The sequence below is a fragment of the Xenopus laevis genome, chromosome 3L (assembly GCF_017654675.1).
Source record: "Xenopus laevis strain J_2021 chromosome 3L, Xenopus_laevis_v10.1, whole genome shotgun sequence".
In the NCBI taxonomy this organism is placed as follows: Eukaryota; Metazoa; Chordata; class Amphibia; order Anura; family Pipidae; genus Xenopus; species Xenopus laevis.
In genome coordinates this window covers 16,686,800-16,758,888 of record NC_054375.1, presented here as the reverse complement: position 1 = coordinate 16,758,888, position 72,089 = coordinate 16,686,800, and positions in this window count along the sequence as shown.

Sequence of the window (72,089 nt, the reverse complement as noted above, 5' to 3'; positions counted from 1 at the left end):
CCTTCCCTGGTTTCTCTCAGCACGTCCCGTGGTGGTCTATACCTCAGATTTCAACGCAACCTTGACTGTAGGATCACCGCCTACTAGTCTGGGTATAGGACCCAACCCTCTGGTGCTTACTCTGTCCTGCTGCATTCTTTCTAAGCATCTACCAAGGAGAAGCCCAGAGCCTTTTGCCTTGCTCTCCCTGGTTGCTCTTTTCTTCATGTGCACCTTGGTGGTCCATACTATAGGCGTCCATGCAAGCCAGACTGTACAATCACAGCCTGCTAGACTGAGTATAGGACCCAACCCTCTGGCACTTACTCGGCTCTTGCTTCTACCTTAAACAGCCGCCTTTCACCTTGGAAGGAGCCCTCGGCTATTTGGATGCCGCTAAAGGTTCTGGATGAGCAAAGGGGCACGAATGTCTCACCAAGGATACTGGATGGAAGAACACAACTTGGAAGTCAGGCCAGACAATACAGCATGGAACAGGCAGGCCAGGCCAGCACAAGCAGAGTAGAATTAGTCAGACAGGCCGGACGGAATCAGGATTGGAGAGAGTACAATGAACAGGCAGGAAATGGTCAGATAGGAGAGTTCAGAATAAACAGCCAGATAAGGGTCAGGATTCAGAGTTTAGAATAGTCAGGCAAAGCAAGGGTCAATAACCAAAGGATCAATAGGAATCACAAAGGAATAGCACCAGGAACAATCTTATTGAACCTAACAACGGGCAATGCGCTGTAAACTGAAATCCCTTTAAATACTGATTGAATTTAGCGCCATTGAGCAATGACGTCATCACGCCATCTTTGAAACCCGGAAGTGCGTGCCGCATGTGCCATAGAGGAAACCGGCGCAGGAGGTAGACAGGCACACGCGGCGAGAGATGCGGTGGACTACTCTGCCGGACACTTGCCCGCCAGGGAGAGCCACTGGACCACCAGGGTAAGCTCTATTCGTTACAGTCCTGCTGCTTTGAGTTCTGATGAACATTCTGCCACTCCTGCTTGTGTACTCTTGAAGAACTGAACCTGTACAGTTTAAGGAGTTGGGAGAAAACACAAAAACAAAAGGTTATCTGCCCCCTTCCCCCAACTACCTCACCTTTTAAGTTTTAATCTACTCCTCTCAGCCAAGGGGGGGGGTTCAAAACAACCAACTAGAGAGATCCCACCTTGCCAAGTAAAGGGTGGGGGGTTACTATCATTTTAGCTATATGCCTCTAATTCGAGCCCAAAACTTTCCAACCTCTTAAATTGGTAACCTGCATATCCAGCTTCTGTGTCACCTTCTATTCCAAGAAAAAACACTTTGTTGATGATTCTACTGCTTCACAGCTGCAATAAGGATGCTAAAATGCCTTAACAAAACTTCCAGGTAACAAAATAAAATAGCTCCTAACGTACCATTGGCCCTTTTTGACCCACTACTAGACAGTCAAGTAGATGACTATGCTACTGTAGCCTGATTTAACATCCAAAAATCAGGTAATAAAAGTGCTACCGCATTCCCACAATGCATAAGATATAGCAACACCCCTGAGTAAATATCTATTCACAAACTGACTACCCTGAAAGAAACAGCCTGTAAATTTGATGCTAAGGCAGCATTTGTGCAGCAGAATCAACTTTTTTTGGACCCCTGTTTGTCTTTACTAACACTACACAAAACACTAACACAAAAGCTTGATCAAGTGAATGATATATACTGCAATATATACTATACCTTAGTATATGATAAATGCTGTATTACCCAAAGTTTACAAGTTTTTTTTTTAGGTATTACCCCAAATGATATATCACCAGACCTCCTATTGGGGGCTCTATCTATGCTTCCCCCCATTCTAGCCAGAAACATTTTGTTTCCAAATTCATCATTTGATTACCATGGGATTCGTATAGCTGACTTTAATAGTTGACTTAATAATATCATTAATAAATGAAACAGCTTCTCTATCAGGACACCTGCTTAACTGAGGAGTTGATCTACTTTAATTAAGTTAATTTAACTTTTCCATTATTACTTCAAAATAATTTACCTAGGTCTATTTTTTTTATTTCTTTTTGAACAATGTACTGCAGGATAATTATCCAGTCAAACCGAACAAACCTGTCTAACTTTACAATTCACTTTCCTTTCACATTGCTTCTCATTAAAACCCAAACACTTTGCTGGTTGCTATTATTGAGTCTGATATTGCTTGTTCTGCCTTTTCTATTCCCACCAATTGCACCCAAATCTCCATATCAACCTGGCCAGAGATCATAACCTGATTACCTTTCATTTATTTATTTATTTTGATCTCCCTGTCAAACTGGGACCATGCGTAGCATCCCACCATACCTAGTAAATGTCATACACAGTAGAAACATACTTCACCATATTAACATTTTATTCCGATTGTTCATACAAATCACAACTAATGCTTATGTCCATCAGAAATATGACAAACATATGTATCCCCTGCTGATGCAACCTTGATTTTTTCCTTCCTCTGTAATAGCTTTTTTCTCTCACTTCCATATTCCCCTTTTTCATTTCTTTGCTCTTAAAGGAGAAACAAAGTTACTGTGCAGTTTTGTCCCAATATATTAGCATTTTAACATGCACCATTGTGGCTATATTTATTCTGTAGAATGCTTTACAATACCTGAGTGATCAGCCATAGAAGTTCTCTGAGTTTGTTTACGCTAGCAGCTACCATTTTACTGCTGTATGATGTAACTTCCCTGCTGTGTCACTGGTTGCTGACTCCCCTCTAGGATCAGATTACAGCAAGGGAAGGAAGGAGGAGAGGATGGTACATGTGCAGGCACACTGCCTGGGCTGGGAGGCTTGAGCAGAGAGAAGGAAATCTGACCCCAAAGCCAACGTGTAAAGAATGGAAGTAAATGCAGTAGCTCTTTTCACAGGGGACTCAGAGAGCATTACTGTGAGTGTTAAGGTGGCCATAGACGTAGAGATCCGCTAGTTTGGCATTGTCGCCAAAAGAGCGCATCTCGCACGATATGCCCACATTGAAGTGGACGATATTGGGCTGATCCGATCGCGGGCCCTAGGGCCCAACGATTGGATCATAATGCATCTGATACGGGCGGTCGGATATTGGGACAGCATAAACGCACAGATGCAGCCGTGATCCGACTGGATTTTTTTAACCTGCCCAATCGAGATCTTGCTGACTTTCGGGCAGATATCGATTGGGGAAGCCCATCGGATGACCCCACACATCAATAAGCTACCGACTTGGTCTGTCAGCAGCTTTTATCGGCCCATGTATGGGGGTCTTAACTGGCTGTATTTACACAGACTTTTCTAATAAAGCTTAGTTTAAACATTCCCTTCTCCTTTAAAGGGGTTGTTCACCTTCAAACACTTTTTTCTGTTCAGTTGGTTTCAGATAGATCACCAAAAATAAATACTTTTTCCAATTACTTTCTATTTTCTATGTGTTTTTCTAATATTAAAGTGTATTCACCTTCTAAAGCAGCTCTGGGGTTCACCGACCTTGTAAACTGTTCTAAAATGATACATTTAGTTGATACATTTGTTATCTTTCTCCCTGCTAAACAGAATCCCTGAGATTACTGAGCTGCCAGACTGAAACACCAGAGACAGGAACATTCTACTTTAAACTTAGATTTTGAAAAAACTGGAGAATAAAAATGGAAAGTAGTTAAAAAAAAAGCATTTATTTCTGGGGAACAATCTGAAAACAATTGAACCTAAAAAGATGTTTGGAAGGTGAACAACCCTTTCAAGCACCTTTAAATATTTCTTTACTGTTTTATAAATAAAATCCCCTGCAGACTCGCTCTCTGTTTGAATCCGAAGAATTTGTTTCAAAATATTTATCTTACAGTACTCACCCTTCTCCATTGTGAATTCTGATGTCCCTTTCTGCATTTGCCTACCCCATCTCTTGCTGTATCAGAAGCTGATATCCTTTGTTTCGCTGAGTTGATCCCTTCCTTCTGATGATCCCTTTGTGTTCTTCTGTTGCTTCAACTTGAATTCTTTCATATCGACTTTTCTTCCCGCACCAGCCTCAAAGTTGTATACTGTTGAATTTGCTGCCGAGATGGTTCCACATGGTTCCTGCTGCTAGTCTGGTTCTCACTCTTAGAAATAAGATTCTGGGGCCCTATCACCCCTGTGTTTTCTTACCTGATATAATCTGCTATCAGGCCTAGCAGACTTTTTCCTGCTGCAGCAATGCCTCATGTGTGCCCCACTATGAGTCTGTCCACTCTAGGGTTGCCACCTGGCCAGTAAAAATTATGGTTGATCCCAATGTTATTAATAGGGAAAAGAGATAAATATATAGGAATGCCGGTATTTTTTTCCAGAAAAGGTGGGCAACCCTAGGGGTGCCCACTATGTAAATCCGGCCCTGCTTGGATTAGGCAAGTAGGGGAGAGGGGCAGATCTGAGGCAGGCCAGGGGCGGAACAACAGGGATTACAAATTTACCTGCCAATACATTGATGGTAAATTTGTAGTACTGGCCGGCCTGGGTTGGTATTTTACCAGTGCCACCTTTTAGACCATAGAGGGTGGGGGACGGGGGTTGTGCCATTTTGGGGGCAGGGTTATGATGTTTTGGGGGTGGAGTCATGGAGTTTAGCCAGGAAGAGACTGCAGCCCTTGGATTAGACGATTTGGGGAGCAGGGGAGAGGGTTGGATCTAAGGCAGGCCAGGGGCGGAACAATATGGATTACACATTTACTGACTAATACATTGATGGTAAATTTGTAATACCGGCCCTGTCCTTGACTGGTATTTTACCAGCAAGGCCGGCCAAGGGGCAACCCTAGCTACCGCCCATCCCTCTGACTTGTATGTAGCACTTCCTGTTATTGTTCTGCATGTTCCTGTCAGGTGATCTACAAGCAAGCATTCAGAATATTACAAAATCGTGGCTCAGAGTAGAATATGGGAAATAAATATGCTTAATGAAATTTACAAGTTTCTTTTTGCCACTGCCAGAGATTCTCAACTTGCCTCATTTGTTGCATTTGTTGGTTTCCTTTAAAATTCTGAAGCCACAGAGTGACGGGCATTCTGGGGGATGGAGGGGGGATTTTTACAAACTCAAAAGTGTTTTTTTGATAACTTTCTCTACATGAGAGGGCAGTCCCCTGAAATGTTTTGTTGTATTCCATGTCCAAACATGCACCGATCTAAACTAAAACTACACCTGTTTCCTCCCACTGGCTATAATGTGAAGCCCCTGAAAGAGCCAGTCATGGCAGTTTCAATATTTGAATTGTCAAATGGGGGTCAAGTTAGAGTAGGCCCCTGTTCAGTTCAGTTCAGTTATGCCCAAACACTCCACCAGTCCATCCAACTGTCACCCACTTCACCTCCACAAAACCATGTCCCTTTTTGGGTTCACAATGATTCACTGTCCTGCAAAAATGATACCACTGGGAGGTATGTGGTTCTCTGCCTTGAAACACCCTAACCCTAGTGCTTAATCCTCATTACAGTCAATGGTAGGCCACAAGGGAAATTTTGGGGCAATTTTCTTACCCCAAGAAAAATTTCCAGCCTGATGGTATTAAGTTGTCATTGTCTGATGAAAACCAATGGACTGCGAGGATTCCATATTATTGTGTTTCTTTTTTTTTAATGCTTATATCTCTTTTCAGTTCCATTCCTATTTATCTTCCTACTAGCTTTTGCAGCCTGTTGGTGTTAAGCTCTGACAACCAGACAGCAATTGATACTCTGGGGCTAAGAGCTGCTGGTTATAAAAATTGTAAATATTTACAAAATAACAAAGAGTAAAAGAGTGTCAGTGCTAATTGTGTTACAATGTCAACTTATGTTAAAATTGTATTTTAAGATCAACTTCCCCTTTAAAACTACTTATAGACTGACAGAATATCACCCTTGGTACCCAAGAAAACTAATATTTTCCAAGTTTTTAACTCATTTCCCCGATTTGTGCCATTCCTTTGCTTTGGTAATCAGTAGGTATATTTTTCCAGGTAATCATGTTAATTACCCATCTAACCAGCCATTATTTAGCAGTATTAAGGCCCTATTATGGTCTGGAATTGTCGTAGTGGTATTTTCTTTGTCATTAATCACAATAAAAGAATTCCGCTTTCGCTGCAGTGTTTTGGCTCCGGCAACTTAAAAATAAAAGCCTAAATGTGTATTGTTGCTATTAAATTAGCATGCAAAACTAGGAAATATTACAAACAGGATGTCCTGTGAAGTCACTGGAAAAAGTCCCTGCGCAAGATGCAACTAGTTCTACTCATGCAACCAGCTTATTGTAACATGAGCATTATACGTTGGCCTAGTTTTTCTATGTGATTGTTTTAAAGTCATACAGACATGTTCAGTGGTACAGACTTTCCAACTGAAATAAAGGCAATGACAGTTTTTATTTGTTACAAATGCCTCCTTCCACTAAGTCATCAATTTGCATTCTACTATGCTGGCTAATAACATGGTTGAGTTGTCTGCAGTAGGAAAAAAATATGCTAGGATAAGGAAATTTACTAATAAACCATAGTGCACATTTATCAATAAATGTGTAGTTATTTTCATTATGCCACTACCATTTTTTTCTGAGGTTCTTACATATGAAATTGGCCCTGTATTTATCCTATAACAAACAAGGGAAAGTTGTGCTCACCACTATTTTTTAAAACCATTAGGCGGGGGTGCAATGAGGCTGTGACCACAAAATACATATAGTCAAATACAAGAGTCCTCTGCACTCAACCCATTATCAATATATTTAAGACAGCGACATTTTGTGCATACTGCTACTAAAAAATGCCTTACCCTTTAAACAAAACAGGGATTGTTTGTCCATATATTGCAATATATTTAAGCTGGCCAACTACGTCAAAGTCATCCCATATCTGGCCAGTCCTATGCTCAATTTTATCTGATTCATTAAGAATTCTATTGCTTCATTATACATTTTACAAAGGGACTAGGTATTACCTGCAACTTAACTTGCTGCTTTCAAAGTAAACCTCCATACTTGGCTGCCCTTTTATTAGACACCAGTGGGATCACCTGACTATAGCTGGGAAGGGTGGGAGCTACAACATAGAGCTGGTCACTGCTCCTGTATAAACTATAACAAACAAGGGAAAGTTGTGCTCACCACTATTTTTAAAACCATTAGGCGGGGGTGCAATGAGGCTGTGACCACAAAATACATATAGTCAAATACAAGAGTCCTCTGCACTCAACCCATTATCAATATATTTAAGACAGCGACATTTTGTGCATACTGCTACTAAAAAATGCCTTACCCTTTAAACAAAACAGGGATTGTTTGTCCATATATTGCAATATATTAAGCTGGCCAACTACGTCAAAGTCATCCCATATCTGGCCAGTCCTATGCTCAATTTTATCTGATTCATTAAGAATTCTATTGCTTCATTATACATTTTACAAAGGGACTAGGTATTACCTGCAACTTAACTTGCTGCTTTCAAAGTAAACCTCCATACTTGGCTGCCCTTTTATTAGACACCAGTGGGATCACCTGACTATAGCTGGGAAGGGTGGGAGCTACAACATAGAGCTGGTCACTGCTCCTGTATAAACTATAACAAACAAGGGAAAGTTGTGCTCACCACTATTTTTTAAAACCATTAGGCGGGGGTGCAATGAGGCTGTGACCACAAAATACATATAGTCAAATACAAGAGTCCTCTGCACTCAACCCATTATCAATATATTTAAGACAGCGACATTTTGTGCATACTGCTACTAAAAAATGCCTTACCCTTTAAACAAAACAGGGATTGTTTGTCCATATATTGCAATATATTTAAGCTGGCCAACTACGTCAAAGTCATCCCATATCTGGCCAGTCCTATGCTCAATTTTATCTGATGGTGTCTAATAAAAGGGCAGCCAAGTATGGAGGTTTACTTTGAAAGCAGCAAGTTAAGTTGCAGGTAATACCTAGTCCCTTTGTAAAATGTATAATGAAGCAATAGAATTCTTAATGAATCAGATAAAATTGAGCATAGGACTGGCCAGATATGGGATGACTTTGACGTAGTTGGCCAGCTTAAATATATTGCAATATATGGACAAACAATCCCTGTTTTGTTTAAAGGGTAAGGCATTTTTTAGTAGCAGTATGCACAAAATGTCGCTGTCTTAAATATATTGATAATGGGTTGAGTGCAGAGGACTCTTGTATTTGACTATATGTATTTTGTGGTCACAGCCTCATTGCACCCCCGCCTAATGGTTTTAAAAAATAGTGGTGAGCACAACTTTCCCTTGTTTGTTATAGTTTATACAGGAGCAGTGACCAGCTCTATGTTGTAGCTCCCACCCTTCCCAGCTATAGTCAGGTGATCCCACTGGTGTCTAATAAAAGGGCAGCCAAGTATGGAGGTTTACTTTGAAAGCAGCAAGTTAAGTTGCAGGTAATACCTAGTCCCTTTGTAAAATGTATAATGAAGCAATAGAATTCTTAATGAATCAGATAAAATTGAGCATAGGACTGGCCAGATATGGGATGACTTTGACGTAGTTGGCCAGCTTAAATATATTGCAATATATGGACAAACAATCCCTGTTTTGTTTAAAGGGTAAGGCATTTTTTAGTAGCAGTATGCACAAAATGTCGCTGTCTTAAATATATTGATAATGGGTTGAGTGCAGAGGACTCTTGTATTTGACTATATGTATTTTGTGGTCACAGCCTCATTGCACCCCCGCCTAATGGTTTTAAAAAATAGTGGTGAGCACAACTTTCCCTTGTTTGTTATAGTTTATACAGGAGCAGTGACCAGCTCTATGTTGTAGCTCCCACCCTTCCCAGCTATAGTCAGGTGATCCCACTGGTGTCTAATAAAAGGGCAGCCAAGTATGGAGGTTTACTTTGAAAGCAGCAAGTTAAGTTGCAGGTAATACCTAGTCCCTTTGTATAATGAAGCAATAGAATTCTTAATGAATCAGATAAAATTGAGCATAGGACTGGCCAGATATGGGATGACTTTGACGTAGTTGGCCAGCTTAAATATATTGCAATATATGGACAAACAATCCCTGTTTTGTTTAAAGGGTAAGGCATTTTTTAGTAGCAGTATGCACAAAATGTCGCTGTCTTAAATATATTGATAATGGGTTGAGTGCAGAGGACTCTTGTATTTGACTATATGTATTTTGTGGTCACAGCCTCATTGCACCCCCGCCTAATGGTTTTAAAAAATAGTGGTGAGCACAACTTTCCCTTGTTTGTTATAGTTTATACAGGAGCAGTGACCAGCTCTATGTTGTAGCTCCCACCCTTCCCAGCTATAGTCAGGTGATCCCACTGGTGTCTAATAAAAGGGCAGCCAAGTATGGAGGTTTACTTTGAAAGCAGCAAGTTAAGTTGCAGGTAATACCTAGTCCCTTTGTAAAATGTATAATGAAGCAATAGAATTCTTAATGAATCAGATAAAATTGAGCATAGGACTGGCCAGATATGGGATGACTTTGACGTAGTTGGCCAGCTTAAATATATTGCAATATATGGACAAACAATCCCTGTTTTGTTTAAAGGGTAAGGCATTTTTTAGTAGCAGTATGCACAAAATGTCGCTGTCTTAAATATATTGATAATGGGTTGAGTGCAGAGGACTCTTGTATTTGACTACCTGTATTTATCCTGCAATGTGCTCTGGAGGCATTATACATATAATTAGTACTACATTTGTCCTGCCATGTGTTCTGGGGTATTATATATGAAATTGGCACTGTATTTATCCTGCTCTGTGTTCTGGGGTATTATACATGGAACTGGTATATTATTTATCCTGCCATGTGATCTGGGTTATTATACATGGAATTGCCAGTTGGAAACCTTTATAGAAAAAGACTTTAATTAGCCACCCCAAACAGAAAAAAATCCTCTTCCTATGAAGCTAATGATTAATTTTATCAAATTTGACTATATTTAAGAAATATCTCAAATGGTTTCATTATGATCCATCTCCATAAAAGACAGTTCTTTGATTGCTATATGAGTGAATGGGCACATTTTGTCCCCTGTTCATAGAGTTTATAATCTCTCCAGGGACAAATTCAATCCAGTGTGCCATGGCTCATAATCACAGTATGGTGGAAGGAGTGCCCTAATGTTTCTATGGTCCCTAAAGTGGAACAATTAAAGTCACCAAAATAATTCTGCAAGTGAGTAGCTATGTGCTCTGCTTAACAATCAAATTGTCACACATTGGGAGAGACATAAATTGACACGGGGACCTAAGCACACTGATGGTGACACACAGATGTCATCCGGGCTCTGGGATGCGTGGGGTGTTGGCGTCAGAGCTACTTTTAGCAGGATGCCCTGTCAGCTCATTGCCTGGAGTGTCTCTCAGCCTTCCATCTCCTAATGATATTAATGTGTGCTAATGTCTGACCTTTTCCAGTGACAGATTGGGATGGTGTGACTGTCACACTCCTTGGCTTTGCCCAGTGTCCTCCTTAATTTGCTGATGAATTGTTTATAATTATTACTGAATAACCTACTTTGCTTGGATCTTCACCGGAACCTTAGCTGGTCTTCTTGGTGTTCAAATATTGCCACATACTCTTTTTGCTGAGTTGTACATTTACATGAGTGTTAAGTTATGACAACACATCAATAAACATATAACATTAGTGTGGCATATGTACATATATGTGCATTTAGTGCACCTTAAAACCAGGTCACATCTGACATGATAGAGAAAGTGATGATTATGTGAAGTGATTGGACATTTATCAGGAGGGTTACCTGTGAGATGGCCATGGTTATGCAATAAAGGGGGCTGTATAAAGAGGGAGCACTGAATTCTTTCAAATAAATACAGATGGAGCAAAATTCAACTAGGCATTTGGTTTTGATGCTTTATCATATCCCACTATGTCACAATAATTTTGCCACTGAAATGAATGCGGGGGCAGGACAATAGGAAAACTCCAGGTGGGACCAAGGGTCAGTTTACCTTCTGCACATCTATCCATTTGGGTTGGGCCAATCCCCAGTTTTATAAGAGAACAAAGAAAGTAGTGGAAGAAAAGAGAGATGAACGTATGTAAAGAAAACAGACTTTAAAAAAAAAAGAAGGCGAGTAAGTAGGTCCATTTCAGAGGTCCAGGGGTCTGTGTATGACCCTTCAAGCCTACAGACCTCAGCCTTCTAGGGATCCCCAGCTTCATTCATTTATCCCTACACTGCAGAGGACTGAACAGGGTCCCCTACACCTTAGGGGCAACTGATGAACCCTACCTTTAAAGGTACCAAATTTTTGAAATTATCCACATTTCCTTACTTGGTCACTGACTAGTGGAATGCATTTAACTATACTGTACAACAGCCACAGATGTGGCCACGCATAGGTAAATGCTCTTAAACTGTTGTCCTTATCACATCCAGAATTAAATCAGGCCTACTTTTTGTAAAAAGGAAAGGCCATGACATTTATTTGTCATTCAACTGTTGTTGACTTTCATCTTCCATCTGTTGTTAGCGTGCAACTCTCTGCAACCAGAAGGTTACATTGTGTTCTTGACATGCTGGTGATTAAGAACTGCTGGGCTAAAGAATAATAATAAAGGCAGCAGACCCAGTGGCTCATACAGTGCCCAGAAGTATAGTTGCTCTGGTTGGGGTTATCATTGATGCTCACTTTTAATATACAGTATGTGTTCAAAACATACCCTTTTCAGGAGATTCTGGAGATATTGTGCCCCTAAAATAAATTGTTGCAGGAGCCAATAACTTCTACTTATGCCATATGCAAGACTCAATGGACAGCAATCATTATATCTAGCGTTGTACTGAACATTTCCTGGAAGCAGAGTAGGCTTTTTCTAAAATGGTCCCAAATCAAGCATGGCAGCTTGTACTTTCTTCAATGGAATCCAAAATCTAGTGAGGACATTCTTAGCCACCGCCACACCTTTTATTTTTCACTGGACCTAAAAGATTTTAAGTGTGAGCTCCTGGGGCCATTCCTCCTCACCACAAAGGTTTTGGAATTGAACAGGTCCTACATATCATATATACAAGTTCTGCAGATTCAGGATTTATTACCTTAAAAAACCTTTACAAAGATGAAATGGTTTATAACCTTGTATCCAATCCAGGAGCCATAAAACATTAACAGTTTCAGAATTGTTCAAATAAAACAAAAAAAGAAAAGTAACTGTAGCTGTAGCATGCATAAATAAACCCCCACCGAGGGGAGATTAGTCATAGTAAGTAAATTTATTCTTCAAAAAACACATGGTTTTCTTCTTGGGTTCACATCCAAAACATAATTCTTGTGTCCTTCAACCATCTACTTGTTCTAATCTAATCTAATCAAAATCAATGCAATATGTTTACTGTGCCAGGATTCAGCATAACTGGACAACAAATACTCAGGATGTTGCCATTATTGTTATTTTAGATCAGGGGTCAGCAACCTTTACTATCAAAAGAGCCATCTTGCCCCCTCTTCCACTAAAGAAAAATAGTCTGGAGCCGCAAAACATAACACAGCTTATAAACTTTTAAAAGTTTTAACCTTTTTTTATTTTTAACGGTTACAACAACAGCATACAACAAACAGAAGTGCAGTGTGCAAGTGTAGGCCTAATTTGAAATAAATTGAACACTGAATAGCCCTATTAAATGCTAGTTTTGTCATCTGTTTATAGGCGAGGGCTATAGACATCATTAAAATATGCGTCACATCCACGTGTATAGCCCTCGCACCTGCTGCAGCTGGACTCTGGAGGCTTCTCTCGTCTTAAGTGTGTGACTGTGGTAAGGACCATGATGAATCATCTTGCTGCGGCTAGGTCTTGCCTGTCACTCCTGGGATGTCTATACAGCCCTCGCACCTGCTGGCGGCTTCCTGAATGTGCAACCGCGCTAAGCTAGCCGTTATCTTACCGCAGTCGCACACTCAAGAAGCCGCCAGCAGGTGCGAGGGTGGTATAGACATCATGATAGGCAAGACCGAGTTGCAACAAGCAGGATGAAGAGCCGCATGAGGCTCCAGAGCCGTGGGTTGCCTACCCCTGTTTTAGATGGATGTGTAACACCCAAGAGCTTGTCAGTCAGTAAAACTCATGGGAAAATGGATTGTGGAATACTGCGACTTTGCAAATATGGCAGCAAAAGACTAAAACATAGGAAATATCAACATATTAGACAAGTCCAAACCCATGGCAAATTCCAAAACTAGCACAAATTTGGACTGTTAAAACCCGCCATCAAGTTTTAAAACTAGCCCAATTTGGCTATAAACACGCCAACCTTGCAACCCTTCAAGAGGATTATCCAATGCAATTCATCTCTAGCAGCTCTACGTAAGCCATTTTGCTATTACATAACATAGTGAGGTTCATTTTGGACCCAACACTTTAAAAGGGCAGATCTAGCACTTTTTGGGTATCCTGGAGCTCCAAAGGTTCAGAGAAACAAAGAACTGTAAGGTTGGTATATACCCATATAAAGCTCCCTAGGACGGCCAACTTCCAGCCTGAAACATAATTATATATACATGATTGTATTGGCACTGGTCAACTACATGGGTTGCAGTGCAGTAACTGCATCAAGCCCAAGAGATCTATATGGGTTCAGAAGCCACAACTAATTTGACTTTTTACCATAGAAGAAAATAAAGCTCTAGTGCAGTGTCAGTCAGACATTTTCAGTTCAAGTTCCCCTTGAAGATCCAAGCATTGGTCAAAGATTTCCTTTGGTCAGTCCCCCCCCCCTCCTTAGCAAGGTTTCTGATATAGGAAAATGCTGATCTTAAAGCTGGCCATTTAGATGAGAGCAAATGACTATTCTTACTAATTTTCTCCATACCTGTCCTTCAGGCTAAGCCCATTTACCACTGCTCCAAGTCCCATAATTTGGGAACCACTGCAAGGAGACAGCCTTGCAGAAATGTAGCACTGGGGCCCTTGGCCTGTAGCTAAACCCCCATTGTGACATTACAGTAATCAATTTATTTGAGGCTCTTCTTAAAATAACTCTAATAACTTTATTTTCAAATGAGGTCTCTTTGCATTGCACTTGTATCTATTGTAATTTGTATATATGTACCAGGTTTTGTTTTTGTACATAAGAGCACACATCACTGCAGAGGCGGTTTAAGCTCTGCAAATGTAATTTGGGAGCTGCAAAACAGATGCCCTCTTAAAATATGCATATAATTTTATTTTACTGGTATTGTGGTGCCAGTAGGTCTTTTATGGCAATATTTATACCGTACTTAATAGGCCTACTGGCACTGGAGGGGTAAATGCAATTTAGCTTTCACCCCTCACTGCCTCACCACAAAACATTAACCCCCTTGAGGCTCAAAAAGTGCCGGAAGGGATCTCATGAAATGAAAACATATGTAAAAATATGCAGAATATTTTGCAGATAGAAATAATTGAAGCTCCAGCAGTAGAGGGGGGGGGGTGGTGGGAGGCACAGGGATGCTCTGACAGCAACACAGGGTTTGGGGGCTTGGAACAGTAGCTGTGGGCCCTCAAACTGAAAGACAGATAGGGTGAGAATTGGAGAGAATGGTCATTTTTTGTGATATATATGTATTACTGCCCATGAACCTATGGCTGAATAAAACATAAAACAGAAGTTGTATATATTGTATCTGTACCCATTTCATGAGCTAAGGTGGACCTTCTTCAAGACCACAGGTTGGACATTTACAGGGGGCCCTGGAAATTTATGACTTATATTTATTTGGAAGCTACAGAGCAGCAAAATATATACTGTAAGCGTTTAATGCAATGTGGGTGGGCATTATTCTACATCCATTAGACTAGTAAAAGCTTAGATGCTATGGGTCACAATAGCATGTAACCATTGTGCTTTGTAGTATTGTAGATGCACAGGTACTATTGCATTCCTGAATGCAATATGAATGCAATGTCTGTCCAATTGCTGAACCAAATCCAAAGCCACGTTTGAATACTGAAAGTATAGTATAAAATAGAATAGTATAAAAGAATAAACTTTACTTGACTACATTTGTCAACTTCCGTGGAAGAGTCCGTTATTCTCTATATCACATTAAAGGTTCATATTTCGGGTCACCATGGAGTCAGGATTTCAGACAACCAATTCAGATCTCCAATGCATACACACAGCAATCAATGAGCTTCATCTTCTCTCCCATTCATCATTTGAAGCACCTTGGCCGGGAATGCTTCCAAGTGGTACTATACTGCCATATGCTGTGTGCAAGTTACCACAAGGAACACCAAGGACTGCAGGAAACATTATGCTAGGAAAAAAAAGTTTTCTTGTCCTTTAATGGATGCTGCTGTCAACTTTGACACCGGCGCCCATTTTGACGCCAGCAAATTGTCGCCGGCATCTGTCACTGTTTCGCAAATTTCGTGGGAAATTTGCGAGATTCGTGGCGAAACGGGACAAATTCGCCCATCACTATTGGCAGGCTGTCACTTTGATGCTTGCAGGCAGCACATACAAAAGCTGCCAAGTCTTGTATGGTAACAAGAAAGTGGGGTTCCACAGGAAAGTTATTTTAGGGCATCCCATGACCATGGACTGTCCCTAGCATGTCTCAACCGGTGCATATACATATATAAAAAATCGTGGGGAGTACCCATTTCCTTCTTGATCAGCACAGTATCCACTGATCACCAGGGGGTCGCATGCAGTCAGAGGGTGCATGGGTGGCACCAGCCAGAAACACAGCTCTGACATACAGGGCCGAACACACCCCTAGCATCCCGCCCGCATCCTCCTCCCTGTCTACAAGGTGCACCAGGTCTAGTAACCCACCTGTATTCACTCATTCATACAGGTGACCAATAACTACTAACTCTTGATTGGCTGCTTTGGATTCCAAGAACTGGTGCAAACTTTTATTATATAAATTAATTGTGTAACTAATTTTCCCTTTAATAGAAATAATTACAGACCAAACAAGCTGTATTTGGAGCAGCGTCTCTATACATGTACTATGGGGACTGGAGTCCTTTAATTAATGCCAGTGTGTGTCCTGTTGGAATAAACTGTGTGTGTGTCATATTATATACATTAGTAAGTACTCTGTACATATTATCGGGTGCTCTGCTTCTGGTATTGGGGGTCCATCTTCTACACATCCTCCCAGCATGGCCCCTGGCTCCCTCCCCTCCACACATTCACAGAAAGGCTGCTTGTTCTACCTCTGGCTTTTTCCATTTTCTGGCTCTGCCTGGAAGAGCTTCTGAGGAATTTCTCTCTCTTGGGCTGAGAAGGAGTTTTTCTGGGAGCTGCGGAGTGTTTGTGCTTTGTCCAGATTGCAGATCTCAGGACCACCGGGCAGGGAAAGGGATGAAGTGGAGAGAGATTTGCAGAGGGACAGAAGAGAGTGAGAGGAGGGGAAAAACAGAGGTGAGGAAGGAAAGGGACAGCAAAACAGAATGAAAGGTGGTCAGGAAGGAATATGGTTGGATAAAGTGCGTATGGCTCCAACATCACAGGGGTCACAGGGGAAAAGATTGTTGCTTAAAAAAAAAAGAGTGTAATTTCAAAAAAAGGCCAAATTTTGCACAGGTCTAGAAACTTATAGCAACCAAACCGCTGCGCTGACCAGTAAAATGCTACCTGGTCTATAGGTTATTAGACCATTAGCTAGCAAATGGAGAATGTGCAGGAGAACGTTCATTTTCATAATGCCCAAACTGACTCCGATTTTGCACTTGTGGCACACAACCAGTTTGAAACACAATAATTGGGAGTATCCAGTAGAAATAAGTGTAAAGCAATTGGACTTTCTGAGTTTTCTTGAAAAGGGTTCACCACTCATCCAAGCGCCTTCTTCAGTTCCTCAGGGGTAAAACGTTTTCAAGAAAGCTCAGAAAGTCCAATTAATTATTTTATTTAGATTCAGAGTATCATGACATGGATGAACAAAAATCTTCATAGACAATATTGGGAATTCTACCCAAATGTATGTATATATATATATATATATATATATATATATATATATGCCAATGTCCAGCCATTTGTCCTTTAGCTGTTGTTGCTGTTTTGTACTTTAACCATCTTTTCAATTGCCAGGGGCCCACATACTTCTCGGCAGAATTGAGAGAGGAAGAGTGAGAGAGAGCACAAGACACAAAGGAATCTGATGATAAAAAGAGAAACACAGATACGGAAAGGAAAGATGGATCCGGTGTTGAGAGCTAGAGTTGGATCAGACACAGAAAGCAGAGACTAATGCACAGGGCTGAGGAGTGACAGAGGAGATAAAGGTACGGAGAGGCTGGCACAAGATATGGTAACCAAGATTGGGGGCACACAGATAACAGGGCACCTGCTCTTTGATCTGACTGTATGAAGGAAAAGCAGTAGTCAGCAAGCAAGTCAAAATATCCCTCTACCCAACTCATGTGTGTAGCTATAGAGGAAGCAGACCTTACAACTGCTGGGGGGGGGGGGGGCAGGGAGATATAGAGGGCCTCAAAGTGATAAACAATTTTGATATATGTTTTTGAAAAAGCTCAAGATGTTTAGGGGGCCGTAAAATGATTTTGCTGTGGGCCCAGGTAACTTCTAGTTCTATTTCCTTGTCTTATAATTAATGCATATACATGGTATTGTATCTGATTAATCAGTGTCGCACTAGGACCCCTAGGGCTTATCAAAGAACATTGAGGGCCCATCCTCACAACAAGCATAAATCACTAAATGTAGTAGGTGTAGACAGGGCCAAAACTAGGAGTAGACAGAAAAGGCACCTGCCTAGGACAGAAAGGTTAAGGGGCGCTGGGACTATAACCATCTGGTTACCCCTAGTCCGGACCCCCTTCCCCACACTGAAGAATGTAACTTCTGGCACCCCTGCATGATGTCACTCTGCATACAACCTAGCCCCCACCCGGATTTTTTCTTGGTGTTCCGGCAGCCCATTCCGACACTGGACATTTTGCCTGGCTAGTCTTAAGGTTGATGTAGGAGGAACGAGTGATGTCAGGGGTGAAACGAGAATGTTATGCGTCGGCTATCAGTGATTGACCAAATTGCACATCAGTCAGGGCAGAGTCCTATCAGGACAGGGCAAGCAGTTTTGAACTGGACAGACTGTTTCAAAACAGACTGTCCAGTTCCAGTGGCAACTCTAAGTAGGTTTCATATAGACCTATGGTTGGGAATTGTCCTTGGCTGGGGCCCACTAGGGTTGAAGTATCCCAAAAGAGATATAAAGGTGGGAATTGTCCTTGGCTGGGGCCCACTAGGGTTGAAGTATCACAAAAGAGATATAAAGGTAAATTGAAGTTGAATTGGGGCAGTTGATCTCAGTTTCCAGTCTCATTTCACTTTAGTGGCAGTGGATATCAGTTTAATGCCTGTTTAAGTGGCCTTCACATGTGGCTGAACATGTGAGTGTAATTACATTTTGAGTGTGCAGTCCCTATATTTATTTTTTGTTTGATTTTTTGGAGACTCTATATGGGCGGTCTTCATGGGACAAGCACCTCACTATGAAATTGAAATTGGGTGTGCACCTTCCAAAAATCTAATTTGTTTAAGTGGCTTGTGACCAACCTTTGCTAAATTAAGTTGGGGCTGGAAGCTCAGACAATTGGACCACTAAGAAAATGTAATTTTACAGAAAAAAATAAGTGGTAAGGGTAGCGATAGTTACAACTTGTTATTGTTAACAAATTGTTAAGATTGTTATTGCATGCATCCTTATGACTTAATTGTATTTTGATAGCTCTTTACTTACCCTTTAATTCTACCATGGACGTTGATTACTTGCCAATATGCCGCTTAAGATTATTTGACCTATGAATGTTGGCTTTTGTGTGTCAAGCCTGTTAAAATTTAGCCGAAGAGAACTGACAGAACTGAAATAGAATCGGTGAGATGCTTGGAAATTTCCTGCTGGGGACGACACCACTGTCCACGGTGCCCAGAGGTAGCGCTACTCACTAAGCAAACTGCTAATCTTGGCACTGTAACCCATAGCAACCTATCAGCTGTTTGATTTCAATATTCAGAACCACAGCAGACCAATAAAAGTACAAAAAAAGCTTATTGATTGCTATGGGTAACAGGAATAGAACAAACTTTGCCCCATTTGATTAACTTATCGTGTACCCTTATATATTTTTATCATGTCTCTCTTGAAACATTAGTTGTAGGAGGATCAGCCTGAAGGTTAGTTAGGGTGAGGATTGGTGAGAATGACCTTTTAATCTCCTAAATAACCTGCAAGTTCAGCTTGAAGGTCAATTAGGATGAGATTTGGGGAATCTTGTCCTACATATTGAAGCTATGACTGATATTTTCCTTTATCTGTACTCATTTCTTGAACATGGGGGGCCTGACTAAAGGTGTTTCAGTGGTTCAGTTCCCCACTTGAACATCCAACTTTGGCCATGGTCCTGCTTGAAGGACCAAACAGGGTTTCCATCTTTTCTGGGAAAGAAATACCGGCCCTATCAATAACACTGGAATCAAGCAATATTTTTACTGGCCAAGTAGCAACCATAGGTCCAGCCTTTGTCAGGATCCTCCTTTGCTTATGGAATGAGTATAGATATAAGAAAATACCACTGTTCCAGTCATAGCTTCAATATCGAGAGATGGTAGTCTCTACCCTTGGATTTACTCATTAAAACTGGATTATAAATTGAGGGTATCAAGGGCTCATTTTTGGGATTGCTAACCAATTATTGTCCTTATATATGGGTAATCAGTTGAATCTCTATTTGAGAGCGTGACCCTTATTACCTTGAGTTGACTCTATACACGTGCTGTTGAAAATCACTGCCCGATCTGGTTTTCTGAGAGAGCAGATGTGAACTTGTTACAGTATGATACAGTACTTCTAAGGGCTGGTAAATGAGCCACACATAGTGACCGGCGAATACATTTGCAAAACTCCCACTTATATTTGCTGGTGTCAAAATATTTTGGATGCCGATTGACTTTAATGTGGGCGTCAATTTTCGCAAATTTTTCACCGTTTCTTGCATTCACAAATTTTTCAGCGAATCTAAATGGGAGAAATTCACCCATTACTAACCACACACACAGACCACTGGCCCATACAGTTTGGTTGGAAAATCCTGAAATAATTGAGCCTGTTTGGCTGCAATGCTGGTGGATATCTAAGACAGTATAATGTAGATTGTTGTGCCCATGGCTAATTTATCTCATAAAAATGCATTTTTATGAGGATTTTGAGCATTCTGAAGGGGAGTGGGTCCAAACAGAGGTGGGAGGCAACAGAAAATAAATGTCAAATTAATGATGATAATGAGTCAATGGAGGGAAGAGTCTAGTAAATGGGTAGGAGATCTGTATGTCTCCGGCTATTTTAATAGCAATGAATAAAATTTTGAGATCCACATTGGATGGTGGAAAGATCAGAGAATTTTAACAATGTCTACCTGCCTTAAAGGGGGTATAAACTCCAATCTATAGAGTAAATGTTCACTTGGGAATACAGCACTTGCTAATGGAATCTTTTGTCTCATGGACACGTATAGACTTTTTTGTCCTATGGATTTAAGGGTGTTGCACCCATCTAAGACATGGACTTTAATGTTGGACATGGTCTGTGAATCCCCAAAAATAACCTGCTTCACCCTTGTATTCCTTATTATGGATTATTACTCCATAATAAGAAACATAGTGGACCTGTGTATTGATTTAGATGAAAAATTTGGGTTTTTAGGTAGGCTTTATACTCTAAAAGTATTTCTGCTAATGTGTATAAAGGCCTAAGTGAACAAGAACCCTGAGGTTACATAGGGACAAATATTGCCTATATCAAGTAACCCATAGCAAGTATATACTGAAAAACAACATCCCATTGGTAGGTATGGCTTCTTGAAGCAGGGTTGGAAAGAAAGGAGCTGGGCTTAGGTGTGTTGCCTGTTAACTTCTGGGTATGCCACAGCCCCATTACATACTCAAGATTAGGTCATTGGTCTGCCTTGATTTTCTTTTTTGGCTTATCGATTTAGGTACAATCAGACCGGAGGATGATTGCCAAAACAGGTCATTTTAGGGGTAACACTCTCACAAATCACTGTACAGAAATGGAGAGAAAACTACAGAAAATCTGTGTGTGTGTGGTCAGCTCAGTAGGCTGAGCAAACCTTCCCTTTAATACAGAGCTAGTAAGAAAAACGTATTCAGAAAGGATACAGAGGAACCAATTCAGCCCCAGCTCATGCATATTTATAAGCATCCGGCATTAAAGGTCGGGTGTGGTCACCTTCAGAAAGGAAGAAAAGGCGTATAAAAAAACCCCTTAATTTTATACCGTAGATGCTATTAAGTTTATATATATATATATATATATATATATATATATATATATATATATATATATATATATATATATAAATATATATATATATATATATAAATAAATATATATATATTTATATATATATATATGTATATATATATATATACAGTATAATGCAGTTGCCATCTGAATGATACAATCTAGTAAAATCAGGAGTTTGTGTCTCTAGTGAGTAAGAAATAATGGAATAAGGGAATCATTAGCATGATCTTTTGAGTTTAAAGATTGTCTTAATACATTTAGGATGTATCTGTAGATCCCAGGCATGGTGCTAACATACATACATCTGAGATGTCAACTGACCTCATGTCACTAGGGTGATAATGATCCACTCTGGGCATTTGAGACCTTCATTTTTGGTTAGAGCAGTGGTATTGGAATTTTTAAGTTTAAGTACCGATCTTGAAGGTCTAGACTTTGCTCAGGGGACCCTTAGTCCATTACAATGTCATTCAGCCATAGTTCTAAGAATAATTACATATTCACCAAAAATCTCACCATATCTGTTCTTTAAGATGGTCTTTCAGGTGTATTTAGGAGAGCAAATTGCCTAAAATCTTATGCGAACTTGATTTTAGGCTGGGCCCACTTTGTCACAGGAGGGTCTCCCTACTGTTAGGGAACCACTGACTTAAGTTTTATCAACCAAACTGATCTTTGCCCGAGTGCCTGAGGGCCACATAATCATATCATAACAAAGGCCAATGCAGACTGTTGGGAGAAGACAGTCCATACTTGGGCAGATAAGCTGCCAACTGAGTCTGAACGGGTCAAATTGGAAGTTTGGTTGGTTGACATCTCCAATATATGTATCCTGCGCCTCAGAGAAGCACTGTAAAACAATCCAAATGTCTTACTTATTTCCGCAATGGGAAATAAGTCAAACATACTAATCATTGGGTGGTGGCGATGCATAAACAGTTGAAGCTTTACATGAGCAATTAGAATGGAGGGAGGATGATGAGGTTTTTTTTATTTTGTTTTGTCAATCACCAAAGAGTGGAAATTGTGAAACGATACTGGGTGGTCCAAAGTTTGCAGACAGGTCAAGCAGTATAATAATAAAGTAATATAATTGGAATTCTAAAATGTGGAGATAGGTCATTTATGAGTCTGCATCATTGGAGTCAATGATGGGAAAAAAACCTTTAGAGATCTAACGAATCATGTGGCATTATCCACCATGTTTAGTAGATGGAACATTTGCATTTATGTGTTACCAATTCTATAGATGGTTAATTTTATCAGGTATCAAATTAATGAAGTACCTGGAGGAACTCACTTAGATACTGGTTGAACATAAAGACTCTTCCAGATACTGCCTAAGCTGGAAGTCCACCTAGAAGTAAAGGCTCTGTATCTGTGCCATTGGCTGAATGTTGAGATAACTGGCATTATTTCCATTTATCTAGAGGGGTAGATATCCATATTTCATTGATTCAACTGATTACCTGTAGGCCTATCTGTAAGTGTGGCACACTGTATTTCATAGGTTGTTTGGAACCATAACACATGAAGAATGGCTACCCTAACCATCCATTCTCAACATGGGCCCACCTGACAGAGGATGAGAATAAACTTGATGGCCGAAACACCACCAGCACCCTAGCCAACTTCAGAGATGACATCAGAGGGTGTCAGGAACATTATACCACCAACGAAAGCCCAGATGAGTTCTGTGTGCTGCAGTGGCAACCTGAAGTGGTAACCCATTATTTGGTATGAACTGCTGGTTAACCTGAAAGTGCCGCAGGTTTCAGGCTAGACCACGCATCATAGTCCAAAGCTGAGTAAGCCAGAAATTCTAAGATATGCACCCGAATCACAGTTTCTTACACTTATCTACCATCATCATCTTCAGCACTCTGAAGACTTTTGTCTGACTTTGTTTCTCATTCCCTGCTGCACGGTACATCATTAACAACTTCCCATTGTTTATTTGCTTTCCCCTCACATGGGATCATTTTTCTGTTTCGTTGTTATACTAAGAGAGATTTCCGCTAATCCCAAAAAGAAAAAGAGGGTCAAATCATATCCTGCAAGATAATTGTAGTAACCAGATCCGTGGCGAGTGCAGGTGCAACAAAGACAGAATTAAGTGCAGATGTCAGGAGCAGGGTGTGGGCACAAGTTTAGGTGCACAGTTGCAAAAAATGTAGGTCAGGTGCAAAGTGAGTGCCTGCACCGGGTTAAAAGGAGAACCAAAATATTATCGTAATGAATAATTGTGTGTTATGGAACTTTACCACCATTGTTTTACATTTAAAGCTGCTTTGTTTATGGAATAATAAACTGTTATAATCTCTCTGTTTCTCTCCCTGTGTAGGTTTTCTACTCTGGCCCACCAGTTGAGCCTCTGACTTCATGGGAACTGATTTAAATTGACTTAGATAAGTTTATTGAAATCTTGAAGGACAAAACATCAGCCTTGGTGTGTATAAGGGTGCACTTCTGTGCAAAGTTTCTAACATGGTTATAGGTTGGGACACCCATGTGTTATGGGGGCTATATACGGTTAGGTTCCAAATTGGATTTATACGGTGTGGTGAGGTCACTACTAGGATACCTGGGAAAGTCCAAGACGGAGCTTATTTATGCCCCAGGTTCCTAACAGAGTGGTTCCGGGACTGCTAGTCCAGCCTAGTATTTTGAGTTGTACTGAGGTATTTCAGTTGGTTAATTAAAGAGGCAGCTCAAGCCAGAGTGGAGAGTTCCTGGCTGGGAAATACACAGGAAAGCTGCCTGTGTGAGAGGGATTGAAATCACCAAAAGGTTTGGGATTTTATATATTCCTGTATGTTCTTTGTTTTGGGGAGACAGGCGGTAGGCGTTCTCCTGGTAGTTAGGAAAACTGACCTGTATTAGTTAGAAGCCCATTAAGTGACAAGGATTTTATTTTGAATTGTTTATGTTGTTTTGCTGCAAGTGAAAATAAACTGCCAGAAAGAAACAACCCCCTTATGAATTCTGATTGAACCTAAGTCTTTACATATGATGGAGGGTGCTCTGGCACAAAATAAAGCAACAAAAGGCAGTATAATATTGCAGAGACTGTGAATTAAAGGGGTAGTTATCCTATAAGAACTGTGTAACATGGAGGAGATTATGAAACAGTTAATGCTGTCTAATGACACCCAGAAACAGGCACAGCAGCAAGCGGAAGCCTACCATAAGGAGCTGGTCCTACAGTTGCAGCAACAGACAATGGCTAAGCAACAGGCACAGCAACAGCAGATGATGGCCATGTTTAAAAAGCTGGCAGAAGATGCAGAGGAAGACCGGCAGGTACTGACAGGGTTGGTCCAACAGTTGGCACAGAGACCCCAGGATCCACCTGCAGTAGTACATAGCAATGTATCCAAAATCAATGTAAGCCGCTTCCTCCAAAAGATGACATCAGAGGATGATCCGGAGGCATATCTCTCTACATTTGAGCGGACCGCCGAAAGAGAGGGTTGGTTTAAAGAGCAGTGGGCAGGTCTTTTGGCACCCCTGCTAACCGGTGAATTGCAAAAAGCATATTTTGATTTTGACTCTGTTACTGCTAAGGATTATGAGAAACTGAAAAAAGAGATTCTGGCCCGCCTTGGCGTTACCCTGGCGCTTCATGCCCATCGTGTATACAGCTGGGCTTATCACCCGGACAAGCCTCCATGCTCCCAGATGTTTGACCTGATCCACCTGGTGAAAAAATGGTTGCAGCCGGAGTCCTTGACTGGACCTGAGATTATTGAGAGGGTGGTGCTGGATCATTACCTGAGGTCCCTTCCTGTTGCCCTGCGTAAATGGGTGACCCATGGAGACCCTAAAACTGCAGATGACCTTGTGGAGTTAGTGGAAAGGTACTTTGCCGCTGAGAACTTTGGCACCCCTCCTTCATCGTTCCGGGCTCCACACCTGAAAGGGAGGTACACCCTGGCAATGGGTAAGACTGTTCATGGGGACACGGGTGGTGGTAAAAGTAAATCACCCTTAAAGGGAGAGAATTTTGGCAAAAACTCGGCTGGCAATCTAAAACTGGAAAGTCTGAGACTCTTAGGTTTAATTCCGAGACTGTTAAATGTTTCCGTTGCCATTATTTTGGTCATATTGCGGCAAATTGCCCTTTGCTTTATGATCCCATGCAACGCCAGTCCCTGTTTGCTATGGTTGCCTGCACTGCGGTGCCGGTTCAGGAAAAGCAAATGTGTAAAGTGCGTGTGAATGGGAAACAATTGCTTGCATTGCTAGACTCCGGTAGTCTAGTCACTTTGGTAAAGTTAGAAGCAGTAGGCCCTGTTAAGTTCCAGTTAAAAAGGGTTGGTGTGGTTTGTATTCATGGTGACACACGGGAGTATCCTGTGGCAACAGGCCTCGGTACAGTGACCCGCTCTGCAGGGGTAGTACCACACCTTCTGCATGATGCAATAATTGGGAGGGATTTTCCCCAATTTTGGGATCTCTGGAATCAATCAGTTTCTCCCTGCTCTGATGCAGTGGTTGAAGGGCCTGTGCCCATAGAAAATTCAGAGCTAACAGGTTCAGAGGATTCTCCTTAGGAAACCCCAGCTTTCCCTTAACTTCCCTTAGGTTCCAAATTGGACTTTAATGATGGTTGGCCCTGCTAACTGGCATTTAGTAGCTCCGGTCATGGACAGTGGTCATGGAGGGAGTCTGACCCCATCCCTTGGAAAAATACAGCTAAACACATACTACAGGCAACAGCATGAGGTCTGGGCTGATGTAAAAAGCATTAGTTTGTCTTTTAAGGAATGTATAATATAATGGAATATACAGCTGCTGGACAAAATGATTAATGGAGGCATGCAGTTGCAACTGTATTGTAGTATCCTATTAGCTGGGCAATGCAGTTACCGAAGTGCACAGATAAAATAAGAGTGTATATTAATTTATATATATGCAAAGCACTGTACACCTGCTGCTGCTGCTGAAAAAAGCAGCTATAAAAGCCCACCACTGCAGCTGCACTGTACATTCCCCTATGCTGGGAAAGGCAGTTAGAGGTGCACAACTACTGCTGCACTATACATATCCTCCTGCTGGGTGGGCAGCTGGGTGGGCAGCTGGTTGTGCATTGCACTGAACATTGTGATTGAATAATAACACACAAAATAACTACACAATTTCACAGCAGCAACACCACACATTCCAAATTCACTGTACAGGTGATTCATCAAATGTGCAATGCACAATTCAGCTCAGTCTGTACATTTCCTTGTGCTGGATTAAAAAACTGTATTCACCCCCAAAATTTTTATAACAGTCACCCTGCTAAAGCTCCAAATAAATCCAGAAGATATCCCATCTTATTGTGATTCAGGCAAGGTCACTTGTAATGCACATCTGACACTCGCCACTTGTTTTGTGAACTGTAAGGTGTAAAGATCTGTAAATGACTCCCAATCTATCATTCCTGCACAAGGCAGGTGCCATGGCAAGGTGTTTTGCACTGAGCCTGCAGCTTCTTCACTTCCCAAGGTCAGATTGAGTCCATCCAGGAACAGACTCAGCACCAAAGGCCTAAAAACAGAGCAATGTTTGGAGAGCAAACAGCAAGGAAAGCTGTGTTTTCTGAACACTTCTCTTTATTGCTCTTGGGGGTCACTTCACTAAACTCTTGGGTCACAGAGGAAACCAGAGATAAAGCCTTTGATGCAGTTTCAGATGAACACAGGGATCAGTCTTGTGCTTACATTAAAAATATCCACTTCAGACCTCTCGTTTTGTATGGGAATCATAGTATCAGAGTCAGCACATAGCAAACCACTCAGAATAATGCAAGGTACTGCCTGGGCTTCCTAAACTCATTGCTGGGACCTCTGTACTACTGTACATAGGGTATAGTGAGTTCATGACATAGTGGAGGCTTTCTAACTGATTCTGAGACACTGAAAATATTAATCTCGATGAGATCTTTCTTTTAAAAAGTCTAATGGTCCCACAGTCAGCTATGCCTTGGTTATAGTATCCCAAAACCCAGAGTAAACTCCAAGGTCCCAGTCTCGGCTCACACTTCTGCCTATAGCAGCCGCCTTTGCTTCATGAAGACTTAACGTGAGAGGACCAAGGGGGAAGCTCTGGGAAGGCAAGGGAACCATAACATATACAGAAAAGACGGGGAACGGGACCATGCCATGCGAAAGCCATGCCTACTTGCAATTACAATTATAGCAATGGGAGTGAACCAGGGCCTTAGCTCTCTGCTCACATAGAGCAGTGGTAACTCAGACAACCTAGAAACACCAGATCCCTGGTTCAACTCCAGGCAGGATATTACAGATGGTTCTCATATAGCATCCCAGTTACATTATCTTAGCCCCATGTATTTGGCTTGAGAAGTTTTGAATTAGAGGAGGACACCAAGAGTAGCTATTAATGGCATAACCCTGAGACCCTAAGATATGACAGAAACTCTGAGAGCACCCAGACAAGTGAATAATTACACACTCTGTACATTGACCCACTGAGGGACAAAGGGCTCATCAGGCACATACCAAAGAGAAATTGTTGGGTGTGTGTGGCATAAGGAATAACATAGTTATACTCAATACACAATTTAACGTGATCATCTTCTTCTAGGTCCTACTGAGGTGCAGATAAGTTAGTTATGTATCTACTAATGGGTGTATTTAGTAATTAGCATTTTTAAAGAAGGGTAGGTTGCATTTGTGGAAAGGCAACAAAGGCTTCAGGCTTGGGGCGGCCGGATTTTAGGGGGCAACATGCCACCCAGCAGCATCTGTTTTGGTTCCAAATTACTGGGGATGCCCAGCAGATTTGATAGTTTTTTTCCTGCATGCCAATCCCAGTGTTTCAAACACAACAAATTGAAGGGAGGGCAGGGACAATGAGTGGTGACTTACCTATGGGCACCCACTATGTAAATCTGGCCCTGTTGATGTGGAGGTTAGCATGATTCTGAGAGAGTCATCTTTGTGCAGAAGCCCCCCAGGAGAGGATATACAATTCATTATCATTGCAAAATGTTTTATTTCCCGAAAATTAAAATGTACAGGGTGAAAAGGGGCATTTTCAGGCAACAGGTCCAACATTATTATTATAAGCAAAAAGAGTTTATGAATGGACTCTCAGGGGAGCAATGCAAGTGGTAGGAAGGACATTGAATGCTGAAGAAGTATGATTTAATCTATAACTCCACGAAGCCCTTGCTGGGAACTAGAGGGCTCCATGTCTGACATCCCAATTATGTCAGCCTGCTCTTACTTATACTTACATATATATATATATATATAACATGCAGGCAGAGCGCACACCATTAGCCAAAAATAGAACCTGGGTGCCAGTCTGACTATAAATAGATACCAAGGTGAGTTGACAGCACTCCAAGGAAGTTTTGAGGCAAAGGTTTGAGCAAAGAAAATGTAGGTTTATTGGTTCCAACGTTTCTTTTCCTGATGAAAGTTCTAGCGTAGAACTGAAACGTTGGAACCAATAAACCTACAGCTGGGAAGCCCTAGAGGTGTAAGGGGATACAGTGATACTGACTGATAAGAAGTTTGGAGCTCAGTAACCATATGCAATGCACTTCCAAAAGTGCTGAGATACACTCAAGTGTAAAGAAAGCAATAGTTCTGATAGAAAATGCAAATCTATTATAAAAGACACAAAGTGGCCCTCTTTTCCAATAATTCTGTGAACTGATTGGCTCCCTCTCTATTCAAAATATCATCATAAAAAGGGCATTCCAAGCATACAGAGTCAACAATAATAGAATTAGAATACAATACAGAGCATGTTTCCAGCAGAACAGGTTCCATGCTAAGGCACAAAGGCATCTCTTTCTTAATACTATAAAACCACTGACCATAAAAAACAAACTGCAAATTACCAAATTACTCAAAGTATGTAGGACAGATTTATCATCATTTTTTGGGTGAAGGCATATCTTGCAGCAGTCTGTTGTCCTTGAACATTAGTAGGACAGCAGGCCAACTGTTTTAAATTTTTTATATATCTAATGTTGTTAGGAAGTTGCAGGGAAATGGACAAATGGTGGAGCACCAATCAGAAACATGAACTCATGGTTTGAAAAAGAAATACATAAGGAGAGTGGCCTGAAAACCACAGGGTTGACCTGAAATGAGTTAGCCAGATGGCATAGGTTTCTGTTCTTAGGGAAGGCAGGTACTCTGTTAGCTGGCTGGTAGGCTTGTTGTCCATCAGTAGAAGACCTGAGATGTTCACTTATTAATAGGGTGGGTTGTCCATCAACAATAGTTGAAGCTGCAAAGGTAGGGCACAGGTAGGACAGCCCAGCCCTGCTGCAAACAATATGTGGGGCATAATGCTTCAATAAGATACATTAGGCAGAGGTGAGTCTCAAACTTCAGGAAACTTCAGGAATAACTTCCCCAAAATGGTGAAAAAGAGCAGTGTCTAGGGGAGCCCAGGAGTCACTTAGGGAGAGATTTGAAGATAATGACTATTTACTTACTATCTTAGATACTCCTGGAAGCCAAACTTAAGGATCAGTAAGGGTGAGTTTTGTGGTAATTACTTCTTTGTTGCCATAGCTAGACTTGGAAATACAGTTGAAATGTTGAAACAGGAATAATTGTTAACCTTGTTATGAGCCCAAAACCACTATCTTAAGGCATCAAGATAATGGTAAGGAACCTACAAGAAGGAAAAAAGGAATAAATCATTGGGGAAAGGGTCATGCACATATGGGTGGGCAAGTGCTAGGAAATGTAATGATTGTTGCTCAGAAGTGGAAAAAACACATATAGAAAGACTAGACATCCCCCATGTCAATATCTGCAGCAGGTTCTTAATCTTTTGTGGTGGTTTAGAGGGGTGGCGTCATTTGTTTAAGTGAGGTGGGTAAGTGCTCCTTTGATCTGGTGACTAATGCTTTTCCAAACAGCGAATGTCGGCGGATGAGTGGATATTGCGGCAGCCAGGTAATTATGTGTTATATATTTTCTATGATGGGGTGAAGACTGAGCTTTCCGTTCTCCCTTGTATAATTCTATAGATTGAAATGTGTGTGTTTGGAAAGCTTTCCAGATTCAGTGTTTTTCCCAAACAATCCCAAAAATATTGCCTTCCCACTGCCTTTTTCACCTTTGCACTTTTGGGTCTTTGTTGGAAGTGTGTGTGTGTGTGTGTGTGTGTGTGTGTGTGTGTGTGTGTGTGTGAAATTTGCAGCTCTTAACAAACACTTTTGAAAATAACATGAAAAATAAATAAATTCTAAATTTGGTCTATATGCCCTTGATTGGAAAACAAGGATAAGAAACTTCTTAGTTATACAACATCTAGAGGAATACATGTTGTCCATACCTGGAGAATATGAACAGAATAATAACGTCATTACATACTTACATACTTATTATGATAGAGTTCTTATCAGTATGAAGGTCAGATCTTCCAAGATAAGAATAGGAAAGGATTTGATTCATTATACAAATAGCTTGTTTCCTGCTATTTTAAAGTTTTTAATACTTAAGAAAATTCAAGTTTGGGGGAAAAACATTTTCAATAAGTAAAAAATCCCTCCCCCCAAAATGTTTATATGCCACAAACATTGTGTCTGTAATAGACCTCTATAGAAAAGTAAAATTTTGGACCTAGCGATCAACAGATAATGGTCACATTCAGTTATGGACTGGGCCGGCGGGACATCGGGAAAAAGTCAGGTAAACTCCGGCCCTCGTGGGCCCCACTGGCCCAGACCCGCTCCACAGTGCCTGTCTGCCTGACCTCCTCCCCCTCTGCCCAATCACATCAAGATGAGAAGGTACGCACCGGCAAGCAGGGCAGGAGAGGGACAGAGGGGGGTTTGTGACTGGGGAGGAGGTTTGCAACGGGGAAGGTGGGCCCTCGGGCCGATTCTGGTCACATTGATCTGAATGGCCTCAAAGCAGGTGCTTATTTTTGGATTTCTGGTTTGGAGGCAATTTTTGGTTGCACCACCCAGGAACTCACTGGTAAAAGGCTGGGAACCCCCGATGTAGAGCAATATATATGCTAAAGTAGTTTTAAAAAAAAACAAATAAACCTTAAGTGCAATGTCACTTGGCCTTTCCACCCTTGACCCCAAATCATTTTGGCAAAATTTCAAAGCAAACTTTTTCCATTTACCCTCTGCCCTGAAACTTGAGGATGTCACTTCAAATGTGCGGTGATAGCACTTTCAGCTTGAAGTGACAGCAGTGAGTTGGGATATGTATAAAACCATTGCTGGTCAAAGTGGGTAAAAATGCTGGTCCAAGTAGGTCCGAACTCACATACCAAATAGGCACTGGCATTTCAGGTACACAGAGGCATAAACAAACCCAAAAATCAATAATATGTGTCATCTTATAGCAGCTCCTCTGGCATTAATACAGTCTGCATTTGCCAGAATCTATAGATTGTCAAGTCCCAGTCTGGTCCAGGTTCAGTCATAGATCAGAGTTCTGAGCCGTCCCCACGTTTCAGAATCTGAACTCTACCCAGGTTCAATCTACTAGTGACCAGATCATAAGTTCACACATCCATCTTTTTTTGACCAAGAGGCTGATAAACATCAGAGTTTTCTTACATATTATTCCAGCTTCAAGTCAAACCCCCAAAGGCCGGAAGTTCTGAGAATTATCTGCGATATCAGAGCCGGGTGCATGCCAGCATGTTTGCCGTGTATGTTACAGGAACCACAGTGAGTTTATTGTGTGTTGATGTCTCTCAACCATTAACCTGTCAAGTATTGGCTCAGAACTTCAATGTATGTCTCTCGTAATAGCAGGTAAAGGTCTCATCATGGTCAATATGCTAAAGATTAAGCATTGGTGCCCCCCCCCCACCATCTAAACATCATTCATTTTCTTATATTATTTCGTTTCAAAATTTCTGTTTATGATTCTTTTTTAGCTTCAGCTAAGCAAGCGGATTGATGGGTTGAATGATGTAACTTTGGTGTATTAGTAAATTCCAGGTTTGTATATTGGACTGAAATATGTAAGAGTAACGTTGCCAAATGAGATGAAGCAGAATATTTTCCCTGGGCAGTAAATAATTAAGAGCTGAATGTCCTTTTCCTTCAAAATGACACTTTATTTCCATACAAGGAACCATCAAGAGTGTCTGTGAGAGTGACAGCATTAGCACATTTACTGGGACAGGGTTATTCTACACTAGGAAAGATTTTCAATGAGTTGTAAATAAGTGGTACAGACAAACCATCAACAGGTCGGTGCCCTAGTATAAACTGAACAAAACCGATGGCCAAATCCTACTTAGAGGAAGCTACATCTGTCATAGGCACCTTTGGACTTAATGTTTGAAGTAGGAACCAAGTTGGAATCTGATTGGGAAACAGGCAGGACAGAGCTTGACAAATAGAAAGCGCAGGCAAGCTTAACAAGAAAACAGTAGGCTATGGTACAATCTGGGTTAGGCATGAAAAAGTCCAAGGATCAGCACACAGGGGGCTAAAACAGGGCAAAATCCAAGCAAATGTTTATGGCTGGCAGCATTGAGGTAGGCAAGAGAGACGAGGGTCACAGGAAGGTGGCCCAAAGAACAGGCAGGAGTACAATGCAACAATAATTATTTATTGAAACTCAACATTTTGATTCCCTCAGAGGGATCTTTGTTAGGAGAAAACAAAACCTTTTTGTTTTCGCCTGACGAAGACCCCTGTGAGGGAACGAAATGATGAGTTTCAATAAATAATTATTTTCTTAAATCAGAAAAGCCCTGTGAGTGTCGCTATTCCCTGCATATATACTTGTTACACTTTTGCTGGCACCCGGGCATTTTTTTTTAGAAAACGGAGTGCACCTTTGGGACTTGTGTATGTATATATTTATGTAGGCAGCCTGTGCTAGGAGGTCTCTGGAAACAGGGCTGGAACTAGAGGTGGACATGGTAGGCACATGCATGGGGTTCAGTTTGGAAGAGGTGCATGTTCTAAGTGAATATTAGGCCCAATATATTAGGGGGAGAAGTTAAGAAGCAAACCAGTGAGTGACATGAAGGAGTGGAGAGACTTAGCGATGGTGGAAGCAACAGGTGGTGGTTGTGGGCGGGTTGGGCTTTGGGGGTCGCCCGGTTAACAGCATTGCCTTGGGTGTGAGTATTACTTGCCCTGAATGAGTTGCACCTGTTATTGGCAGGACCTGGGATGCAGACAAGAATAGGTAAACTTCAATACAAGTAAAGTCGCTGCCTGTAACACACTTATGTAGGATAGAAGTAAGGGGCAGAAGGCTGTAAAGTACCAGGCTACAGGTTCAAAGCCAGCAGAGAACAAAACCTGGGGCAGATTGTGCAAGTTACATATTTTGATATATTTGTATATGAGGTCACAAAGTTCCTCCAACAGCAAGTGAAAAATGAGACAGAAGTAGAGTAGAAACAAAGCCATGTTTTACTGAAAGAAGGGAAAAAGCTAAACTAATGGAATGTATGAGTGCAAAGAGAGCAATAATATTAAAAGGGGGGGTGTTGTATTCATTCTAAAGAAAAGCAAAGGAAGGCTTCTGTCGTACTTGAAAAAAGGATCCTTCACAGGTCATGTTTTGAGATTGAGGTAGCTATATAAATGGATGGAGCACCTGAGTAAATGAAGAAGAAAAAGTATATTGAAATTGGGGGCTTCCACCCTGGTGTGGTCCGGGAGTTAATCGAGAACTAAATAAAGCCACACCATGCTTACAGTCATGTATAAATATACTGGTCAGATCCAGATGGCTAATATTTTGGCTTCCATAACTAGAAGAATAAAGCTCAGAGAGCCTGTGTATGTTTTGTATGCAATCTGAATGTTCAGGGTTTACACCCATTTATTGTACAGCTCTGCGGAACGGGTCAGCGCTTTATAAATACGTGATGATAGCAATGGGAGCTTGGGTTCATAACACTTTCTGTGCCCCCAGTCTGACATCTGTACTTTAAACACATAGGTTTGACTATTACAAAATATTCCCAAAATAGAACAAAGCGCTTAGCTATACCTTGGCTTTAAAGAGATCTTTTTAAAGCAACAGAAAGGTTACAACATGCCCTTTTATATGAGATTGTTTAGAGAAAAGCAGATAAACAGAGAGGGGCGAGAGGGAACGGATGAAAGACGGAGATGAACGGTGCCTGTGATGCCAGTACAGGTTGCTGCTAGCTGGGAATCAAATAACACTCTGCAAATTATTTGTATCCCACCAACACACTGATTGACTGATCCACTCCAGAATAAACAGACCCATTCAGCATGAAACAAAAAGCCTCGGTAGGAACATTCACCGAAAGCAAACAGGGATTAAAATGGATCAGAAGGTTACAATCCATGGGATATAACTGCAGCCTACAAAAACAATATGTATAGCTATGGCGCTGCCAATGTATAGACACAGCATCTTCCATGATACCCTACAGAGAACAAAGACCTGGAGACCTGTTTTCTTCCATAGACTAAAGGGGTTGATCCTGCAATGTGCAAAGTGCAAAAAACAGATGTAATGCCTCCTTTTTTGCACTTTGCACACTGCCTTTCTTCCGTGCAGAGTTGCCTTATGTTTGAGGTATGGCAGAGGTCATGGAAGGGGGTATGGCAGGGCTAGCCTGTGCCCCCTGCATGTTGCACTGTTCCAGTGCAACATGCACTCTTGTGCCCCTTAGTGCTCTTGCACTTCTGATTGGGGGAAACGTAAATGGCCCCTTAGAGGTAACATAGTAACATAGTAAGTTAAGTTGAAAAAAGACACATGTCCATCAAGTTCAACATTTTAACAATTTTAACTTGCCTAACTGCTAGTTGATCCAAAGGAAGTCAAACCACCCCAGCCTCTCCAATTTGCCTCAGAGGGGAAAAAAATTCCTTCCTGACTCCAAAATGACAATCGGACCAGTCCCTGGATCAACTTAATCTATAACCCTGTATTTCCTCATTTGCTAAAAAGCCATCCAACCCCTTCTTAAAGCTTTCTAATGTATTAGCCTGTACAACTGATTCAGGGAGAGAATTCCACATCTTCACAGCTCTCATGGTAAAAAAAACCCTTCTGAATTTTTAGGTGGAACCTCCTTTCTTCTAATCAGAATGGGTGACCTCTCATCAGCTGGAAAAATCTACTGGTAAATAAAGCATTAGAGAGATTATTATATGATCCCCTTATATATTTATACATAGTTATCATATCCCTCCTTAAGAGCCTCTTCTCCAGTGTGAACATCTCCAATTTGGTCAGTCCCCAATTTTGCCCTTCTCTGGACCCTCTCTAATTCAATAATGTTCTGTTTGAGCACCAAAACTGTACAGCATATTCTAGATGGGGCCTCACCAGTCCTCTATACAGTGAAAGAATGACCCCTTCCTCCTGTGAATCTATGCCCCTTTTAATACAGCTCAAGACCTTACTTGCCCTTGATGCTGCTGACTGGCATTGCTTGCAACAGCCAAGTTTATTATGAACAAGGACTCCAAGGTCCTTATCCATAATGGATTTGCCTGGTGCAGTCCCGTTAAGGGTATAAGTGGATATTTTTACATCCTAGGTGCATGACTTTACATTTATTAACACTGAATCTCATTTGCCACTTAGATGCTCAGATCGTGCTACAAGGATGCCGCATCCTGGATGGAATTAATTGGGCTGGATAGTTTTGTGTCATCTGCAAACACTGATGCATTACTTACAATACCTTCCCCTAGGTCATTAATGAACAAGTTAAATAAAAGTGGACACAATACCGAGCTTTGAGGTAAGTGGGGTCCCACTAAAAACCTTACTCCAAGCAGAGAATATACCATTAACAACCACCCTCTGTACCCGATCCTATAGCCAGTTTCCTATCCATGTGCAAACGACTTCATTAAGCCCAACAGACCTTAGATTACAAAGCAGTCGTTTGGGGGGTACGGTATCAAACGCTTTGGCAAAATCCAAATAGATAACATCTACTGCCCCCCCCAGTGTCTAGCATCGTACTTACCTCATCATAAAAAGCAAAATTTGTCTGACATGATCTATCCTATCATAAAGCCTTGCTGATTGCTGCTCATAATGCGATTCACTAGGACGTTTATGCCTTCAAATAATTTGCCTACCACAAATGTCACACTTACAGGCTGAGATTGTAATACCTTTTTTAAATTTTGGAATTACATCAGCTTTTCATACTAGATGAAAGTGAAAGTGAATCTGAGAAAATCAGAAATAGGTCTTACAGATATAGGAATACATGGTTGTAGAAGTTCCTCTTCTATAATAGTTCTAGGGATATCAAAGACAGTCAAGCAAAATTAAATCTTTAAGGGATTAGTTAATAGTTCTGCTCTAGCAGAATTCTGCACTGAAATTCATTTTTCAAGCAAAAAGATTTTTTTATATTTAATTTTGAAATCTGACATGGGGCTAGACATATTGTCAGTTTGCCAGGAGCCCCCATTCTGATAAACGTCAGTCATTCTTTACTGCTGTACTGCAAATTTGAGTTATATCACCCCCTCTCACCTCCCCAGTAGCCTAACAACAGAACAATAGATAGGTAACCAGTTAGCAGCTCCCTAACACAAGATAACAGCTCACTGGTAGATATCAGAGCAGCACTCAATAGTAAAGATACATGTCCCACTCCAACACCTTTAGTTACATTGGAGTAGGAGAAACAATAGCCTGCGAGAAAGCAGTTCCATAGTGTAGCACTGGCTCTTTCTGAAAGCACACAACCAGGCAAAATGACCTGAGATGTTGCCTACAGAGCAATATTACAACTAAAAAAAATACAGTTATAAGTTCAGGAATAACATTTTATATGGTAGAGTGAATGTAAACAGTACATTTATATGGTAGAGTGAATGTAAACAGTATACTGTAGAAATAAAAACGACACCATGACAGAATCCCTTTAAATTAAACCTCTAAATTGTCTTCTACCATCTCTATTCTCACTACCCCATATAATAATAATTTCCCTATATAGCATAAGCAAGTACTAACTATACTCCAGGCTAGAGAGAGAGCAAGCCAACAAGATCGAAGAACTTACCAGATATAATCAGTGATTAGTCGTGTCTTAGTCTGAGGCTCTTGCCTGAAAGTTTAGTGTTAGAGAAGGAAGGAAGCAGGTTGTCCCATCACACAAAGTCAACACTTTTTATGACTTATAAATGGGATAACAAATCAGAGATTATGGAGTGGGAAAGGATAATATATCTTAACTGCCACTGACTCCCAGAGACAGTAACAATAAAGTACTGTAGATGCCCTCTGAAGTTTTTATTTCAATTTTCTTCTTCTGTACACAGAAGACATTAAGTAACCCAATGGTAGAGGGAGACTGAGGATCGACTAATAGAATTATAGAGAAATTAATAAAGCTGGTCATACACAGCCTGATTAAAGCTTCCAACTTGGACCCTCCTGGCCCCCTGGAAGCTTATTGGCCTGTTGATGGTTCGCGCTGATCAGCCTGCACAATCCATATCAGCGAGGTTTGAAGATCAGTCTTCTGACAGAGCACCCTATATGATACATGGATTGTGAGCAAAGATAAGATCAACTCAATTTGGCCCAGTTTATGGGTGGTCAAATCAGGTAAACATCTGCTTATCTTTTGACCTCCCCAATCTATATACTGTATAGCTTAATAAAGGGAAGATTTGATTTTGGGAAAAAGATGGCCAAGTTGGGATTTTTCATGGTGGAGAAAAGAATAAACATGATCAGAATATAGGTATATTAAAGGAACAGTTCAGTGTGAAAATAAAAACTGTGTAATAGATAGGCTGTGCAAAATAAAAAAATGTTTCTAACATAGTTAGCCAAAAATGTAATGTATAAAGGCGGGAGTGACTGGATGTCTAACATAATAGCCAGAACACTACTTCCTGCTTTTCAGCACTATAACTCTGAGCTAGTCAGCAACTTGAAGGGGGGCCACATGGTACATATCCAGTGAGTTTGCAATTGATCCTCAGCATTCAGCTCAGAGTCAAAAGCAACAGATATGAACCATGTGGCCCCCCTCCAAGTCTCTGATTGGCTGAACTGCAGCAGCACTCCGATCTTTGATCAAACTTTTTATTCATGCAACAACGGCATTGTTCCTGGCTATACCAGCCCTTTATCAAGCCAAACAAAATGTGTAACAAACGTGCATATATAGGTGATTACAAGGTGACTGAAGGGAGGGTTTATCAATTAGTCACCACCTCCCAATTAAGAGTCTCAATTCCCAGCAGTCTCAGTAAACTGTCAGTGAAAATGTGTGCAAAATTTGTCTCTCAAACAGCTCAATATATAACAGGGTAACCAGTCAGTGTAAACCAAGAGAATTGAAAAGCAGGAAGTAGTGTTCTGACTAATATGTTAGACATCCAGTCACTCCAGCCTTTATACATTACATTTTTGCCTAACTAACTATATTAGAAACATCTTTTATTTTGCATAGCCTATCCATTTACCCAGTTTTTATTTTTACACTGAACAATTCCTTTAATACTCAGTCTGGAGCCATTGTCACAAGTGATGGGCGAATAAATTGGCCAGGTGCGAATTTGCAGCAAATTTCCATTTTTCGCCACCGGCGAGTAAATTTGCTTGCTTCAAAACCATCTGGCACCAACATTATTCAGACGTCAATTGACTTTAATGCTGGTATCAAAATTAACGTGAGCGCCAGAATTGCCGCAGATGTCAAAACTGGTGCGGGCGTCAAAATTCAATTTTTGCAAATTTTTTAGCTGGTTTGTGAATTTTGCAGGAAATTCTCGAATTTGTAGGCGAACCGAAGCTGGACAAATTCCCCCATCACTAATAGTCACCTGGAAGTCTTTGTAAAGCAGTGGTTCTGTGGGGCCTTTTGTCTTGAGGGGCTCAGAACACTGAAAGAAACACTTAGCCTGCAGGTCAGTTAAGATGAGTTTTGGAGAGAATACATATTTGTTCAACTAGGATATTCAAACAGGTTGAGATTTGGGCTGAAAAAATAATTGGCTCCCCTAGATCTTCTTGGCACTATGGTTGAACTCTTGTGTATTGCTATAAGGGGGTCCTGACCAAAGGGTTTACCTTCAACAGAACAGGTCTTGCAGTCACACTTATCCATGTGAAAAACTATGTTGTAAGATGACATACACAGTTTCTAGAAAGGACTGGATGCCTTTTTAGCAAGTGAAGTGAAATTACAGTTTATAAAATACAGCTCTAATACAGGGGCCGGCATATTTACAGTCAGGAGGAATTCACCCCCCCCCCTTCCCTTGGACAGATGAGTTTTTGCCTTCATCTGAACAGTCTAGAATTAAAGCAGGACTTATTTGAGCAAAGGGATGAATTTGGCAAATGTGCCTCTTGTTTCAGCTAGTGAGTTCCATGTGTACCCAGCAGCACAAGCACGCGATACTAATTCACAGCTAACGCGGCACCCATGGTGGCTAAGTTTTATATGATAAAGATGAAGTTTTACTGATCGTAATTTATTTTTCCTTGAAGTCAGGGGTGCTCCACCAATGAGGCGAGTTAAGCAACTCGCCTCAGGTGGCAGTGCTCCACTAGGTACCATGCCGCTCCTGATACTTTAAGAGCCCAAATTTCTGGTCTCGGCTTATGTTCTCTGTGCTAGCATCCTGGCCACCTCCGCCGCCCTTGTAGACCCCCCAGACCAAAAAGGTGAGCGCACCGGGGGGGGTAGGCAGCAACACCAAGCTGCCTCAGGTGGGGGAGGGGCCAGGATCACCCCTGCTTGAAGTCCATACAGCAGCACATATGTTAATATCCTTCCTTATTCTGATAGGACAGACAAGAGCCAATTTAACAAGAGTCCCATACGTTCACTACCCCTACCCCCTCCAGGTTGTGTTGTAACAAGAATACACAGAAAAAAGCTGCTTCAATATATTTTTATTGTGGTGGGAATGTGCTGCTGTATGGCATTCAAGGAAAAAGAAATTATGGTAAGTAAAATTTCATCTTTCCTTGGTGCCCTAAACAGCAACACATATTGGATATAGCAAGTAACAGGGCGGGATCACTGCTTTTGGAACACTGACTGGAGAATCATTCTACCAAAAGCTTCCTCCTGGGAAGCCTCAATGTCCAATCTGTAGTGTTTAGCAAATGTATGGAGACTAGTTCAAGTAGCCGCTCTGCAGATCTGATTGGGTGAGACCAACAACTGTTCTTCCCAGAATGTTGCTATTGCATGGGTTGAATGTGCTTTTAGAAGAGGTGAAGGTATCCGGTTGATGGATATATAGCATGTCTGAACTGCTTCTTTCTGAATTGTTTAACTAGGGTAATTCTAGCTGCCGCTTTCCCTTTATTTTTCCCCAGAAAAAGTAAAAAAAAGATTTTCAAATCTTCTTAATGCTTCAGTTCTTGATAGATATCCTTTTAGAACACAGCACAAATTCAGGGAATGGTATCTCTTCTGCTCTTCGGACTGTGAATCTGGACAGAATGTAGGTAGAATAATCTCCTGATTAATATTAACTTTAGACGCTACTTTAGGTCTGAAATCTGTCAGGGTTCTTAAGATACGTTACAAACAAGTTTCCTATTCCCCCAGCCTTTCCAAGTCAGTGATGCCTAGTGTTGGTTGGAGGGGTCGGCACCTCTGCTGAAGCAATACAATAAGAATTTAGCAAACACTTTAGGCGGTGTAGCTGGGAGATCCCCTGCAGTTTTATTAAAGTCACCTGAAGTCCTTGTAGAAATTGTAGCCACTGTAATGGGATTATACACATACATATCACAACATCACCCGGCAGTGCATTCCACAACCTCACTGTCCTCACGGTGAAGAACCACCTACGTTGCTTCAAATTAAATTTCTATTCTTATAGACTAAAGGGGTTGCCTCTGGTACGGTGATCTACTTCATGGGTAAAGGTTCCCTGCTATTTGTCTATAATGTCCTCTAATGTTCTTGTAAAGTGTAATCATGTCCCCTCGCAAGCGCCTTTTTTCCAGAGAAAACAACCTCAACCTTGACAGTCTACCCTCATAATTTAAGTCTTCCATCCCTCTAACCAATTTAGTTGCACGTTTCTCCAGCTCATTTATATCCCTCTTAAGACTGGAGTCCAAAACTACACTGCATACTCAAGATGAGGCCTCACCAGGGACCTCTAAAGAGGCATAATTATGTTTTCATCCCTTGATTTAGTGCCCTTTTTTATGCAAGACAGAACTTTATTTGCTTTAGTAGCCACCTAATGACACTGCCAAGAATTAGACAACTTGTTATCTACAAAAAAACCTAGATCCTTCTCATTTAAGGAAACTCCCAACACACTGCCATTTAGTGTATAACCTGCATTTATATTATAGCATAACCTTGCATTTATCAACATTGAACCCCATTTTTCAGTTTGCTGCCCAGTTTCTCAATTTAGACAAATCACTCTGCAAAGTGGCAGCATCCTGCATGGAACCTATAGTTCTGCACAATTTAGTATCATCTGCAAAAATAGAAACAGTATTTTCAATGCCCACCTCAAGGTCATTAATAAACAAGTTGAAAAGCAAGGGACCTAGTACAGAGCCCTGTGGTACTCCACTAACAACACTGGCCCAATTAGAAAATGTTCCATTTACCACCACTCTTTGTAGTCTATCTTTTAGCCAGTTCTCTATCCAGGTACAAATACTATGTTCCAGGCCAAGATTCCTTAATCTAACCAGTAACCTTTTGTGTGGCACTGTATCAAATGCTTTAGCAAAGTCTAAGTAAATTACATTCACTGCCATCCCAGAATCGAGGTCCCTGCTTACCTTCTCATTAGAAGAAATTAAGTTAGTCTGGCAAGATCTATTACGCATAAAACCATGCTGGCACACATTCGTAGTATTATGATTTGCTATAAAGTCCAGTATCTTATCCTTTATTAACCCTTCGAAAAGCTTTCCTACCACTGATGTCAGACTAACTGGCCTACAGTTTTGAGGCTGAGAACGGGATCCTTTTTTGAATAGAGGCACTACATTATCAATTCGCCAGTCTCTCGGCACTATGCCAGACATCAATGAATCCTGAAAAATTAAGTAAAGAGGTTTGGCAATCACAGAGCTAAGCTCGCTAAGTACCTTGAAATGAATACCATCTGGCCCGGGCCTTTGTTAATCTTAACATGTTCTAGTTTCTTTTGAATTTCCTCATGTGTGAACCATGCATCATTAGTTGTATTACTAGAATTGGGACTATTAAGAAGGGAACCTTCATTAACTGGTTCCTCATTTGTGTAGACAGACGAAAAATATAAGTTCAGAATCTGCGCTTTTATTTTGTTTTCATCAGCCAGCTGACTCCTCTCTGATGCTAAAGGTCCCACCCCTTCCTGCTTCATTAACATATTTAAAAAATAATTTTGGATTCTTTTTACTGCTTGCTGCAATATCCTTTTACATATAAATTTTAGCTTGCCTTATAGTTTCTTTGCATGATTTAGTGGCCTCCTTGTACCTTATAAATGATTTGGCTGTCCCAGCTAACTTGAAAGCCTTAAAATCACGTTTTTTCTTACCCACCTCAACACCAACACTTTGAACTAAAAAGGTTTTGCTTTGCAACGACGTTCCTTGCTTACACGGGGAATATACTGACATGTATATTTATTAAGCAGCATTTTAAAGACTTACCATTTTTGTTCTGTGTTTAACCCTGTGAAAAGCATTTCCCACTTAATATATTGCAGAGATGCCCTTATACTGTCAAAGTTTGCACGTCTGAAATCTAGTGTTTTAGTTACTCCCTTATAGAATTGCTTCTGCAACAGAATCTCAAAGGAGGCCATGTTATGATCACTATTCCCTAAATGCTCACCCACACAAATGTTAGAGATGAGTTCAATATTATTAGTTATTACAAGGTCCAAAAGTGAGTTATTCCTAGTAGGTTCTTGAACGAGCTGGAATAAAAAGTTGTCATTCTATATATTTACAAACCTACTAGCTTTTTCTGTCTTGGCAACCCCATTACCCCAGTCAATGTCTGGATAATTGAAGGCACCCATAGCAACAACTTGACCCAGCTGTGAAGCCGCTGTTTCCAAACAATTTTTTGTGAATTTTTATAGCTATTAAAGGATTAATTGGAGTGAACTTCACCACAACGGATCACATATAATGTAATTTACTGCGGTGTACACCAATGTTCAAAACCCTACAGTATGCCTTGGAAGTCGAAGGTTTTCTAAAATGAAGTAGTGTAGAAATAACCTTGTCCGAAAGCCTGGAATTGGCTAATAAGGGCTTGTCAACTTCCAAGGTTCCAAGCGTTCCAAATCTAAGCAATGATTCTGCTTCTGAGAAATTAGATTTCTGATTTTCGGAAGAATTCCAATAATCCAATATTCTCTTCGGCCAAAAAGGAAGAATCACTATGGCTGATGTCTGGTCTTGTCAAATCTTTTTGACCACCTTGCAAATTATTGGAATTAGTGGAAATATATACACTAGATTGAAGTCCCATATGATCGACATTGCATCTAGTGCCCATGGATGATCGTTCTTGTAAAGGGAACAAAATCTTGGAAGCTTGGCATTGCTCCTCATCACCATTAAATCTATTTCCGGTCTTTCCCATTTCTGTACCAGCTCCTGGAAAATCATCACCTGTCTCAGGGAGACCAATAACGGATCCATCAAAAGACCTACTTGAGGGTTGTTTATCCTCTGCGGTTTCAATGAAACTGACATCTCTACTGTGTCGAAGCACATCCCTAGGAATTGCTTCCTTCTGCAAGGTTGAAGAGAGGATTTCTCCATGTTGACAGTCCAACCAAGATACTGAAGTATTTCCAAGGTCCTCAGAAGATCTTGCTGGAGAAGAGAGGCTGAGACAGCTCTCAGTAATTAGCCGTCCAAGTACGAAGGAATGAATTCCTTCTCATCTCAAGATAGCCGTGATGCTACTATTTTTGTAAATACCCTGGAAGCAGAGGTAATTCTATATGGCAATACGCAGAATTGAAGACGAGTTAGCTGCCCCTGAATAAAGACTGCAATTCTTAGGTATTTCTTGTGTGCTCTGAACATTGGTACATGTCGGTAAGTATCTTTGAGATCGATAGTCGCTAGATAATCTCCCACTTCTAGATAATAAATTATTGAATTGATTGTTTCCATATGAAAGTGTTTTTTTCTGGATATACTGGTTCACAAATCTTAGGTCTATTATAGTACGGAAAATACCATCTGGCTTGGGTACCAGAAACACGATGGAGTAGGTACCTTTTCCTTCTTCTGATTCTGGAACCTTTTCTAGCACCTTCCGTTTGCAAACAGATCTTATTGATTCTTCCACTTGTTTCTTGTGAGAGGAATTTACTGGCATAAAAAGAAAACTTGGAGGAGGAAAGCTTTGAAACTCTACGCAACATCCCTCCTATATCAGTTGTAGGACCCACCTGTCGGATATAAAATTTCGCCAGTGGTCTAGAAAAAAAGAGAGTCTTCCTCCTACTGGCAGAGTTCTGGCGTCAGAAATCCCACTTACGGGCAGACGTGGGGCCCCTAAATATGCCTCTTGTGGATCTCTTGAATATTCCCTGAGTCCTAACGGGCTGATTTCTCTCCTTCTCTTTGTCCCTCTCACCAAATCTGGTTTGTGGAGTTCTAGCTGGTGATTTTCTCTGTCAGCAAAAAAAAAGAGCCTCTCCACCTCAGCCTCTGCCTATCTTGAGGCAGGTTCTTACCCTTTTCCTTAGACATTTTTTCCATCAACTTAGAACCAAAAAGATGTCCTGGTTCATAGGGCATAGTACATAAATTAGCTTTAGTGTTAGTGTCTGCTGACCATGGTTGATAGTGCCATAATCTTTGAGCTAATTTTAATGACTCTATACATGAGTCACACAGAAATTCTGTAGCTGACTTCAGCATCTTCAATGATTTCCTGAGCTGGTCTCTAGGTGCCTTGGGTTCAATATCTTCCTCCAATTGGGTTAACCAATTTCTTAATGCCTGTGAAAATGCCGAAGCTGCCACTAGTGGCTTGGCACTGGGCTGATGCTGTCGAATACACTTTTTTTGATGAATTTTCAGCCCTGCGATCCATCAGGTCTTTTAGTCCATAGGAAATAAGGCTTTAAACCTCTTGTTAATTACCGGAGAGATCCTTTATAACCAGATGTAGTGGAAAAGATTTACTCTGATGAATTTTCAGCCTTGCGATCTGTGATCCATTGGGTCTTTTAGTCCTGACCCATCTTCCACAGGGACAGTCGTTCTTTTGGAAAGATGAGCGACAGCCATGTCCACGGCTGGTGGAGTCTCCCAAGGTTCAGCTTTGTCATCAATAGGAAATAAGGCTTTAAACTTCTTGTTAATTACTGTAGCTCTCTCTGGATTTTTCCACTCAAACTGTATCAGATCCTTTATAACCAGATGTAGTGGAAAATATTTACAACATTTCTGTCTCTCCCCTTTTTTTTTTAATCATCTTTTCTTCCCTTGAAGTGCCTCAATTTCTCCTCTAACAGCTTTAACAAGCTTTGGAATAGTTTCAATCTGAAACCTCCTCTTAAGAGGAAGATACTTCATCCAGGATTAAATATTCTCCCTCATCAATAGAAGAAGAGGTATTACCTGGATCCGCCAGGGATTTTTCCTTATAAAGGGATTCCTTGAATTCCCTGATGGTCTGCTGAAGAATACCCTTAAACATCTGTACTGATGAGTCCATAGGATTTGAAGTAGTTGAATTCCCCTTGGCTAAACAGGTTTCACATCTGCCTCTAGGATAGTTATCCGTTAAAGGAGATTCACACTTCCTAAATGCTTTGTTTTGGAAGTCCTGTTTCCTCTGACTGCATCCCTTTCATTGGATCTCTATGGGAGAAAACAAGCATTGTAACAACTGTACAACATTAAGAAGTCAGAGGATCCAAGGCATCATACCTCATCAGCTTCCACAGGTAGCTGCAGCTCTCAGAACCTCAGTCAAACGTAGTACAAGGGCAGCACTGCTTAATATTTTAGCTTTTTTTAAATTCCCGGGTTGAAAAACTCCAGCGCAAATTGACGCTGATGTCATCACACAATGCGTGTCAGCGCGCCATGGGTTCCACTGTGCATTGCGCATGCACAAATTCCATTGTTATCGCAACTCCGGTAGCTGATTACCTGACATCCTGAGGGATTGCCCTCTGGAGTAGCCATCAAGAGGTGACTCGAAAAACGGCCATCGGAATCTCCGGGATGCCGACTGCACCCAAAACGAAAAACTTCCCGGGTTGAAAAACTCCAGCTCAAATTGACGCTGATGTCATCCCACAATGCGTGTCAGCGCACCATGGGTTCCACTGTGCATTGCGCATGCACAAATTCCATTGTTATCGCAACTCCGGTAGCTGATTACCTGCCAGCCTGAGGGATTGCCCTCTGGAGTAGCCATCAAGAGGTGACTCGACAAACGGCCATCTGGATCTTTATGTCCCGGAATCTTCGGGATGCCGACTGCACCAAAACGAAAAACACTCTTTCTTCCTACCAGCATCTAGGAGGGGGTAGGGGGAGTGAACTAATGGGACTCTTGTTTAATTGGCTCTTGTCTGTCCTATCAGAATAAGGAAGGGTATTAGCATATGTGCTGTTGTTTAGGAATGAAGATTTGTCATTGCTGGGCTGTGTATTTTTCATAATTGAAGGTCAGCTAAAGTAATAAAAAATCTTTTTGTCAATGGTTTATTTAATTACATAGGACTGCTGTACATAGCCAATCATACAGCAGTCCCACAGTACTTTCATTTTAGTGTCCCTAGTGCTTTTTCTGATCCCCTCTCAAAGGAGAACAAAAACACAAAAAAACATGGGTGTAACTACAGAGGAAGCAGACCCTGGAGGTATAGAGGGCCCCACGAGGCCTGAATAATGGGCAATCTCAATATATATTGGTAAAATAGGACAACCTCTGGATATGTTGAGGGCCCTTAGATTAATTTGCTGTGGTCCCAGTAACATCTAGCATGTGCAGTGCCACTGACACACAAAAGATGCCTAACAAGATACAAGATGGGGGAGCTCCTGGGGGAAAATGTGAATCATTACTGTTATAGGGCTGCTGAACCTCTGGGCTAGTACTATATTCACTAATAAAAATACAGCATGTACTAAATAATATTAAACGATAATTAATCATTAAATAATAAGCTATAATTACTACATTATTGTACAGTTATGGGACCTGTTATCCAGAATGCCCAGGACCTGGAGTTTTCCAGATAAGAGACTAAAAAAGTAATTTAAATATTAATTAAATCCAACAGGCTGGTTTTGCCTCCAATATAAGATATGATTAGTTATATCTTAGTTGGGATCAAGTACAAGTTACTGTTTTATTATTACAAAGAAACTTGTTTTTTCAAAAGTGAATTATTTGATTAAAATGTATTCTATGGCTACCGCCTCAAATCTTTGTTGGAGATGCAATAGGGAGATTGGATCTCCTACACATATCTGGTGGTCTTGCGCTAGCCTACAGCCATTTTGGGCCTTGGTATTTCGAATAATGGGTGAATTAACTGGATTAGAATGGCAGCCAACACCGGCTGTGGGTTTGTTATCAATGCTACCAGGTTCTGCTATGAAATACAAAAGATTGGTTTTTGCTTAGGAGCAGCTAGATCTGTTATCCCCCTCCACTGGAAATCTGTTACTCCCCCAACCATTGCTGAATGGATATGTGAAATGGGTAATATCATGCGGATGGAGGAATTACTCAGTTATTTCCATATGAAGCAAGAGGCTTTTATAGGTACTTAGTCTCCTTGGGTACTTTACCTGGAACAAATCGATGAAAATAGCCACACATGGACTAGGAGCTTACTAGAACTTACTAGACTGTTATACTTTGTGTCTATTTTGCTAACCTGCATGTTGATAGAACTTTGTTGTTGGACCGGCGAATGACCAAGTGACTTTTCTTTCTCTTTTCTTTCTCTTTCATCCTTTCCTTTCTCCTTTTTTTTTTTTGTTTATCATGTCTTTTGATTTGATTGATGGCATATTACAGAAGCTTATTTGTACTAACGGATATATGCTCTCATTGGAATTAGCTTCCGATTCCGATCATATTGCATCTCCTTGTACTTAGCTTTGCTTTCTTGAAAATAAAGAATATATAAAAAAAAAATGTATTCTATGGGAGATTGCCTTCCCGTAATTTTGGAGCTTTATGGGTAATGGGTTTCCTGATAATGTATCCTATACCTGTAATTGCTTTTGTAATTACAAAGCACCTGCCTATTTATCATTGGTTTTTAATTCTTTTTAGTTGCTTGACTCTCATTCCTTCATTCGACTTCTCTAAGTATCTTTCCTCCTCCTCCTCTTTGTCCTTCAACTCTCACATATGCCGCTTGGATAAATTAACTTTACATGCAGACATAACTTGGCCTCAGCCAGGAACACTTAAACTATCTATAAACACAGAGCGTCCTGATGTTTTCTTCATTTCATAAATGCCATTTCATTCTAACTTTTTTTCTTTTTTACAAGTTGTGCTTTACATTTTCTTTATTCTGTTTTTGGCTTCCAGACATTGAGCAAAAAGATACGAGGGTGGAATAGTTCTTCTGAACAAAAATGTACAGAACAATTTGGTGAGATTTCAGACAGAACAATAAAATGAAAGAATACCGGTAGTTGCTCCAGATGGTAAGGGATTGATAGTAATGCACATGGTTACGGTAATCAGCCAACACATACTTTTTAGGGATTTAATGAAGGCTAAGCCTCCCCAAACCAACTACATTTCCTACAGCAAACAGGATGGAGACATTAAACATGGAACCAGCACTTTATTTATCATACTATATGCTTCTAAAATTGGCCCTGCTTTTGTACATGGAATTGGCACTGTATTTATCCTACTGCATGTGCTAGGGTACTATACATGGAACTGACCCTGTATTTATCCTGCCATGTGTTCTGGAGTATTATGCATTTAATTGACCCTGTATTTATCCTGCTTTGTGTTCTGGGCTATTATACATGGAACTGACCCTGTATTTATCCCGCCATGTGTTCTGGGGTAACATGGAATTGGCACTGTATTCATTCTGCCTTGTGTTCTGGATATTATACATGGAATTGACACTGTATTTATCCTGCTGTGTGTTCTGGGGTATTATACATGGAATTGGCACTGTATTCATCCTGCTTTGTGTTCTGGATATTATACATGGAATTGCACTGTATTTATCCTGTTGTGTGTTCTGGGGTATTATACTGTACATGGAATTGGCATTGTATTTATTCTGCCATGTGTTCTGGGGTATTATACATGGAATTGGCATTGTATTCATCCTGCCTTATGTACTGGGTTATTATACATGGTATTGGCACTGTATTCATCCTGCTTTGTGTTCTGGATATTATACATGGAATTGCACTGTATTTATCCTGTTGTGTGTTCTGGGGTATTATACTGTACATGGAATTGGCATTGTATTTATTCTGCCATGTGTTCTGGGGTATTATACATGGAATTGGCATTGTATTCATCCTGCCTTATGTACTGGGGTATTATACATGGAATTGGCACTGTATTCATCCTGCCTTATGTTCTGGGTATTACACAGTACATGGAATTGGCACTTTATTTATCATGCTGCGTGTTCTGGGGTATTATATATGGAATTGGCACTGTATTTATCCTGCCATGTGTTCTGGGGGAATTATACATGGAATTGGCACTGTGTTTATCCTGCTGCATGTTCTAGCGTGGTATACATTTAATTGACCCTGTATTTATTCTGCTGTGAGTTCTGTGCTATTATACATGAAATTGGTACTATATTTAACCTGCCTTGTGTTCTGGGGTATTATGCAACTGGCACTGTATTTGTCCTTCTTTGTGTTATTCTTCAGGTGCAGACACCATTCCAAACCCCAATAATTATGAAATCATGAAATGCCCTGGCCATATTTGCATATATTTGACCAAAATGATCAAAATGCATCCACACTACATTATTGGTATTAGATAGGATATGAAGGCAACCCAAAAGCGAAGCACTTTACTCGTTGGCACTGGTAGATGGCAGAAACACTAGGGTAACAACTACCATGTCCAACTTGAGCATCTGATCTGGTACTGGAAATGCAAGCATCATAGCTCCCAACTAATCAGATAGAATGCCAACCCAGCCTGGCACAGATTCATTCCACTGCCTTAAGGTACTATTGTACACAGATGCAAGGGAGCGACTACTTTCAGGACTTCCCTTTGCCTATTGCACCTACACGTGCAACTGCACATCGGCATTCTAGAACTTATTCCATTCACCCCCACTAAAATTAAGAGAAGATAATGCTGCAACTGGTACACAATTCACCACTTAGTGGCCCTCTGCAGTTACTTTGGAATACTGTAAAAAATTCTGCACTGTGGATAAAAAATGTGGAGATTAGCTCTTCCTATGAGAAATGGGCCATCTTATCTGAAACAAAGCTCCCAATGACAATTAACCACCACGTGCCCCCCTATTGGTATGGGAATGCAATAACACAAGGCTTCCAGTCTCATTCCACCTCTACTGAGTAGTAGACACAAAGGTACAGACAAAGGCATTTATACCCCCCCCTCAGCTCCCAAGGCTATGTCTTTACATGGTCTCAGTTCTAAAACCCAAAGCAAGACATTGGAAGCTCCTTAATCCAGAACACGTGTCTTCCCAACAGCAAATAAGCTGCTCTCTGGGGCCAGAATGTAACCTTTTACATTAAACTTGCAATTCTGTTTATTTCACTCTTTATATTCATTGATGGCCTCATTTATTCACCTATATAAACAAATGAAAGAAACATTCGCTGTACAAACATTCTGTCTGCTCTCTTCTACCATCTTCCATCTTGTGCAGCTTCTTCCAGTGGAAGAACAGAATAAATCTTTGTGGGGACAGCACAAACAACGTGGAACATTTAGTAAGGTTGGGTAATTTCATTTAGGACAAAGGTTCGCAAACTGTGGGACTGACCCACATTGGGAGGGGGGGGGCTTGGAGCAGTGGCAGGGGACTCAGCCTGAAGGATCATTAGGGAGAGGTTTGGGTTTAATGTCTATTTGTTCTCCTAGGTACTGTAAATCCAGCTTGACACCATTCATAAAAGGCACCTTTGTCCATGCATACTTGCACTTGTGGGCACTTGCAGGGTGTGTAAAGATTCCAAGCAAACCGCACTTACTTTGTAGTTTACTTTTCCAAGGTATGGGTGCAAGTCAAATAACCTGTTCACCAAGGTTACAACTTGAACACGTTTCTCTCCACAGGCAGCACTCCAAATGCTTAATTAAAATTCGCCTTTATTTATTTCATCTTGGGGCAGCATAAGCATACAACGTTTCGAGTGGCACTCCACTCTTTATCAAGCATAAAACACACCATTGAGGCACATGACCTTATATAGCATGGGGAATACTGACCCCTAGCTGTCATCACAGGTTGTATTATTCAATTTTTTAAATGTAAAGTCCAAGTGTAGCATAATACATATATGGGTTTACAGTGTATGACATTAAGATATAGCATCAACCGTGGGTCGCATATTCTCACCATACTACATACTCAACATACGCTAGGGGTACATCGATTTTGGTTAGGAAAGGTTTCCCATTCAATCTCATTGAGGTGCGCTCGGACAGGTCAGGTAGATACCAAATTCTAGCGTGTGCTATAGCTGGTTATCCCATTTTACTGGCGAACATTTACATTCCCCCCCATTTACAGATACAGTATTACATGATATATATCAGACTCTACTGCTGTTACCTCCTGCTCCAATATGTATTATGGGTGACTTCAACAACTGCTGTAACCCTCAGGTAGATAGGTTGTCCTCCCCTGCAGTGACTACCTCTAAACTTGCGGATTGGGCCCGAGCGTACAATTTGGTTGATGTGTGGCGCTGGAAGTACCCTGACTCTAGGGAATTTTCCTGTTATTCTACTAGGTATCAATCATTATCTAGAATAGATTTAGCACTGGTTACCTCGGATCTCCTCCCCAAAGTTAGAGAGGTGGAATCTCAGATCATGCCCCCCTGCTCCTCTCATTAGATCTCCTCTCTGACCCTGTTCACAAGAGCTGGAGGCTGAGTCCATACTGGTTGCGGGTCCCTAAGGTAGTCGAGGAGTCCACCGATTCCATTACACATTACTGGATTTTTAATCATGGCTCCATGGACCCCTTGACTACCTGGGAAGCTTTTAAAACTGTATCTCGGGGTACCCTGATGGCCGCAATTGCCAGGGCTAGAAGCACCTCCAAAGATACTCTACTACTTCTGGAATCAGCAGTAGCCCAATCTGAAGCTGAATACATTGGTAATCCCACGCCACAGACACATGCTGAATTTGCAGCTGCTCTTAGGCGACTGAATCTGCATAGGGTGGATCTCACGAAAAAGCAACTTTTACATGCCACTAGTACCACATTTGCATATGGTGATAAAAATGGCAAACCTCTTGCCTTCCTTGCTAACCCTCCCCATGGTTCCTCCGCTGTTCCCAGGATACTCTCATCAGCAGGTGTGATGCTGACTGCCCCGTCTGAGATAGCCCTAGAATTTGGTAAATTTTATTCCTGCCCCGTCTGAGATAGCCCTAGAATTTGGTAAATTTTATTCCTCTCTCTACACCTCTACTGCATGCTATTCTAATACCGACCTCCACGATTATCTTAATGAGATTCCCATTCCGAAAATTTCTCCTCGGCAGGCAAAGTATATGGACTCCCCGATATCCCCATATGAGATTGCAGAAACCATATTATCTTTTCCCTCAGGTAAATCCCCAGGCCCAGACGGCTTTGTCATAGAATGGTATCGTATTCATATACGTGAGATTGTACCCAAACTACATGAAACCCTGCTGTATGCCTTTGAGAATTTCTCTTTACCCAAAACGTTGTCTGACGCAACAATTGTGGTCATCCCCAAGCCGGGAAAGGACCCCACATTGTGTTCTTCTTATAGGCCAATCTCCTTGCTCAATATGGAAATTAAAATTCTTGCAAAAATTTTGGCCAAACGTCTTGTCAAGGTGGTGTCTACCGTTGTGGAACCAGATCAGACGGGCTTCATGCCTTCTAAATCTACTAGTTTTAATCTGAGAAGACTATTCCTTAATTTACATCTGAGACATGAAAATCTGGGCTCTAGGTTGGTGGTTTCTTTAGACACGGCTAAGGCATTTGACTCGGTTGAATGGCCATATCTCTGGGAGGTAGTATCTAGGATGGGATTTGGTCCTTCTTTCACAAAATGGCTTAAGCTGATATACAGTGAACCAAAGGCATCCGTCAGGGTTAATGGCATTACTTCCTCACCATTCCACCTTACGAGAGGTACCCGCCAAGGGTGTCCTCTCTCCCCATTAATTTTTGCTCTGGCGATTGAACCTATGGCCATAGCAATTAGACAATCTCAAAGGGTAAAGGGTCTCATATACAAAACGATTGAGGAGAAAGTTTCGCTCTATGCAGATGATACGCTACTGTATTTAGCCGACCCGCATGATTCACTCACCTCTGTGCTTGGGATTGTCAAGAAATTTGGTACGTTTTCGGGCCTCCAAATTAATTGGGACAAGTCTGTAATCTTTCCCATAGATGGACAACTCCCGACAGTGGTAGACCCGGATTGTACTCTTAAAGTGGTAGATAACTTTAAATACCTAGGGATAACGGTACACAAAGATCCGACGCTATTTCTGCAGCATAACTTATACGCATTGCATCGCAAATTTAAGGATACACTTACACACTGGACTAAACTCCCTCTTACCCTTATAGGCAGGATCAATATATGCAAAATGATCTACCTTCCTAAATTTCTTTATATCTTTAGTAATACCCCCTGCCACATACCCAAAAAAGCCTTACATGATATAGAGCGCACACAATCGGAATTCATTTGGGGTAATAAAACGCCCATGCTATCCAGAGTCACTCTCAATGCCTCACATGATCAACTGGGACTTAATTCTCCAAATTTTAAACTATACTACCTTGCCTCCCAGGCCTCACATGCAGCCAGCTGGAAAGTGTTTGATGCAGACAACCCGGCTTCCGTAATAGAAGCCTTATATTTTACGTCAGTGGAAAGCCTGCACAATGCTTTGTATAGAACTCAAAAAGATGTTGGCCCCTTGTTACCTGCTATGGATGCTACTAAAAGAGCCTGGGACGCAATAGTACAAATCACTAAGGCCGACATTACTTTGTCTCCGGACTCGCCTTTATGGGGTAACAGTAACTATCTGCATCTGGCTACATTCTTAGAAGTGGGAACTTGGACTAAGTTAGGGTTAAAACGAATGTCCCAAGTGTTCTTTGATGGGAATTTCCATACGCTGGCTACCCTTCGTCAGATCCTTTCTCTGCCTGACCTGTCCGAATTTAGATTCAACCAGATCACCCATCTTTTTGCAGCGCAATTCCCGACTTTCCCTTTGCAAATACAACACACGATGGTGGAGGAGTTGATAGCTCAGCCCTCTAAAGCGAAACTCCTGTCGCATACGTATAAACACTTAATCTCTAATAGATATGACCCCAGACCCAGAGTGAAATATAAGTGGGACAGTAGTGGAGTCAGTGTGGATCCAGATGATTGGGAAGAAATTATAGACAACCTTTACACTCAGTTAGTAAGTGTTAGAGACAAACTTATTCAATTTAGGATCATACACCAAACATACCTCACCCCACAGAAACTATTTGTAATGGGTAGGGCAGCTTCACCCGCCTGTCCTAGATGTGGTGCTTCTGTCGCCAACTTCATGCATTTAATGTGGGACTGCCCAGTGATACTCCGATTTTGGAGAGCAGTTGTGCACTTTATGGCTGCTGAACTGGAACTCCCCCAAATACTTTACCCTGCTACCTGTCTTCTGGGCCTTCTTGATTCTCTGATACCTAGAGTAAATACTAGATGCCTGATGAGATTGCTTCTCTTCTATGCGAAAAAAGTGGTTGCCTTTTATTGGATGGGCCCTTCACCCCCGACGCTGAGTAGATGGATTGGACTAATTAACCCGCAGTTGGAATTATATAAACTCACGTACCTTGCCCGAGGATGCCCGAAGAAGTTTGAAACTATATGGAATCCTTGGATCGAGTCACCTGCCAACACAACTAACAACTGATTGACAATTTTCAGCCACATTTCCCTACTCCCTCCCTTCCTTCCTTTCTTTTCTTTCCTTTCTTAATCTGCTTTCTTCTTTTTATTGTTTATGTTGTAAAATTCAATAAAAATTACTCTTTAAAAAAAAAAATAGCTTCAAAATAGCATCAAATATAGACTATAACATAATGGCCATTATTTAACTCTATAACATGGTTATAACAACCACTTATCTGGGTATCCACGTGTCAAAAAGATATTATCATATATTCTTGCAAATAAATTGTTTCTGTGCCAACCTATAAAACATAAAATCAGTATAAAAATTAAAACCATTACTTAAATAGAAATGGATATAGATCATATTCATGATTGAGACCATATGCAGACATAGTTCCTAATTTGCGTATCCATTGTGCTTCTCTCTACAATAGCTCCTTATCACGGTCTCTCCCACGTCTCATTTTTGATACATAGTCTAAAACTTGAAATCGTAATTGACTAATGGTGTGACCACTGTCATTAAAATGCCTGGCAACAGGTTTGTTCAACTTGTTCCTAATTGCAGAATTATGTTCCGTTAATCTGTTTATAACACTGCAAATAGTTTTACCTACATAAGTTTTTCCTGCATGGGCACTTTATGCTATAAACTACATATGAGGATTCACAAGTATAAAAAACCCTTGATTGGGATCCGTGTGCCTTTCAGAGGATGGTATACATGGGGACCCTTCAAAATATTGCCACAATGGCTACAATCATAACAAGGAAAAGTTCCCATTTTTTATGGTTTTAAAGTCATCTGGGTGTGTCTTACTGCTGGGCCCAAATCGTCTAATTTCCCTCCTATCGTGTCTGCCCTTGTATATGACATTACTGGTGGGGCACTGAAAGAATTTTTTTTCTGGTAGATTTCTAGCTAACATACCCCACTCCTTTCTCAGATTTCCCCACTTAAGACATTAAATCTACTTACAAAGGGAATCCTTTTAACCTGTTGTTCTTTTTTCTTATTTATCTCATGTTTTCTCGTATCACTTCCTGCTTGTTCCAATATCCTATCTGGATATCCCCTCTGTTTAAACTTCTCTTTCTTTTATTTTACACTCTCTGACTGCTGTTCACTATCTTTCACTATCCGTCTCACTCCTAGTAATTGTGAGTGAGGCAGTGAATTTTTTGTGTGTGGTGGATGAAAAAAGTCATATCTTAAAAGAGTATTTCTGTCTGTTTTTTTGACAAATGTATCGGTTGTTAAACATCCATTCCCTCTGTTCGCCACAATCACATCCAAAAATGGAATATTGTCCCCATTGTGCATTGTGAACCTTACATGAGGAATGCATTTATTTTGTCTATCCACAAACCTGACACTTGCAGGGTGTGCCAATGCGCCTATCTGCCTACTGTGACCAATAATGTGCAAACATGAACTGAAATCTGGAATTACAACTAGGTTGAATGTGGAGGTAGTTTCAGGGATCTCCTTGCGTTCTAGTTCTGAAACTGTGGGGCTGGCCCTCCTGGGGGGAGGCCATAACCTGACGGCCAGTTAGGGTGAAAACCGGAAAGAATAGCCATTTCCTCTCCTAGATTTGCCCTCCATGAAAGGTGAGATTTGTGGTAAACATGTATTTGCTGTCCTAGATTTTCTTGAAACTATGACTAAATCACTGATACACTATTTTCTTATATATGTATTCGGGATGCACCAAATCCACTATGTTGAGATTCGGCCACATCCAGAGTCCTTTGTGAAAGATTGGGCAGAATATTAAACAGAATATTCAAAGTAGGGCCAGGGATGGCCAAAGAGAACCGTGTGGTTAAAAAATGTTTTACTTATTTGTTTGTGAGACGAAAAGTCACATGATTTTAAGGATCCCGATTTGGTTCAACCAGGAGCTTGGATTTGGCTGAATTCTGCGGAATCCCTTACCAAATCCTGGATTCGGTGAAACCCAAGGGTCCACACTTGGAGGCCTTCATAGAGTTCTGGCTAAAAGAGAAACGAGATGACACCTTCTCTGCTCAATTTGCAGTAGAGCAAGCTCACCAAGTGCCAGCATGTTGTCCACCTCCAGGCCTCTGGTTCTAAATATTCTCTAAAATGCAGAGATGCAGAGCTTCGTGCAGCCAGAGCCATGATAACGCTGGTTTGTGTATTGTAGTGTCTCTAGACTCAGCAAAAAACCTTAGATACCATTAAGTGACACTACAACTGTGACGCTACAACTGTTATGCACAGAGCCAGTTGCATGGGTCCGGGTCAATAACTCCATATCCCAACCCTTCAAACTACACCGAGGCATCTGACAAGGCTGCCCGTTGTTCCCCCTTCTGTTTGCACTTGTAATTAAACTGCTAGCTATTGCTATTCAAGGCAAGAACACCGTCCAAGGTCTTCACTAAAAACCTGAGAAGAACGCATAGCATTATGTGCAGATGACATACTACTGTTGACCATGGACCCTCCATCCAGACAGCTCAGGTCTACAAACATTATCCTACCCTGGACAACCCAGATTAAATATTTGTGAGTCAATCTAACCCAAAACGAGAGTTTCAAATAGAGTTTCTTGATCTCAATCTAAATCCACTACTAACAAAATTTAGTTTGGTTAGGAACCTCTTGTGGGGGAAAATCAATCTTTTTAAAATTATATATTTACTTAAATTTCTCTACTTATTGAGAAACTCCCCAATTAAAGTGCCAATAGCCAATAGCACACTATTATCCTTTATATGGTCCGGGAAACAACCCAGGCTCTAATGGAAATCCCTTTCACCACCAATACAAAGAAGGGCCTTGGTCTCCCAAACCTATGGTTTTTACTACCTAGGGGTGCAGCTGTCACACATACATGACTGGTTTGTTCCCAACCCCAAAGACCCCAACATGTTGCTCTACACACTGCTCTTGGGCTCTATATAGTCACTTTTCCACTGTTCTATTAGTAAACTGAAAGATTCACTGCCACCAGTATTGGGTGCTCCCTATTCTCCTTGGCAGGAATCCCTATGCATATGCAAAATATCTCCTTACTTGATATCACCACACACTCCACTCTGGGGAAACTCACATCATCCTCACTTGCGCTACCTTCAAGATTTTATCTATTGGCCAAATATGCAGATCAAGAAAATGGGTAATTTGCTGGAACAAGGAGTTTTTCCTACTCTCCCCAATTTCAAAACAAATTTCCTGCTGCCCCTATAGACCCATTTCGATATACACAACTGAAGCATGCTTTTAAAGAACGATTTAAGAGCTGCAACCATTTCAAATATTCAGAATCAAAGATATACTTTCTGCTTCCCACTCCCTAAATTGGTGTCACAAGTACATAAGGTGAAGTTCCAAAGTACACTTGCACACCCTGGCACTCTGAATGATGTGAGACCCTGGTGCACTATGAAGGAGGAATCGCCAACCTCACACCAATATGGAGAAATGAAAATCACTGGCACACAGGTAAATGCTGGCAGGGTGAGCCTTGCTAAAGTTTTATTGCGGTATGCAATGCATACCACAATTAAACTTTAGCAAGGGCTCACCCTGCCAGTATTTACCTGTGTGCCAGAGATTTTTGTTTCTCCATACTACCAACAATTTAAGTTAAGATTTGGGAGGAAGCCACCGACCCAGCTTATGAATATCTCATCTCCATCTACAGACTCCGCAGGGTATTCCCAAACCAATCCCCACATGTCCTCGTTGCCACCAACCCACTGCTGATTATATGGGCATGCCCAGTCATTGAAAAATTTTGGAGGAAAGTGGTTCAGTGTCTTAGTGATCATTTAGACCTGCTTCAAGTCATCTCTTCTAAAGCGTGTCTACTAGGGATTGTAGACAATTTAGTTCTCTACAACCACACCAGAATTGTCTATCATACTTTACTCACCAGATCAGTTTGAAAAGGTGGGGGAGAGCTGGCTTGTAGTGTATGGCAAATCTGTCCTGTTTCGCGAAACGGCAACAAATTTCAAAACGCATTGAAATCAATGGGCATCAAATAAATTTTGAAGCACAACAATTTTTACACGAACGACAATTTGCAAAATGCATTAAAGTCAATGGGCCTCCGAATATTTTCGACGCACTAAAATTTTATGCGCGCGATAATTTTGACACACAACAATTTTTTTCCGGATTTGCAGAAAACATTTGCGGGCGTCAAAACACGTAAATTCGACACAAATCCATGCCTGGCGAATAAATCTGCCCATTGCTATTGGCTTGATGTTTACCCACTATCTGAATAACCAATGTATAACTTCTTGAATGTGCACACTACTATCATGTGATTATCCCTGTACTGATATCTGAATATTCTACATTACTTTGTTATATGAACTGTTGTGCCAACTGTTAAATAAAAAACTATATATAAAAAAAAAGCGGAAGACATAAGGCAGAGGCCTTGGCACACAGACATGGGAACAGCTAACACATACAGACAGATAGGTAGCGACTCTTGAGATAAGGAGCAGCAGAGCCATACAAAGCGTTGACAATGAGAAGAATGATATTTTAATTGATGTAAAACTGTCAGTGGGAGGAAGCGACGCCAGCCAGAGGCTTTTGGTCTGAGTGGTAATTCGTGCAAATTGCTGCAGCCCTTGCTATAAGGGGCCTGTGGTGTTTGTGCAATATGTTACAGTAGTGATGCCCCCATTGCCACGGGTCATGTGTGTGACACCTTGCCATTCTTGTGAGCAAAATGCGGAAGCCCAGGTTCTGACAGCAGATTAACATCTTTTATTTTTAGAGCCCGACTCTCCATCTTTGGTGGGTTGACCATGAATTCAAAGAGACAGCCAATCATTGGCCTTTGAATGCCGCTCTTTCATGCTCAGTTTCCCCTGAAAGGACAAGGTATCAGATCACCAAACCCCTTGAACGTGGGCACGAGAACAATGAGCAGCGGAATTTCTGCCACGCTTGAATGGCATTGGAAGGGAGACGAGTGACAGGCAAGAGGGTAATTACAGGACGTCACGTAACACACCAACTGTGAGTGGGATCAAAGTGGGCATTTTATCAGCATGACTCATGACGCTGGGCACAGACAGACAGACGGAGAGAAAAGGAGGGAGGAGGCTGGCCAAACCATCATCAGACAAATGGGACACATGATACAGACAAAGGTCAACTTCTCCCACAGATTGTTGGATGCCGAGAATTAAGAGGGTGCTAAAGTGTGCCGGTGCTCAGATACTTGGAAATGCGCAGCCTCCAGAAGCATTGCCCAGAATGGTGCCTAGATAAATATGCCAATCATCTGTGTCATCCCGGTCTCCAGATGAACTGGGCAGGAATGCAGACAAGTACTCAGGGGTGAGGAGGGGGGGTGGGGTTCTTAAAAGGAAAATCTTCCTATTATGTGTGGATGGTGGTGACCATCAAATTCTCAATTTGTGCATTAATTATCATTATTGACATTTTATGCAATAATAATCAGAATCAAGCTCATTAACACATCTGATTGTACTACAACCCCACCCCCATGAAGCCACTAACAGCTTTGGGTGGCAGACTAAAGAACAGAGGTGTTTAATTGCACCCAGTTGCGTAACTACAACTAACCAGGCCCCCCTGCAAAAAATTATTCAGGGGGCCCAAGTTAGCTGCACACCTGCATGCCGATCTCTCCTCCCCTCCAGCCCCTGTCAGAAAGCCTTGGCTCAGCCCCGCTCGATTACTTGCGGCAGGCTGCAATCTTGGTGGCAGTGAACCGTGAGCAGGAAGATTTCACTTCAGCAGACCCTGCAGACTGGGCACCCCCCCCCCAGACCACAGGGTCTGCTGTATTATAGTTATGCCATTGGTTGCACCAGTGCAGTTACACATAGCAACCAATCATATCTTTTTTTTATTTTCCCAGCATGCTAAGCATCCCCCCAGATGCTCAACTTACTGGTGTATTTGGTGCTAGCCGCAAAGCAGAACCCTTAAAGAACAAAGAACATGTAAAAACATGCATTGCCAAAAGAGAAGCCCCACTTCCCCTTTAAAATACTTACCTAGCATGTGCAGTTCAATACACTTTTATTTGAGTGATGAGGTCTTCCATGGTTCATGGCCACTGGTGGGGTGATCCCTTTAGTGATGATGTGTAGGTCATGTGAGAGCCCCACTCATTGCTGATGGAAGATGATGGTGACCATCATGGAGTCGGGGAGGGGGGATGCCCTAGAAAAGGTTTGTAAGGAGACCTGGATGAGGGGTGGTGTTTGTAATAAATGACACAACCAGATATGGATTTGTGGTGAAATTCTGAATTTTTCCACTGGCAAATTATTTCAAGAAACCATGGCAGAGTTTTGCTGCATCTTTTTTTAAAAAAATGTGCACAGTGGGAAAAAAAAAACACCTAGATAAATATGCTAATCATTTGTGTCATCCAGGTGTCCAGATGGAGATTGTACAAGACTGTAGACAGTGTAGACAGTGGAGTTACTGGCCTGCAGGGGGGGGGGATTAGATTGGACCATGTGGTCTGTTTCGGTTATAGCTTCAAAGGAACCTTCTTTGTAAGCATTGGGAAGTGTATGGTGGGCCCCACTGAAGATTTTTTTTTGCAGGGGGGCCTGGTGCAGTCTAGATATGCCACTGAATGCAGACAAGTACTCAGGGGTGGGTCGGGTTCCTTCAAAGGAAAATCTTCCTTCAAATTCTCAATTTTTTGCATTAATAAAGAAGTCTGAGTTCCAAGGCTCACTTTATAGCTACACTAATGGCTCAGCTCAATCTAGTCAGTGGCTGACTCAGGATATGATTCATAAAGCTTTAGTAAAAATTTACGTAAACAAGGCTCCATGGCCTGATGGCATACACCCCCGGGTTCTAAGAGACCTTAGTTCAGTTTTAGACCAGCCTCTATTTCTAATTTTCTCAGATTCACTTTCATCTGGTATGATGCCTATGCATTGGAGAAAAAGCTGATGTTATTCCAATATTTAAAAGGGATTACGATCTCAGCCTGGCAATTACAGGCCAGTAAACTTGACATCTATGGTGGGCAAATTATTTGAAGGCTTGTTAAGGGATCACATTCAAAATTTTGTCCTAGTGAATCGCATTATGAGCAGCAATCAGCATGGCTTTATGAAGGATAGGTCATGTCAGACAAATTTGATTGCTTTTTATGATGAGGTAAGTAAGATGCTGGACAGTGGAGGGCAGTAGATATGATCTATTTGGATTTTGCCAAAGCGTTTGATACTGTGCCCCACAAACGACTGCTTTTTAAACTAAGGTCTGTTGGCTTAATGAAGTCGTTTGCACATGGATAGGAAACTTGCTACAGAATCGGGTACAGAGGGTGGTTGTTAATGGTACATTCTCTACTTGGAGTAAGGTTCTTAGTGGGGTCCCCCGGGGCTCGGTATTAGGTCCAATTTTATTTAACTTGTTCATTAATGACTTAGGGGAGGGTGTTGTAAGTCATGTATCAGTGTTTGCAGATGACACAAAACTATCCAGCCCAATTAATTCCATCCAGGATGTGGCATCCTTGCAACACGATCTTGACAAACTGGCAATCTGGGCAGCTAAGTGGCAAATGAGATTCAATGTTGATAATTGTAAAGTCATGCACTTGGGATGTAAAAATATCCAAGCCATTTATACCCTTAATGGGACTGCACTAGGCAAATCCATTATGGAAAAGGACCTTGGAGTCCTTGTAGATGATAAACTTGGCTGTAGCAAGCTATGTCAGTAAAATCAGCAGCATCAAGGGCAAATAAGGTATTGAGCTGTATTAAAAGGGGCATAGAGTCACGGGAGAAGGGGGTGATTCTTCCACTGTATAGAGCACTTGTAAGGCCCCATCTAGTGATGGGCGAATTTATTCACCAGGCGCGAATTCGCGGCGAATTTGCGCGATTCGCCGCCAGCGAATAAATTCGCAAAACGCCCGGCGTCAAAATTTATTTTTTCGAAAAAACGGACGCCGGCGTCAAAAACGGGCGCCATTTCGCGAATTTTCCGCCGTTTCACGAATTTCGCGCGAAATTCGCAAATTTTTTGGCGAAGCGAAACGCCGCAAATTCGCCCATCACTAGCCCCATCTAGAATATGCCATTCAGTTTTGGTCTCCATCACTCAAACAGGACATTATTGTATTAGAGAGGGTACATAGAAGGACAACTAAGCTGGTGAAAGGTATGGAAAATCTTAGTTATGAGGAAAGACTGCCCAAATTGGGAATGTTCACGCTGGAGAAGAGGCGCTTAAGGGGTGATATGATAACTATGTATATATATATAAGGGGATCATATAATAATCTCTCTAATGCTGACACAAGGTCACCCATTCCGATTAGAAGAAAAGATGTTCCGGCTAAATATTCGGAAGGGGTTTGTTAAAGTGAGAGCTGTGAAGATGTGGAATTCTCTCCCTGAATCAGTTGTACAGGCTAATACATTAGATAGCTTTAAGAAGGGGTTGGATAGCTTTTTAGCAAGTGAGGGAATACAGGGTTATGGGAGATAGCTCATAGTACAAGTTGATCCAGGGACTAGTCCGATATAGATATACCTATAGAAACCAATCAACGAGTGGCTTTTTCAGTCAGCTACAGGTAGAATGAATGCAACAATTTGATTGGTTGCATTGGTTACTGCCACGTGCAAATTTTCCCAGTGTTGATAAATTACCCCCAATGTGTTTTAATTGTTTTTGCTTTTTCGGCACAAAGCAAAATGGGTCAGATTCACTCGTCCCTATTTGGAATCATTATTTACCAGTGGAGAGGAGGCTTCCATGTTACTTCCACTGTTCTGTGCCTTGTCTGGAGCTGCTTTAAAGGAATAGTTCAGTGTGAAAATAAAAACTGGGTAAATAGATAGGCTGTGCAAAATAAAAAATGTTTCTAATATAGTTAGTTAGCCAAAAATGTAATATATAAAGGCTGGAGTGAACAAATGTCTCATAAAACAGCCAGAATCCAACGTCCTGCTTTTCAGCTCTATAACTCTGAGTTAGTCAGCGACTTGAAGGGGGCCACATGGTACCTTTCTGTTCAGTGAGTTTGTAATTGATCCTCAGCATTCAGCTCAGATTCAAAAGCAACAGATATGACCCATGTGGTCCCCCCTCAAGTCTCTGATTGGTTACTGCCTGGTAGCCAGGGTAACCAGTCAGTGTAAACCAAGAGAGCTGAAAAGCAGGAAGTAGTGATCTGACTGACATGTTTTACATCAAATCACTCCAGTCTTAATACATTACATTTTTTGTTAACTAACTATATTAGAAATATTTTTTATTTTGCACAGCCTATCTATTTACTCAGTTTTTATTTTTACACTGAACAATTCCTTTAAAGGAATTGTTCAGTGCACAAATAAAAACTGGGTAAATAGAGTGTATGCCCAAAATAAAAAATCTAATATAGTTAGTTAGGCAAATATGTAATCTATAAAGGCTGGAATGAACTATCTGCTTTTCAGCTCTCTAACTCTGAGTTAGTCGGAGGGGCACAAGGGACAGAACTGTTCAGTGATTCAGCTCAGATTCAAAAGCAACAGTTATGACCCATGTGGCCCCCCTCAAGTCACTGAGAATCTGCGGAAAAAGTGAGCTGCAAAGCAGGAAGTTTTCTGGCTATTATGTTAGACAGCGAGTCACTCCAGCCTTTATACATTACATTTTTGCCTAACTAACTATATTAGAAACATTTTTTATTTTGCATCTATTTGCCCATCTATTTAGCCAGTTTTATTTTTACACTGAACAATTCCTTTAAGTAACCACCCCTTCAAATAGCCGTGTCCCTCAAAGGTCTGGGCCCCCAAGCTGCTTGTCTCTAGAGCCCATTTCAGCACCAGTGAAAGCTCAGGGGCATGAGTGAGCCAACATGGAATCTTGTTTAGAGGGCTGACAGAGAAATATGATAACAACATGCATGGCATACTTCCAACAGAAATAATCAGCCACCTCCAAGGGGAAAGAACAAAGCAGCCCAATTACCAGCAGGCGACTTGGTTATTGCCCAAGCCAGAGCAGCTCTAATATTTATTATTAATTAGCATAGCTGTGAGTCATGTGAGAGACACGCCAGGGTTGTACGGCTCTCACCTCAATTCGCTGTTATGCAGTCTTTCTTTCTCTCTCTGCTCTACTGAGACAAAACATCAGCGACACATTTTCAGAAAGGTCAAGTTACCTCATTACTCTGAACCTGAAATTTATGTCCTAAATATAAATTATTGTAAACACATGAAATAGTGTGGCCTTTAGCAAGAGGAATCCATCGCAACTGTCATTTCTCCCCAATGTATTCAGATGTAAGGATTTGCCTGCCTAGTGGGGGGGGGATGTTAGGTTTTGTGACAGATATAGGGTAAGTGGGCCCTTTGATGATCCCTTTGAGCCACCGCTGTCTGACCCGGGATACTAGGAGACAGGCAAATGGGTAGCAATGTTTGGCAGATGTCACTGGCGCAGCATGGGGGGTGAGTGGCAGATTTTATCGTTAGCAGTTGGGGTGGTCAGGTCCTGTGGGGGCCAAAGGGTCCAACACTGTGGGTTTGTATTGGAGATGTGACCTGCCTGCAGTTTGAACTGGAAAATATAATTATTTTGTTACTATTTGCAATGCAGGGCAATTGTGGTCATATATATATATATATATATATTGTCCTCCTTACCTGTAACACAAAGACACAAGCTGTTTTTAACACAGGTGCTACCAGTACAGTTACCAACAGTTTGAGTACACATTGTAGTTAATTTACAATTAGGTAGATGCAGGGTGCGAGTGGGGCCAGCATCCAAAAGGCTGGCCCTGGAAGCCTCTGCAAGAGACACACAAGTTTGAGTCCACTTAAGCATGTGCGCTTGTGCTTGCATTCTTACATGATCCCTCTGATTGGCTGCTATGTATAACAACACTCACACAGTTCAGTGCTTTATCTCCCAGGTAATTGGTAGCTATGGGGCCCAACACTTGTCCCTCACTTCTTGCTCCACAGATTTAGTAAACTAATAACTGCTGGGACACAGTTCTCATAATTGTCCATGTGCCAGGGCCCTTTTGGAGCTGACATTTCAAATGCTATATTGTTGCTCTGGTAAGTGACTCCAGAAGCCTCCAAAAATACAGACCCATTGAAAAGCTACTTTCATTAGTTTCATCAACAATTATTGATACGGAATTGATCTTATGAGCACTTTTGCAACTTACATTATATATCTTTTAGATTTAATGAAATTAGCAGGTTCCTCCTGCTAATATCATGAATGTGCAACAGTACCCTCTGCTGTTCTGTCTGGGCAGGGGGGTGGAAAGCAGGAAAAGCATAATTTGCTGATGCAGGAAGAGTCTCCTGGTGCTTCTCTTCTCAGTTCTATTGCTTATTGTCACAGGAGGTCCTGTGTTTGGCCAACATTATTTAAACTGTAAGATGACAACCATAAATTGTGCATGCTCTTCAAAGCTTAACCTGGAGCTGAATGTACAAGGTCAAACAGAATCTGCTTGTGAACATGAGACTACAGTATAAATAAATTAGAAACAGTGTCACTGCGGGCTACCTACCTCCCCTCTACTTTGACATATAACAGTCAATAGGCCAAATTCATGTCAATGATTCTTTAATATTTGCAAGTGAAGTAAGGGACATAAACGACTGCACGTTGCATCATTGCAAGCTATAAAAAGATGGACCAATTCCCTTGTGAATAGTGCCCTGACGTGTGCCAACAGATGCAGCACTGAGCCGTTTATTCATGGTCCTCTTCTTGTTATCAGTCAAATATTCTGAGAAGAGTAAGCAAAGGGACGACTGAGCAAAATCTGCTTTAAAAAAGTATATGAAGGTGCTGGTTGTACCTGATGATGCAGTATAACCAAATAGTAGGTCCTATAGGAAGAGGTGAAGAAGGAGCAGATTGCCTCCATATGCTTCTTAAGGTCTGAATCTGACCTCTAGATGTCTATGGAAGGAGACTGCAAGAATAAAAAGAAATACAGCTGCTACTGCCTAGGGGAGCCTAACCTCTCAACCAACAAATGTATATCTTTAAACCTGATCTTTAGTGGCACCTAGATCTCCAATGTTGGTACCCCAAACTCAATTACATAGACGAAACAATTCTTCGTTTGAGGTTGGACTAGCCTACAAAAGTACCAGGAATCACAATCCCTAGTGGGCCCAGAGGAATTCCCATCATCTCAGATTCAGTCTGGCCTGCCAGAATACAAGAGGATGTCCCTTGTAGGCCCCAGTTTGGTTAAATACATATTAGTGCTTTCCAACCTATATAACCTACACAGTGTTTTGAACTGTCTCCATCTAATTTGCTGTTAGCTTGGACCCTGGATATCAGGTTCTTTAGTGGGCCCTAGGTGGTATGTTTAGACACTGCATCAGTCCATCCTTATTTGCACCATTAAACTAGGGATAAGCCTGTAACATTTGTCTTTATCTATATCTAATGGAAGTGAGAGAAGGCCCAAGGCCTCAGGTTTCCTGGTGGACCCTAAGAGACACAGTTCAACACTGGCTTCATCAGCCGTTCTTCACAGCTTTCCTTTAACGTGTTTAACATATTGAGATTACTGGGCAATTTTATCACAAGAACATAAGGAGGCAGTAGGGTCTGAAGTTCCTAAAAGACACCTATATAGAAAGAGAACCTCCTAGACGTAATCTCCAATGGTGAGACATTTTATGTGATGCAGCCTGCAGCTGGAACCCTGGTTGGCACTAGTTACAGGGTTTCCCCGACCCAATAGGCATACTTGGGAGTGATTAGTTAAAAACTGACTATATGGACTCAAAGCAAGTGAAGGCATATGCAAGCTCAAGCAGCGTGTTTAGGTGCAAGTCCCTTAAGTAAATGGCAGCAATGGTATGATCATAAAGGACCCCTATGATCTCGGTGATTCACTAAAAGGTATTATTGTATTAATGATGTCCTATTAACTGGCAAAGGTGCTGGCTAAAGTAAAGTATATGAGAAAGTATTCCCAGGATACAAACATTCTACTTATGGTACAGCCAAATGACATCAAAGACAATCATCAGGTAAATATTCTCTATTATTATTAAAATTGTATATTATTGTAGGCATGACACATGTTATTTTCAGAATCTATCTATCTTTCTGTCTGTCTGTCTATCTATTATCTATCATCTGTCTATCTATATATCTGTCTGTCTATCTATATCTATCTATCTATCTATCTATCTATCTATCTATCTATCATCTATCTATTTATATCTATATCTATCTATCTATCTATCTATCTATCTATCTATCTATCTATCTATCTATCTATCTATCTATCTCTCTCTCTCTCTCTCTCTCTCTCTCTCTCTCTCTCTCTCTAGATACATCTATCTATCCATATCTATCTATTTATATAACTATCTATATATCTATATATCATCTATCTGTCTATCTATCTATCTATCTATCATCTATCTATCTATCTATCTACCTATCCATATATATTAATCTATCTATCTATTTATCTATCTATTTATCTATCTATATATATATATATCTATTATCTATCTATCTATCTATCTATCTATCTATCTATCTATCTATCTAAATATATATCTTCTATCTATCTATCTATCATCAATCCATATATATCTTTCTATCCATCTATCCATATCTATATTTCTATTTATCTATATCTATCTATCTATCTATCTATCTATCTATCTATCTATCTATCTATCTATCATCTATCTATCTATACATTTTTAACTATTATCTATCTATCTCTATCTCTCTTGCTCTAGATATATCTATCTATCCTTCTATCCATCCATCCATCTATCCATATCTATCTATCTATCTATCTATCTATCTATCTATCTATCTATCTATCTATCATCATCTATCTCTATCTCTCTCTAGATACATCTATCTATCTATCTATCTATCTATCTATCTATCTATCTATCTATCTATCTATCTATCTATCTATCTATCTATATCTATTTGTCTATCTATCCATATCTACCTACATCTTCTGTCTATCTATTATCTATCTACCATGCATCCATATCTATCTATCTATCTATCTATCTATCTATCTATCTATCTATCTATCTATCTATCTCTATCTCTCTCTCTAGATATATCTATCTATCTATCTATCTATCTATCTATCTATCCGTATATATATATATTTATCTATCTAAATATATATATATATCTTCTGTCTATCTATTATCTATCTATCACCCATCCATATCTATCTATCTATCTATCGATCTATCTATCTATCTATCTATCTATCTATCTATCTATCTATCTATCTATCTATCTAATCTATTTACCTATCCATATCTATCCATATCTACCTATATTTTCTGTCTCTATCTCTCTCTAGATACATCTATCTATCTATCTATCTATCTATCTATCTATCTATCTATCTATCTATCTATCTAAATATATATCTTCTATCTAGCTATCATCTGTCTATTTATCTATATCTATTTATCTATCCATATCTACCTATATCTTCTGTCTATTATTATCTATCATCCATCCATTTCTATCTATCTATCTATCTATCTATCTATCTATCTATCTATCTATCTATCTATCTATCTATCTATCTATCTTTCTATCTATCTTTCTATCTCTATCTCTCTCTCTAGATATATCTGTCTATCTATCTATCTATCTATCTATCTATCTATCTATCTATCTATCTATCTATCCGTATAAATATATATTTATCTATCTAAATATATATATATCTTCTGTCTATCTATTATCTATCTATCATCCATCCATATCTATCTATCTATCATATCTAAGAAAAGACGTGCTTTTAAGGCTTTCAAGTTAGCTGGTACAGCCGAAACATTTATAAGGTACAAGGAGGCCAATAAATCATGCAAAGAAGCTATAAGGCAAGCTAAAATTGCTATAGAAAAGGATATTGCAGCAAGCAGTAAAAAAAATCCAAAATTATTTTTTAAATATGTCAATAGTAAAAAAATGAAGCAGGAAGGGGTGGGACCCTTACTATCAGAGGGGGGTCAGCTGGTTGATGAAAACAAAATAAAAGCGCAGATTCTGAACTCGTATTTTTCATCTGTCTACACAAATGAAGAACCAGTAAGTGAAGGTTTCCCTCTTAACACTCCCAATTCTAGTAATACAACTAATGATGCATGGTTCACACATGAAGAAATTCAAAAGAGACTTGAACATGTTAAGATTAACAAAGGTCCAGGGCCAGATGGTATTCATCCCAGGGTAATTAGCGAGCTTAGCTCTGTGATTGCCAAACCTCTTTACTTAATTTTTCAGGATTCATTGAGATCTGGCATAGTGCCGAGAGACTGGCGAATTGCTAATGTGGTGCCTCTATTCAAAAAAGGATCCCGTTCTCAGCCTCAAAACTATAGGCCAGTTAGTCTGACGTCAGTATTAGGAAAGCTTTTCGAAGGGTTAATAAAGGATAAGATACTGGACTTCATAGCAAATCATAATACTATGTTTGTGCCAGCATGGTTTTATGCGTAATAGATCTTGCCAGACTAACTTAATTTCTTTTTACGAGAATGTAAGTAGAGACCTCGATTCTGGGATGGCAGTGGATGTGATTTACTTAGACTTTGCTAAAGCATTTGATACAGTGCCACACAAAAGGTTACTGGTTAAATTAAGGAATGTTGGCCTGGAACATAGTATTTGTACCTGGATAGAGAACTGGCTAAAAGATAGACTACAAAGAGTGGTGGTAAATGGAACATTTTCTAATTGGACCAGTGTTGTTAGTGGAGTACCGCAGGGCTCTGTACTAGGTCCCTTGCTTTTCAACTTGTTTATTAATGACCTGGAGGTGGGCATTGAAAGTACTGTTTCTATTTTTGCAGATGATACTAAATTGTGCAGAACTATAGGTTCTATGCAGGATGCTGCCACTTTGCAAAGTGATCTGTCTAAACTGGAAAACTGGGCAGCAAACTGGAAAATGAGGTTCAACGTTGATAAATGCAAGGTTATGCACTTTGGCAAAAATAATATAAATGCAAGTTATACACTAAATGGCAATGTGTTGGGAGTTTCCTTAAATGAAAATGATCTAGGGGTCTTTGTAGATAACAGGTTGTCTAATTCTGGGCAGTGTCATTCTGTGACTACTAAAGCAAATAAAGTTCTGTCTTGCATAAAAAAGGGCATTAACTCAAGGGATGAAAACATAATTATGCCTCTTTATAGGTCCTTGGTGAGGCCTCATCTGGAGTATGCAGTTCAGTTTTGGACTCCAGTCCTTAAGAGGGATATAAATGAGCTGGAGAGAGTGCAGAGACGTGCAACTAAATTGGTTAGAGGGACGGAAGACTTAAATTATGAGGGTAGACTGTCAAGGTTGGGGTTGTTTTCTCTGGAAAAAAGGCGCTTGCGAGGGGACATGATTACACTTTACAAGTACATTAGAGGACATTATAGACAAATGGCAGGGGACCTTTTTACCCATAAAGTGGATCACCGTACCAGAGGCCACCCCTTTAGACTAGAAGAAAAGAACTTTCATTTGAAGCAACGTAGAGGGTTCTTCACAGTCAGGACAGTGAGGTTGTGGAATGCACTGCCGGGTGATGTTGTGATGACTGATTCAGTTAATGCCTTTAAGAATGGCTTGGATGATTTTTTGGACAGACATAATATCAAAGGCTATTG